Below are 60948 nucleotides of genomic sequence, written 5' to 3' on the forward strand. Positions count from 1 at the left end.
CTGAGTGACTTGCACAAGGTTAAAATGAGTGGAAGTAATTTGAATACAAAGCTTCTGGTGCTTGATGGAAAGAACTAGAATAGGTGGATGATTGAAATGCATATGTTGTTCGGTGCTCAAGACGTTCTTGAACTTGTTACCGAAAGTTATGTTCCGGTTGTAGCGGATGCGACGGAGGAACAAAGAGAAACACAGATAGAAACAAGGAAGAAAGATCAGAAGACATTGTCTTCATCCATCAATGTGTGGATGTGAACATGTTTGAGAAAATCGCTGATTCGACAACGAAAAATGAGGCACAAGGCACACTGGTCAAATGTTACGGTGGTGACGCATCAGTGAAGAAGGTGAAGCTTCAGTCCTTGAGAAAGCAGTATGAGAATCTCAACATAAAGAACAAAGAGAAGGTATTAGAGTACATCTTCAGAGTGATTCTGGTCACTAATGAGATGAAAGCTTGTGGAGAAACTCTTTTTGAACAAGTAATCATAGAGAAGATATTGAGGTCTCTTACCCCTCAATTTGATTACGTTGTTGTAGCAATTGAACATTCTAAAGATCTGGACACCGTGAGAATAGAAGAGCTGCAAAGTACTCTAGAGGCGCAAGAGTTGCGTCTGACTGAAAGAACTTCTAAGAGGGAAGTTGAGCAGGTTCTGAAAGCTTCTTTTGTCAAGAAGGACTAGAAGCATTCTTGGTCAGAAGCCAAGAATAGACGTGGTGATAGATTCCAGAAGCAAAAAAACCTCTACTTTTGATGAGAAGAAACATCAAAAGGGAAAGAAGAAGTTTGACAAAAAGAAGGTTCAATGTTACTGTTGTAAGCAGTTTGTCCATTTTGCTAAAAATTGTTGGTCAAATAAGGGAAGGAAATCAAAAGAAGAAAATATATCCAGAGGAGATTCTGATGATGAACCCGTGCTATTGATGGCTTCTGAGTCTGATAGAAAATGTTTGGCAGATTGGTGGTATATGGACACTGGCTGTTCAAATAACTTGACTAGAAACAAACAATGGCTGATAGATTTTGACTCCAGAAGGAGGACAAAGATCAGATGTGTTGATGATAAGTACCTTAATGCAGAAGATATGAGAAATGTCAAAGTTAAAGTGAAGAATGAGAAGACTGTTCTGATCAAGGATGTTTAGTATGTTCTTGGAATTAAGAGAAATCTGATGAGTGTGGGTCAGCTCATTGAGAAAGGTTTCTCAATTGTCATGAAGGAAAATATATTGAAGTTGTATGATTCCAATTAGAAGCTGATTATGTAATCTGAACAGGGAAGCAACATAACATTCAAGGTGAGTGTGGAGACAACTGAAACAGAATGTCTTAGCACAAAAGACGTTGAAGGTGATAGTAAGCTATGTCATAAGAGGTTGGGGCATCTGAATTACAGAAGCCTAGGGCATCTGATTTCTAAGAAGCTCGTGTGTGGCATTCCAAACATTATGAAGCCTGAGAAGTCATGTGAGATATGCATGAAAGGGAAGCAACCCAGATTGCCATTTGGGTCAGAAGTAGACCCAAGAGCAAAACATGCTTTAGGAGTAGTGCATTCTGACGCATGTGGACCATTTCCAGAACCTTCACTTGGAGGAAACAAGTATTTTGTGTCTTTTGTTGATGAGTTCACAAGAATGACGTGGGTAACACTCATTAAGTTTAAGCATGAGTGTTTACCGAATTCCAGAAGTTCAAGGTATTTAGAATGTTCACGCAGGTAGGTGAGGAGATCTGTATATGTGGTATCAACCTAATGAGATTTCCTCCTTCTTAACCTCTAGGCTGAGTTATTTATAAAAATGCATGTGTCTGGATCTCAGAGTCCTAAGAAATAGCATCCGCTCCCAAGAGCTTGGAAATGGGGTATTTAGTCCCTATTATTTAGGACAATATGATATATTCACCTTTGACTCCCTCTTCGAATTGTTGCCTAGGACATGTCACTTCTCTATTTCTCGTATAAGACAGCTGATACGAGAAATAAGAACTACATCCAAATAATGGGCGCTCGAACTAATAAACGGATGACCACAAAGCTGCTTGAGCAATACATCACTTATTTCCCCTCTCAGTCCTCTCTTATGGGCAAATATACAAATACAAGATTCAACTAATAAATCTCATCATTGATTCCTTTTTTCTTCAAGCAACTGCGACGGGGGAGGAATTATGTCCCTTTACCCCTTTTTTAATCTCTTTTCTTTATTTCTTACTCCTTCCATCTCTACTTATAAGATCTTATTACTCATATTTTTCAAGTTAGAGTGATGGTTGGTGGTTGTAGTCGGTGATCATGATCAGTGGTGGTCAGAGTGTTGGTTTATGGCGGTCAAAGTGACGATTAAAATTGTTGTCGGTGGTGGTGACTAATGGTCAATTGGTGATCAGATGTGGATGAAGTGGTGGTCGACGGTGATTAGAGTGGTGATTCAATATTATTATAGACGATGGTCAAAGTGTTGGTTGTTAAAGTGATGATTGGCGGTGATAATAGTGATGGTGATAAAGATAATTAGATCTGGTGTGATCATATTAAATATCATATGATGATTGATAGTGATAATAATTGTCGTTAATAATGATGAAAATGATGATGGTGATTGAGCTTGGTAGACAATGGTGAAACTAATAGTTAAAATAATGATGAAGAGTAGTGATTAACAATGATTAGTTATGCTTTCTTATTTTTAAAACAAAAAAGCGATGCACGAATTTATTTAAGCAACTATTAATAATAATAAATAAATTGCATTTAAAACAATATACTTAATATTATTCAAAATGAAATAATACTAAAACTTAATAATTCTTATAGAAAAATATACTTAACATATAAATATAAATAAATTTGTTTTCAGAATTTTATCTTAGTAAAATATTAAAATAAAAGAAAAATATTTTTATGAATTTTAATTTGTAGGTAGAATTATTTTAATAATAAAGATTTATATATATATATATATATATATATATATATATATATATATATATATATATATATATATATAGAGAGAGAGAGAGAGAGAGAGAGAGAGAGAGAGAGAGAGAGAGAGAGAGAGAGAGAGAGAGAGAGAGAGAGAGAGAGAGAGAGAGAGAGAGAGAGAGAGAGAGAGAGAGAGAGAGAGAGAGAGAGAGAGAGAGAGAGAGAGAGAGAGAGAGAGAGAGAGGGCATATCATATGAGAATGACTTTTTTATATGAGAATGTGAGAATGAATCTGAACCATTGGATTTTAAAATAAATGGTGGAGATTATGGGTGAATCTTTTTTTTTATCTCTCCTGCATCTTGACATAAATGAAGTAGGAGAGATAAAAAAAAAGATTCACCCATAATCTCCACCATTTATTTTAAAATCCAATGGTTCGGATTCATTCTCACATTCTCATATAAATATGGCATTCTCATATGATATGCCTTTTATATATATATATATATATATATATATATATATATATATATATATATATATATATATATATATATATATATATATATATATATATATATATATATATATATATATATATATATATATATATATATATAAGTTTCCAGGAATAGAAGACAAACCAGAAGGTTGAAACCTGAGTGATCTAGGATTAACAGTGGAACCAAAAATGGTACCAAAACCTCTCTTCCTCTAGTACTCCTACTATTGAGTTCGGTTTCCATGATGACGGAATCAGATCTCAAACCGCAACAACTGCTCATTACTACAATGTAATTATGATTTCACCAACACCGTCCTCTAATTCTTCGACCCCAAAAGTTGAGACTTGCAAATCTGAACACTGAACTAAAACTCCAATAATGAAGTCAAAGAAAAACTAAATTTGGGATAAATTTTTGGGATAAACATCAAAAAAAACGCAACACATCACAAAATCAGCTGTGTATTTCCTTCAACCAATTCCACAAATCTCGCTCATAACCCTAATAAACCTTCCGTATTCATCATGAAGATATTATTGATGAACATGAAGATGAAGAGAAAGAGAAGAAGGAATTAATTTTCGAATTTGGAAAAGATGAAGATGGAGGAGAAAGAGTCGGATTGAAAAAAATATGAAGAAGGAAGAGAAATAGAAAGAGAAAGAGATGATGGAGCTTGAAAACATGGAGGTATCGTGGCTGATAAGTGATGGACAGTTTGTTCAAAATAGGTGAAACTGTTTTGCTCGAATGAGAATGGGTTTTATTAAGTTTTAATTTTTTTTATAATAAATTATAATTAATGAGTTTTGAAACAATGGAAAATCAGGTTGCTTAATGCTACCACGTGGATGATTATAGGATAATAAGGGTAATTAGGGGTTTTTAAGAACACCGAATTTGGAAAAGATGAAGATGGAGGAGAAAGAGAAAGAGTCGGATTGAAAAAAATATGAAGAAGGAAGAGAAATAGAAAGAGAAAGAGATGATGTAGCTTGAAAACATGGAGGTATCGTGGCTGATAAGTGATGGACAGTTTGTTCAAAATAGGTGAAACTGTTTTGCTCTGGGTCGAATGAGAATGGGTTTTATTAAGTTTTAATTTTTTTTATAATAAATTATAATTAATGACTTTTGAAACAATGGAAAATCAGGTTGCTTAATGCTACCACGTGGATGATTATAGGATAATAAGGGTAATTAGGGGTTTTTAAGAACACCTAATTTTCTTATATGATAGATATTAAAGAATAAAAATCATTTAATTGTGACAACATATTTGAATGTAATTATCGGAATATGAGAGAGAAATTAAAATTATATAATAATAAAAAATTATAAATATATCCTCAATTTTGTATTCAAAGAAACCAAATAACTTGACAACTTTTATATATATTATTATTATTATTATTATATAGAATAAACTCAAAATCATTATCATACAATATAAAAAAGCAAGATGAGTATTTTGGCAAGTTTGCCAAGTGTCACATTTTTAGAGTCCTTACTATTTTTACATTTTTAGAGTCCTTACTATATTTAAATATTCGTTTGTTCTTAGAATTTTTGTTTAGAAAAATTCTTATTATATCCTTAATATATTAAAATACGATATTATATATTCTTTTAAGCGCCTAAATGCAATCAGATACCACTTAAATGTTTTTAATTAATATTTACAATATTTTTATTTTCTCAACCACATTTATTGAAAAGAACACGTTAGCAATATTCTTTTTTTTATCTCAAACAATTGCTCTCCATTTTCTATTTATCTCAACGTTATGTATTCCTTATGTTAGGGGAGACATCTATATATTATTATTATTAAAATTTTAATAACAAATAAATTATATAAATGAAAAGATCAATCAGTATCAAATCAATATTATTATTGTTTAAATTGGGCTTTAATTACCCCCATCACCTTTTTACTCAAATGGTTCAATGAACAAAAAAATCTCCTATTTTATCTCAACTTTCTTTTTCTTAAAGAGTCGTGTATTCCCTTTTTTTTTTTTATCTCAATCATTTATTTCATTTTCTTCCCAATAAATAAGATTTAATTTAAAGTTATTATAATAAATTGTGATTTTTTTATCTCCACGTGCAACATTCCTTTGGAATTTACAACTGAATAAGTTGTTATGTATTTCTTTTTTATCTCAACCACATTTTTTTTAATTTTTATTTGAATAATTAAAACTATAAAATTATCGATATATTTATTATTTAATTATATTTATTAAATTTTTAATTAGTTTTTAGTAGAAACATAGTATATTTTATTTTAAATTAATAGAAATTAAGAACCGCTTTGAAAATTTTAAGTTGATATTGAATATATTTTTAAATTAGTTTATTTATTTTTTATTTAAAAATAAGGAGTCAAATAATTTATATATAATAATTTACATCTAATAATTTGATTGAACATTGTATTTTTTACAAAATCATTGTCATATAATAAATCTTTAAAATAAATACGTTATTAAATAAAATCAGATTCAAATCAATGTTGTTATTATTATTATTATTATTATTATTATTATTATTATTATTATTATTATTATTATTATTATTATTATTATTATTATTATTATTATTATTATTATTTATTAATAGGGTTTAATTACACCACCATCTCCATAATTTTTTTTTCTTCAAATTTTATTATTAATGGTGCATGTTTAATAATTTAATTTTCTATCTTTTCAATGTAACATTCAAAAGTCCTAATCATTTCAATTTTTATATGTTTTCAATGCTAAAGATATATTTTTTTTTATCTTTTCAATGTAACATTCAAATGTCCTAATCATTTCAATTCATATATGTTTTCAATGCTAAAGATATATTTTTTTTAGGAAGAAATATACCACTTTAACTGCCTTTTTATTATTCTTAGTTTATTGAAAATTGGTCACTTTATTTATCTTTCTATCAACCTTATTTCTATCACCTAACCTTAAAACAATTCCCCGTCTTCTATAATTTTAATTTTGTAAAGAGATTCTATAGTAATTTTGTAAGGAGATTCTATAGTGTGTGGATCCTCTAAAATGGTATAACATTTATACTAAAAATTATTATAATATTTATTTTAACAAAAAACGTAAGATAATTATGATGTATATAAATCACAACGACCTTCTTATGTAAAAAAACAAATTTGTCATTCTTTTTATTTATTTTATTTTATTATGTATTAAATATTTATAAGATGGAAGAATGTAAATATATAATATATGAATTTTATATTCATATGATATGTTAGCTAATGTAAATTTATACTATACGATCCAAGGCCATAAGTATATCCTTAATTCTTATATAGTTATTTTAAATTTCGTTTTAGTCATTCTTATCGGAATCAATCATATTATCTCATAAATTTAAACCCGTACCTCGCGCGGGTATACAGACTAGTTAATTATAAAGACAAAACTAGTCTGAGACAAAACATGTTGAAGTAGTACATTACAATTACTTTTAAAATAAAGTTTGCATCTTTATCATCAAATCTTTGTAACTAAGTTCCTACATATTCATTCCACTTTGCGGCCATACAACACTCGACAGTGCAGTTTCTGATTCAAACCGCGAAATGGTAACCATTTCAAACCTAACTAACACTCTTCCACTCCACTTTCGAAAATTCAAATTCGCATCATCTTCTTCATCTTCATCTTATCGTTTTCCTCTCTCCACTCTCTCATGTTCCATTCCAGAACCACAACAACCCAACACCACTACTTCAATTTCCAAAACCCCTAATTCCAACTCCAATGCCACTTCCTATTTCCCTAAACGCGGCCAAACCCTCGAATTGCTCTGCGAATCCCTCGCTTACAAAGGAAAAGGTCTATGCAAAGTCGCCGATACCGGTTTTGTTGTCATGTGCGACCGTGCACTTCCCGGCGAACGCTTCATCGGACGTATCACTCGGAAAAAGGGTAATTACGCTGAAGCTACTAAGCTTGAAACTTTAACTCCTCCTTTTGATACTGTAGATGCACCTTGTGCCTATGTTCCTCATTGTGGTGGTTGCAAGACGCAGAATTTGGCTTATCAAGCTCAGGTTAAAACTAAAGAGGAACAGGTTTGTGACATAGAACAAATTTGGATTCGTTTATTAGTTTATCTAGTATCGTATTATCTAGTGTAGTAAGCACTTTTGTGAGACCATTTGGAAGAATTTGTAAAATATGCGTAAGCATGTTCATAGGCGATTTTCGGTTTATTTTCATAAATTCTGAATGATAGCTTATGCTAACAATTTATAGTTTATATAAAAACATTTATAAGATAAATACCTATGAGTAATTAATTAAGCTGCTTATACAAACAGGTTCGCGATTTAGTCATACATGTTGGAAAGTTTTCTCAGAAAGAATTGGAATTGCATGGGATTATGAAGCCTATTGTTCCTTGTGATATTCAGTTTCATTATAGAAACAAGGTTGGTTAGTTAGTCGGTTATTGCTCTGTTTGGTTTTGTCATTTGCAAAACTAAATATTCGATGCAGATGCGTTTAGTTAATACTTAAGATGTGTTGTGCTCTGTTTTCTTTCTTGTCTAGATGGAATTCTCATTTGGTCCATATAAATGGTTGCCTAAAGAGTCAGTGCACGAAAGAAATGTTGATGGTGGAAGTGAAAATTATGCACTTGGATTGCATGTTCCTGGTTTTTTTGATAAGATTATAAATGTTGACAAATGCTTACTCCAAACTGATCCTGCTAATAAGGTATGAATGTTGTTAATGTTTTTTTTTGCAATTCAACTGTTGCTTGTTTCTGTGACAATTACCTACACTTATTTGATTTCCTCACATTTTGACCTGACTTGAACATCTGAATAGGTTCTTGCAGCTATCCAAGAGTGTTGGAGGGAACCACAACTTGGTTTCTCTCCCTACAATGCTCATTCACACGAAGGATTTCTTAAGCATTTGATGCTGAGAAGTGGAAGGTATTTAAGTTATATTTTGTGTTCCCTGTGTATATTATTTTTGTTACATGTGGACACTGCAGTTCTTGCATCTATATTTTTGAACCATAGAGTTTGGGTTGAGCCTAAATCAACTATACAAAACTACCTTATAAGGTTAGAGATACCCACAATTTATAACCACAGTTAAAACTAAATAACTATCCAATGTGTGACACTCAACGCACGCCTCTGGCACCCAAGAAGGTAGGAATGGAGACATCTGGAGCGTTACTTGGGTGACTCAATAGTGAGTTAGAAATATATGATAAACTTTGATACTATCTTAAAATTTGTGTTGAGCCTAACTCTACCACACAAAACCAACTTATATGGTGAAGGATGCCCACCGCTTATAACCACTATTCAGACCACATCACTATGCAATGTGGGATTCCATACACTGGATAATGCTCGGACATTGTATTTAGATGGGCACAAAGTTGATTTTATCTTTGAAAACTAGGGCAAAGGTGCAGAAGGATATGTTATAAAGATATAAAAATTTAAACAATAATTTCATCGAATCTTAAGATAATTATAGTTTCCACAATGTTTTTCAATTCCAAAATTTCAAAAAACTTCATAAAGTATATAAAGTGAGCACTGATACCTGAAGAAGGAATCAAAATGTAAAGGAGTGAAATAACGATGTTTCATTTGAAGGGTACCTTGTTTTCTATCAATATTAACATTTAATATTTTGATCCAGGGATGTAACGACCGGTCTGCCTGAAGTAATGGTCAACTTTGTGACATCTTCCTACAAGCCTGAGCTGCTGAAGGTCCTAGTTGATAAAGTTTCTGCATTTCCTGAAGTGGTTGGTACTTAAGTTTTTCAATTTTTTTGTTACGATTATACATTCTGCTTCAGCTTCTCCGCATATATTTCTTTGTTAACTTTCAAAACCCCTAAAACCTGTTATGCTTTGAACTAAGTTCTGTTTCTGTTGAAGATATTACATATTCTAGTGCTTCTTTCCATTCATCAACTTAAGCATTTATGAGAGTTGATCTTAACGTGGAGGTAGAATTTCTTTGATCAAGTGGTATAGAGTTTTGAGTTTTGGTGCCCCATTATTCATGATAAAATTTAATTTCTTTTTATACAAGGTAAAATGGGCTTGTACATTCTCAATCTCAATGCTTCAAGCCATTAACACTAGAACCTAGAGAAATGTCTAAATGACATGAAGCTATTTGGTGCTTTCTCTGAACATCTTAAGCTTTTAGGATAGTTGATGCTTAACAATATCTGTCAATTTTATTGACCCGTAAGTTTCAAATTTCAAGCTACATCAGGGAAATTGTTCCTGTAACATCCCACACCTGTCAGTTTGATTAGCCCCTATATTTCAAAATTTAAGGTATATCAATGGGATGGATCCTGTAATATTCCACTACTAAATAGGGAGGGGGTGGAAATGAGGTGATGCTAAGCGAACTATTGTTTGGGTTGTCCAGAAGATGATTGGCACTGAACTATGCTCACTAAATCATGCTTTGAATTTTTTATGTGGGATGACAGAAGCAATAAAGAGGATATGTAAGAGATCTCATCAATGTAATTATTAACAATTTAGTTTTATGGACGGGTCTATTTCAGGAATTTTATGACAAGCGTATTTTTTTTATAAAAAAAAACTGTGATTTTAGTTTTGGGTAAAATTTTCATTTTTGCACGAGTTTCCTTCACACGTTGTCATTTTTTTCAATATTTGAACCTAACTCTATCTTGTTTTGTGTGTAGATATTTTACCTTATTAACCTGTTTCCAAACTTTATGTATATATTGTATTTAGTACCATTAAGTTCCTTCTCTGCATGAATGATAGGTAAGCATCGTGAATAATGTAAATACTTCTGTTGGCAACACATCTGTTGGGGAGGAGGAATACACTTTGCATGGGAAATCTAGCATTACAGAGACCTTAAGAGGGCTTACCTTCCAAATATCAGCAAACTCTTTCTTCCAAACAAATACTCATCAGGTTTACAATATGCTAAAAATTATCAGCAAACTCTAGCATTACAGATCCGATCTCATATTTTATATCTTAAATTGAATCACGACCATCGGCAAAGAATTATAACTTGTACGTTTCCTATTAGGCAGAAGTGTTGTATAAACTGATAGAAGAATGTGCTGGCATCAAAGGAGATGGCTCAGAAATTGTCCTTGACCTGTTTTGTGGAACAGGCACCATAGGTCTTACACTTGCCAGAAGGTAAGCTTTAATCTTCATTTGGTTTTACTAGTATTTTTAGGACAAACAGTCAAACAATTAAATTAATGTCTGCTCTTCCAATTTTGAACAGTGTAAAGCATGTTTATGGCTATGAAGTAGTTCCTCAAGCCATTGCAGATGCCCGACTTAATGCGGAGTTAAATGGCATACAAAATGCAACATTTGTTCAGGGGGATCTCAATAAAATTGATGAAAATTTTGGGAAGGATTTTCCTAAACCAGACATTGTTATTTCAGGTTTCATTGCTCTGCATTTCCATATTCCTTCATATTCTATCATTATATTTTTCTTAATTAGTTTGGGTTGTTCAAATGATTAGAATTGACTGTAGTCTATATTTTCCTCCATCCATTAATCTTATTAAATAGCCACCATAGTGGCGCTATACCGCATTAGTGTTGTGAAATTTGGACATACTGATATTGTTTTGTGATACAATATTTAGTATATAATGTTATCAAATAGTGGCACTATGCATTATTGCACAGCAAAGTTTTAACAATTTGCTATTTTCTGCGATACGCAATGACCACTGAATTGAGTGAAATTTCAATGAAACAAGCGGATAACTATTCTTCATTCGTATATATTAGAGTGGTACGTGCTTTGTTTTATGTTTCTTGTACGGAGGTAGATATGCTGGTTTATGTGGTTCTAAATGTTTGCTCCAAGTCATCAGTAGACAATTTCCATGCCAAAAAAACCAAATTAGCTCTATTTCAGTATTAACATGTTGATCTTATTTATTCTTCACATTGACTGAAGATGATAATTAAAAATTCTTATTGTCATTTGGTGTGACCAATGCAGATCCCAACCGCCCAGGGATGCACATGAAGTTGATTAAATTCCTGCTAAATCTTAGGGCACCTCGCATAGTTTATGTATCATGCAATCCTGCCACATGTGCACGGGACCTTGATTATCTCTGTCATGGTGTGGTATGTGTAAATTTTTTTTTTTTTGTATTTTAGTTCTAGTTTTTTGAGATTCAGCTATTTGAGTTGCTGAATGTTTTGTGCAGGCAGAGCTGAATATAGAAGGGTGTTACAAGCTAATAAGCCTACAGCCAGTTGACATGTTCCCACACACACCTCATATTGAGTGTGTTTGCCTTCTGGAGCTTTGTTGATCTGTGATCCTTTAAGCCTTTCCATTTCAAGGTTGGGCACCATCTGAGACTACTTTGCAATTTGGACCTTGGATGTCTGGTGAATTTTTAGTGAATTTCAATTCATTTAGATTATATTTGCCAAAAGAAAGATCAATTATTGTTAGGAACCCAAATTTTAAGAGGGAACAATTTATTGAGAAAACAGGAAGAATATGAGGGTAAAACTCTCCTCCAACAGTTTCCACTTTACAACAGAGCCGCTGCTCTATTTACCAGAAGTTCAAAATACTCAATAATCATCCTCATCCTCTTCTATCCATGTATTCTCCTATTTACACATGACACTAACTAATCAGTTAACTAACTAACTAACTTCCGAACTAACTCCTCTTTATTCTATATCCTAACTATCATCACAACAGTTCCACTTGATTTTTTTGTCTAATGTGACCACCATATTTTTTTGTTTTGAACAACAAAAGCTAGTTGTTTGTATATTTGTTAGAAAGTTAGTGGGTGAGAATCAAACTCAACACTTTATGCCTCCCAATCCCTAAGTCCCTCAACCAATACCACCAAGTCACCTTATAAGTTATACCTTCATCTGTAATACAGTTTTTAATGTTTTGATGTAAATGAATGCAAAATGCAATATTGAATAGGTAACCGCACACTTCGGATTTATGTTTTTCAGAAGGATTAACTATGACATGCATCCATGGCTATACAATATTTCAATCAAAATTGCATATCCTCTTGCCCTGGATTTCTGTTCAGCATGATTATACTATTCTCAAGACTTACTTGAAGGGCTTTGTGCAGCTAAAATATTAATATAATGATAATGGGTCACCTCTGTAAAATTACATAACGCTCAATCTATACGATGCTTTAGTGTCTTCTACTGATTGTATGAGTTGAGATTGTGAGTCATTGGTAGTTGGGTTGGGACTGAATAATCCAAATATTTCTCCATTTCTATTGTTTGTATGTTTGCTTGCTTATTGACCCCCTTTTCTTTTCCTTATTTCTCTGTTTCTGCCATGAATTCCAGGAGATAACAAGCTTGGTACTAGTTATAGGTCAAGGTTGGGTCTTCAAGGTGAAAAGTGGGAAAAACATACTTTCACGCTGCAAGGTTTGACCTAATTTCTTGCCTAACCAAAGCTATTACAGTGTACAAAATCATTTTGAATGGTAGTAGCATTGGTATGCATGCATGGATGAATGCATAGTTGCCCACTTTCTAGAATTTCTCATGTAATCTATTCATGCAGAGCCCTCAAAGGTTGGATTAGTTCTTCAAAATGTGGATTACTATCCCACTTCTTATGGCTTGCCCATCACGATTCTTGCATAAACCTACATTTGTCAGACTCTGGTATTACTGAAGAAGGTTGAGATGCAAGTGCATGAAAATCAGATGTTTGGTTATATGAGTAAACACTGTTCATTGTGAATATAACATATATATTCAGTATGAAATATCATATTCTGTTCTTTACCTCTGTCTTTGTAATGTTTTCTAGACTAATAAGTGCTGTTGTCATGCCGGGTAAGAAAATAAACAGTATGGACTGGTGTAAGCTTTCAATTAGTTTGGAACTTCATATTTATATCATTATTCAGAGCCAGCTTTCTCTGCGATGAAAGGAGTACTGGCTCAAACTTAAAACAGCCATGAATCTTAACGGATATATCCACCAACTTGTATGCTAAGCAAGACCTGTTTGATTTTCACCATTCTCAACTTATTATAGAATGTATCTTTTTGTAGAGCACTAACTAACTCTACCTTTTTGCAATTTGTTATCTTTTGATGAGTAATAAATTGTTAACCGCCTTGAAATACTTGATTCATCTGGCTGGACATGTCAAATGAGCTTTAGAATTGAACCTCCAACTGATACAGATGCATTTCAGGACCACTAAAGTAGGTCTTAGTTGATGGGCTTATTCAGTAAATAGCTGAAGCCCAAATAGATGGATCCATGGTTTGTAGAATAATTGGGCCTGGCAAGATATTGGCACCCCCACTTTTGCATCTAGTCTACCCATGATAGTTGAAGCCTGAAATTGGGAAATAAGATGGTTGTTATACATCTAACACCAACACCTACATTGAATGAAATGAGATGGTTGGTACATTGTTTAAATTCCAGATAGATATTGAAAATGTCATGTAAATGGATGTGTACATGGAATATTGTAGAAGTGTACTTGGGGTAGCAAAACTAGTGTATTGATTTTCTGTGTCAGTTTAGATCCATTGAATCTGAGTGGAAGTAAATGTAGTTAGATCTTGCATTAGATTCCATTAACTCAACAGCCGTAGTTCTGGATTAAAACTTGAAGAAAATGATGAATGAAATAATGGTAATTGAGTTATTTCTTCAACTATACAAGGAGGAGGAAACAAAAGAAAAGGACATAGATCATAATTAACATCGTAGTAGGGTCTTATACTTGATTGTTGAGCTAGAGCCAATGAATGTGACAAGCCTAGTGTACATATGCATGCATGATAGGAAGAAAAAACACAGTCACTGCCAATGACTGCGACAATTCATGTATGGTTGACATCATGCAGGAAATGGAAAGAGCTGGCAAATGGGGTTTAGTGTTCATTTGACATTACTATGTGAACTCTTTGAATGAAGGGATTGAGAATAAGTAAGGGTGTGTTTGGATTGGCGGTGGACAGAATTGATTCTAGTAGAATTGAGTCTGGTAGAATTGATTCTAGCAGAATTGATTTATGTTTGGATACATTTTTGTAAAAGTGAGTTGAATAATAAATTACAGTGTAAAAATCATCCAGAATCAATTCTGGAGGCAGAAGCTACAAATTCTAGCTTCAAGTAGAATCAATTTTGGAGACAGAATCAATTCTACTTTTGTCAAACCAAACATCTTAAAATTATCCAGAATTGATTCTTCACCTCTAGAATTGCTTTTGCCCTTTTCAAAAGCCAAACCAAACATGCACTAAGAGTGCTTCTAGCATGGGCCATGTAATGGGTTTGGATAAGTCAATCCTAACACAACAATTTTTCCAATTTCTTCTCGAGGTTATCAGCGAAGGTTATAGCAATTAATGTAACAAACCTGGTTTACTTTTGCACTTCTAGCAAAATAAAATGATCAAAGTCAATATTGTCCAATGATGATTGCCATTTGTTATGAAAAGATTGTATAATAACAATCTAAATTATTGTTAAATTTTGATGTAAAATTGTGTGTTAGATATTATTTCTGATGCTTGTAAATTATAAGTCACCAATTTAAGTAAATTTATTGTTTGAAATTTGTGAGATGAAAAAGGAAGTGGAATAAAACATCAACATCAAATTGAGAAGATTGGATAAGGAATTGGGCCCGACTCAGATAAGAAAAGACATCCAATCAAATCAATTGGTTTTACTTTTTAGATTTGCTAGTGAGCAACAAACACCTATCTCATCACTACTTCAACCAATCACAAATTGCCATGTCTGAATAACAACGTTAACTTCACGTGTGACTTGGACCATTTGTTTTAGGTTCTCAACATTTTATTTTGATGTAAATTATCTAAACTCTTTTAAAAATCAATTGTCGTCAAAGTATTTTTTATTTCTATTTTAATTTTAAATTGGAGAAAATTTATCTATTATTTTTATGTGTGGTTTATGCTATTTGCCAATAAAAAACATGACAAATATACTTTAACATCATTTAAGGAGTGAAAATAGAAAAAAATTACATACGTGTAAGAGAAAATTATACATTTGACATATTTTCATTGAAAAATAATACAAACCAGACCTAATAAATTGTATATAAATATTCTCCTTTTAATTTTTATTTACCTTTTCTCTATTAATTATTATTTTTTTAATATTTTATCTTCTATATTTTTACACTTTTTTCTATTACTACTTTTTATCAGATGGTAATTAGATTTTGTTTGAATAATTTGTCAATTAAATTATTATTATATTTTTTAAATTTTCATTTGGAATCGTTCTAGGCTTCTAGTCAGCTCAAATAGTTTTTTTTTTTTTAAAAAATAAAACGACATCCTGTTGTGATGACTTTGGTGGCCAAATTTTTTATTAAAGAAAAATAATTGTAGCTATTTTAATTGCCACAGATGTTAATGACTACATTATCGAGTACAAAGCTATAAACTTGGCATTTTTAATTGTTTTTTGATCTTTAAGGATGTTTTGTTTCAAATTATATATATATATATATATATATATATATATATATATATATATATATATATATATATAAAAGGTATTGATTTAAATATTTATTGGACTAATATTATTATTATATCTTGGTTATTATGATATATATTTAATAATATATTTTAATGCATACAATTAGTTATACTATTAATTGTATTAATTCATCTTGATTTTAATTTTTTAATAATTATTGATTTTTTTCGGATATGTATATCCGAAAAATTTCAAGAAAAAAAAATAGAATATTTCGGATATGTATCTCCGAAGACACCCCTTTTCCAAAAAAAAAAAATAGTGTTTTCGGAAATGCATTTCCGAAGTCACATTTTTTCTAAAAAAAAAGTGTCTTGGGATATGTACTTCTGAAATAACCAATTTTTTCCAAAAAAAGAAATACATTCGGAGATGCATTTCCGAAATATATGGGCACTTAAGAAATTTTGTCGCGGGTTCCTAAGAATGTAGGGGTGGATGAAGAAATTGTTTAATATTTCTATAAATGTTTTTGGCAAAAAAAATTAAATTAAAAAAATATAAAAAATAAAAAATAAAATAAATGCGAGTGTTAGTGAGAAGTTATAGTTAGTTGAAATTTCTTCTCATAAAAATGTTGGACTCCCATCCTTTAACATGAGAGTAACTAAGGAAGAAATTATATGTAAATATTCAGAAATAATTTAAAAATCAACTCTGAAATACGCGATCGATGAAGAGATTCAATAGTTAAATCAACGAAACCAAAAACTAAATAGACAAGCAATCAAAACCAAGGAAAATTCTTAGGTGGACAAATACCTAATGCTATCAACAATGGTTTCTAAATTCAACACCCTATTTTTTCACTTTTTACACTCCACATCATCATCTCTCTCTTCTACCTAATTATTCAACACCCATTCAATTTTTACTTACTACAATGATTTTGTTTAATAAAATTCAACATCCTACGCCACCACTTTTATTTTATAATATTATTTTTTCTTATGTTTTTATTTTTGTGATTATATATTAATAACAATTATGGATTAAAATTAAATTAAAATAATTAAGAGTTTAATACTTTATTTTAATTTTTTTAATTTAATAATTTATTTTTATTTTATTTTTCTAATTTTATATTCTTAATTAATTTTTTTCCTTGCAAGTAATAAATACGAAATATAGGAATAGTCATTATTAAAATAAATAAAATTACATAAAACTTAAATTACAATACAATACACTAAACATACAACACATCTAAAATGAAACACACATAACTTAATTAGTATAATAGACTCAACTCACAAACAATCTATTTAATCATGAAACATTCCGAACTTTGCCCATATGTGTTTGACTAAATCTTCTTGCAATTCGTGATGTACATGTGAATCACGCATTACAGATCTAGCACGGACATGATTCACAAATGCATGTAACACCTCGGTTGAGAATGGCTCCGGTGTACTAGACCCACTTACCTCAGATTGATCATAATCTGTCCATTGTTGAGCATATGTATCTCGTTCATCCTCAACAATCATATTATGCAATATGATACATGACCTCATGATGAGAGCCAAATCGGCTATGTCCCACAAACGGGCTGATTCACGAATAATTTTAAATCGAGCCTGCAACACCCCAAATGCACGTTCAATGTCCTTTCGACATCCCTCATGATATTTTGCAAATAACTTATCTGATTCACTTTGAGGAAGTCTAATTGATTTGACGAAAGTTGGATAAGAAGGGTAGATATCGTCAGCAAGATAGTATGCCATATTATACGGACGTTGATTCACAATGAAGTTCACTCTTGGAGTATTTCGCTATTCAACATCATCGAACACGGGGATCTAAAACGTTTATATCGAATGTGCCCGGACATCCAAAAAAGACATGACAAATCCATAGATCATAAGTTGCAACTGCTTCAAGAATAACAGTGGCGGTTCCCTTATCTCCCCGAGTAAATTGACCTTCCCATGCTCTAGGACAATTTTTACATTCCCAGTGCATGAAATCAATACTCCCAATCATCCCCAGGAACCCCGCATTTCACTAACATGCAATATTCTTTGCAGGTCATCTTGAGTTGGGGCTCTAAGATACATTGACTCATACAAATGTATGATTCCTTTACAGAATCTACGCAAGCACTCCAATGTTGTAGTACCTCATATTTTGATGTATTCATCGACCACATCGGCCGCCACACCATATGCTAATACTCGCATGGTCGTGGTACATTTTACTAATGGAGATATACCTTCTTTTTTGGCTGCGTCAAATCTTTGAGTGAAGTAGTTGTCACTGCTAGATAGGTCTCCAACGACACAGTTGAGATGAATATGACATCATTGATCCATAATATGGACGATAATTTGGATTAGATGACGACATTATGAAATTCTGAGGGAATCTATAATTTGGTATATTTTGGGGACGTTGTTGGTTGGAAGATTGATTTCGAAATATATAGTTGTTGGGATTTGGGTAGTTGAGAGGATAATTAGTGGAATTTTGAGTGTTAAAATGGCTGTTGTTGAGATCCATTTCACTAAAAATATGTTAAGAGCTACAAACAAGAAGGCTAAATAAAAAAATTAGAGAGAAGAAATTTGATTTTTTTGTGTCCAAATCTAATGAAACTAGTATCTATTTATAGAGAAAAAAATGATGAATTTTGATAAAAAAAAAAAAATTTACTATGAAATAATTGACCCCAAATAATTACGATAAAATAAAAATATAATAACTTACAACAACCAATAATATTTTGTCAAATGTTTTTTGTGGCCCCCACTCTCTCTTATTCAACATGTTGAATTTAATCCACCTCATTTTCAACACACAATTCAACACCTCATTGCACTCATTCAACTACTTAATAAATTATTCAACATGCCCATTGTAAATGGTCTAAGAAATTGTTTTACACACAACCAATCACAAAATTTTAATTAATTAAAAAATAAAAATTGATTTTTCTCTCTCTTTCATAATCTCAACCACCCCATGAATCCAATTAAAAATAAAATTAAAATTAAAATAAATTTAAAAAATACTCTTTCTTATTGGCTATTCTTAAAAATGTGGATTTAGGGTCGTATCCATGGAAGAATTGCTTTCAAAACCAATTAACACATCAAAAATAACTCACCTATCTTTCATTTACATTATAATTTCACCCTCCCTAAAATTCAGGCGTCGCATCACCCATTAATTAACTTCTCCTCTCTAGACCCTTCTTTCTCCTACGAATATAATCTCTTCACACAAATGATTTGGGTCTATCTTCAACATTTTTGTTTTCATGTAACCCCGTGATTCCATCAGTTCATTATAATGATAAATACAACAATATTTGATAAGATTAATTTTGTTAAAATTAATATAATTTATTTATTTATAGTTTCTCTTGTAAAATAATAAAATGTCATATAAATAATATTAACTACAAGATGATAAGAGAAGATAAAATTATGGTTCCCTAACGTTAATACAACTGACAAAGCATTTATAAAAAGCAGAGCAAAGATGCAGAGACACTCTTATAAAAAAACCACAAACTTGAGTCATCCATTCCACTCCATTAACCTTTAATAAATCTATAGCATTTTCTAAGCTTCAAAGTTCATATATATTTAATCACTAAATTCCTCAAAAATTTACCACCAATTCTTAAAAAATTACTTCATTAGAAAGTGAAAACATCACTATGCTATGATTAAAACTATGATTAACAAAAAAATCTTTGTAAAGAGAGTAATGATGCTGTTGATTAAAAGATGCTCTAACTTTCACTGCAGTTTTCACTGCAACTTTACAGTGCGCATGGAATATACATAACCAAAAAGAAGTCAGAACTTTCCACTTAAAAAAAAAGCAGAAAAATATATAATAAAATAATATTCTGAGAATTTTGATTCAAAATTCTTCTCTCTCAATTCTTATGCTCAATGCTTATATATATTATACTTTTTTCTCACATTGTTCAAGTACCAATATTTGTTTTATTGCAAAAGTTTGTACCTTTTGTTCCTCCCAAGTCCTATCTATATAACTTTCTCTTCATCAACAAACTCACACTACATCAGCATTCACCAGTACTTTTTCTTCTTCTATGGCCTATTAAGGTACACACTTTATTCTCTTTTCAGTTTTTCATTGTATCTAGTCAATGTTACAAATCATACAATTTTATGTAAGTCCTCACCAGACTCGAGGTTTGAACAATGCATATACTTTGCACCTAATCATAATACATAAACTTGATGTATATTATATGTAACACAGACATTTTAGACTAAAGGCGTGTCTGATGTCTAACATGTATTTGTTATAATTATAATGTATTGTGTCTGTGTAACTTATTCATATGATCTGGTACATTATTGTCTTTGGCGTGATAGGTAAACGAAGATTTCAACTTTCAATTAGAGTTATTATTGTCAAGTAGTCATTATATATGGAGAATCTTAGTTGGGATGATGACTCACAATTTGTTGCCAACATACCAATCTTGTGGAACACTCAACCTCAAGATCTTGAAAGAGAGTACTCAATATCAAATCCAAGTTCAAATTTTCTTAGTTATCAAATGCAAGAGATGCAGAAGGTTCAATCAGGAGCTGGAATCAGTTGGGAAGAAAGTTTAATATTTCAATCATACCCTTCTTCACTTTCAGTCAATGTCAACACACCTAACAATTATGTGCCAGATTGCAACATGGTCCACCAACAAATCAGCAAGAGTACTACTACCAGCTCTCTTGAATCATCACTTGAATGTTTGCTTTCAGCCACTACTAATAGTAACACCGAGACGAATTCTATTCAAGATGATGGAATTTCCATGATTTTTTCTGATTGCAAAAACCGAAACTTATGGAACTTTAGTGCAGTTTCATCTGGTGAATCTGAGAGTACTAATGCATCCATTATTAGTGCTAGAAACAAAGACATGAAGTATCCATTCAAGGAACTAGATCATGAAATAGTGTCTCAAACTTCCTCAGATCAAGGTAAAATCGCTGATAATTCCAAGGTTTATTCGACAAAAAGGACTAATATTGATCATTATGATCCTTACTTCAGTATTACTACTACTACTCAGAATTCTTCTTCTGCTTCTACTGAATTTGGTTTCAAGCTTATCTCAGAGAAACCACCGAAATCGAAGAAGCCAAGATGGGACGATGATAATAAGAAGTGTCCTGGTTCATCAAATATCAATTTCCAGCAACCGAATTCATCGCTTTCATTGTCAAATTCATCGATTCACGAAGAGCCTGATCCAGAAGCTATAGCACAAATGAAGGAAATGATATACAGAGCTGCAGCATTTAGGCCAGTGATGAATTTGGGTTTGGAAGTGATGGAAAAGCCTAAGAGAAAGAATGTTAAGATATCAAAAGATCCACAAACTGTGGCTGCTAGACAAAGAAGGGAGAGAATAAGTGAGAGGATTAGGGTTTTGCAGAAGATTGTTCCTGGTGGAACCAAGATGGACACTGCATCAATGCTTGATGAAGCTGCAAATTACCTCAAGTTTCTTAGGTCACAAGTCAAAGCTTTAGAGAATCTAGGAAACAAGATTGATACTATGAATAATTGTCCTTCTTCAAGCATAGCCTTCTCCTTCAACCCTTCAATTCCCATGCAAAACCCTAATGACCATATCCAATATTCCTAAGGTAGAAATCATTGTCATCAAAACTACTGGAAAAAGTTGAAATAGCAACGGAAATTTAGAGATAGAAAAATGCAAGACGTTAAATTCGTTACTACTCTTTATTTTCCCTGTCTCTAAATTTCGTCGTTATTTCAACTTTTATCGGTAGATATCATTGTAGGAAAGATGTAAAAAGGTCAAAAAAACTCAATAACCTCTAATTATTCCATGTAACTTTGTTCTAGTTAAAGTTTCAATTTTGTTCATTGTCTATGATCATGTAACTTTTTCTTCTTTAGTGATATTTGTTTGAAATTCTCATCAATGAGTGTGTTTTCTTGTTGCTATTAAAGTACAAATTATGCATGCATGAGATCATATATCTTAAGGTGCTTTTGGTTACACTAATGAATGCTTTTGATGCAATGAAGTATAAAGATGATGATTACAGTGAAAGTAGTCAAAGTAAAGGAAGTGAGATATACAACCTTTTAGCTTACAGAAAGGTGTAGCAATTATAACAGCCATGATTAAGATCAAGGGCTAGAAAGGGAGTGTTACTTTAAGTTTGTTTTTAAAATAGTTTAATCAAATCTATGTACTTAGGTGTGTTTATTTTAATGAATGATTTGTAACATTGGTTAGCTAAACAATGCAAGAGACATTCTCTTAAGAATGGTGTCAGTGGTCCTGTCTCCTTGATTCAACCCAAAGCGTGCTCTTGAAAATCTTTCTAAACTCATTATGCTCAGCACGTGTATATATATTCTTCTTTTTTGGCAGAACTGTTTGTCATAAACAATACCTACACATGGTTTACTTGATAAAAAAAGTACAATAAGGGTTTGAACTTTGAAGGATGTCTTTGATCTTTAGAGCTAGCTTACGCAGAATAATAAGAAGTTTTTTATACGTGATTTCTAGGTGAAAAATGATTCGAGATCTCTTTCAATTATATATAGAGTTAAGGTATTTATAGAAAACCCTTTAGATCAGGACTAAAAAGATAAGAGATGGTTTCGCTTGTTCCATGATCAGAAACATGAGAGATTCATTCTCCCTCAAATTGTGGGAGAGAAGGTTTTTCTTTCAACGATCTTACTTGGACACCTCATACATAGTCCATGTTTTATAAGTAAATTAGATCACATATATCGAATCGGGCTTTCAGACCCAACATCTGACAATCAGGACAAGTAAGCTATGAAACATGGACTCTAACATGGATACCGCGACACGATACGAACACTCCAACACCAATTATATAAAAAACATAGAACACCGACACCGTTACATATATGATAGTAGTTACGCTTCATTTCTCTATCTATTATTGAAAGGGTTAAAAACATTCCTATAAAAATTAATATCCTTAATTTTGCATTGATAATATTGTTTCAATACATGTCCAAAACATGTATAAGATATGTTAAAAACTATTTTTTTTTAGAAAAACTTATCTAAATTATTTGACACGTGTTGTATGAGTGTCATACGAGTGTCCGACATCGATTTAAAGTGTGTCAACAAAAAATAATCTATTTTTTGAGAGATATTTCTCTGACTTTTCTGACACTTGTTTGACTTTTCCGACACGTGTCGTACGAGTGTCATACAAGTGTCGGACACCGACGCGTGTCAGAAACCGACGCGTGTCAGACACCGCGACACGCCTATTCTTAAAGGTGCATGTACTTCATAGCAATTAAGTTCAATCAAACAAGCAAAATCGGGCGGCCAAGTTCAACATTGCTACACTTAGTTCGATTTTTACAATGGATTGTCTTTTATAATCCATAAAATTATTAGTGTAATGTAACTAATGATATTGTTAATGATGATGACTATGATAACTACGGCTACAACAAAACGTGATGTGATGCAATTGTGCTATGATCATGTATTATAATATAATTGAAAGAACATATATGCATTATTTTATTTGGTTAGCTCGAATATCATGACTAAGCACATGCATCTGTGCAACTGTATCTGCATGTGGCATATATTTTCAGTACAAAATGAAGGCCTTTCGGCCTTTCTTCTGTCATGCTTGGAAATTATTCTTACTTTTGTTCACCATTGATCATGAACTATATAAAATACTATATCTAATGCTACCACTAGTTATAGTTATCTCTTCTTTTTGCTCTCAAGTCCAACTCTATAAACTATGTTCTTTTTTCTCAAATAAACAACTAAATTTCATTCGAAATATCAATATAAAACTAAGTTAAACAATGTAATTATTAGAATATGTCAAATTATGGGTGGCAAAACGGATCCGACTCGTTGATCTGTCATTTTTGCCAGTACTTTTTTGTGGAATAGGTTAAGGTTTTATATAGCCTCGCAACCTCAAATACGCCTGTTCCTTTCCGAGCCATTTTTTGCGGGTTTTGTGGACACAAACATTTAGGCCCGGGTTCCTATCCCGCCCTCATTTTTTTTTTTGCGGAGAGGGTCAGGATTTTAGGCCCGCGTCTTCAATTATGTCCGTCCCGTTCTGTTTTTTCGAGTTTTTGCGAGACGGGCAAGACCCATTTATCACCCCTAGGTCAAACTAAATTAAATCTCAACTGAATTTTTTAAACAATTAGTTAGAATATCTAAGCAATTATTGAAAAATTAATATAAAAATTATAGCATTACACTATTATTAATAATATTGTAGAATCACAATTTCATTATTGTAGAATCACAATCTCATTATTAGATTTAATGAAATTTTCTTTATTTGTATCCTCTTATACATCTAAATATAAAATATGTAATAGTACATTAAATAATGTATATAAACAAAACAATAATAATAATTTCTATCCTTTCTAATATGGCATCAGAGCACAACAATTTTGACGAAGAAATTTCGAAGAAAGAAAATCATACCTCTGATAAAGCTAAAAAGAAACTTACCATCGAACCAAGGTCACTATACTACACTGGTCCTTCTGATAACTTATGAATCCCATTGGTGACATCTATTCTCAATTGAGAAAACTAAATAATGTGGCCACCTTCAATGAAAATGGATCTTCTAGCAAAAATGAAGCTTAGTTTTATTGATGAAACAATCACGAAACTAGAAAGAAAACAACATATTACACCAATTGGTAGAAATCATATTCAATGGTAATGACACAGATCATTAATGCCACTGATCCAAAAATGCGTAGCAGTATTTCTCACGCATTAACTGCGAGGGAGATCTTCCTTGATCTCGAAGAACGCTTTACTCGAACCAACACACCCACATATTAATGTGGCATATTTTCTACTTATTGCAGAAGGAAGACGATCTAAGTGTGACGTAATTTTACACTAAATTCAAAGATCTTTTTGATGAATTAAATGAACTTCAACCATTTCCAGAATGCACTTGTGGCACATCAAATGAACGTAGAGAGTAGAAGAACAAATACTTCATCTCTTTCTTGGAAGCCTCGATAGTGAACAATACAATCATATCAACACAGCCATCCTTAATTTTGATCAATTGCTTCCATTGCGAGATGCTTTCAATCATGTCTTAAGAGAGGAAACACAATTTGCTGCAAATAGGAAGAAAAGGAGGATGGATCCTCTCCTGCTGAATGCACTTCAGCCAACATCCATCCCATGATCCAATGGCTTTAAGATTTTGAAATAGTATAATAAAAATAAAAATGTTGTTTTCAAGAAAAATGAGTGGTGGAGATTGTGGCAGAACCAAAACAGGAGAGAAATGGCCGGAGAGGATCCAGGTCCGGAGAAAAGAAACACCAAATCAAAATTTGGAACTACTTTTTATTCATCATCAAGAAACAAAAGTTAAGTATGAGTAAGGTCTAGGCCCTAGTATGATTATTGTGGAAAGATCAGATACATCAAAGCAAAATTCTTTGAAATTGTTAGATATCCGTTGCAATGAGACACTAAATAAATACATTGAGGAAGTATCGCGTATGGTGAAGAACAAATTGCTACAGCTCCGCACATAAATCTTGCTGATAAAGATCTGAAGAATTACAATGTAGAAACAACAACCAAGTTGCTTGCTTTGGATGGAATACCCATTCAATCACCACACAGTAACATGGTTGGTAAGGTAGCGATCAAATGGATCTTGGATATTGGTGCATCACACAACATGACCCCTCTAATCAACATTTTAAAGGACATTAAAAGGATTGAAAATCATTTCACATCACAGTATCGAATGGGAACACGATTTTGGTCGATAAAATTGGAGATATAAGTCTTGATAAGAACATTAAATTGATCAATGTTTTTTATGTACTTTGTAACGTCCTAAGTTCCCCGACACTTTACTTGTAAAATATACGGAAAATTAATAATAAATATTACACTCAAGAGTGTCACATTACTTAGCATAAAAACATCAACTCTCATCATTTAAAATGGTAGTGGAAAATCTACTCATTAGTATTCGACAAGCTTCGAAAATTCATAAAACAACTTCAACAATTCATAATATTTTAAACTCAAATAACTCTAAGAAATAAACACCAATAACACAACCCAATTCCCAATGTTACAATATTCAAAGCGACACTTGGAATCTAAAACAACAAACGAAAAACCACATGGGCGTAGAAGGCCACTAATGCCCTCCTCCAAGACAACCACCCATTAAAGATTCTCGGTTTTTACTTGAGTATCTGCATCATAAGGATCAATACCACACAGGAATAAATAGGGGGTGATAATACATTCATATAAATAATGACACATAGACATTGAGGATAGTACAATCAAACATGAATATTCACTCATATAATCATCCACAGCATCATCATACACAATAAATTATCACTCACAAATCATATACATTCACATATGAAAGAATGAATGCAGTTGTACTGGTCACCTCTACTTTACTATGCATGTGGTACCAAAGTTTTTGGAAGTCAGAGATATGTTATTGAATTGTCCACTCGTCATTGGATCGAAGTCCTACTCGTCACTGGACCGAAGTCCTACTTGTTACTGGACTGAAGTCCTACCTATCTCCACCCTACATGATGTATGAGTTCAAGACAAAACACACAATGTACATCTCTACATGCATCATCATTACTCGCCACTTGTTCCTCTTGAACCTAAAACTTAGCATAATAGTCGATGTAAGGCCACACATATGGTTCCACCGAACCAAATCAATCTTAGTATAACTCGATACAATAATTATAATCATACAGTTTCTCAATAATACTCATCATTATAACATTCATATAACTACTCCCAATATCTCAACTCAACACATATTAACCTTCAATTCATGATTGCATAATTATTCAATAATTATCTCATAAGACTTATCATAAGTAACATATACTCTTCATATTTTCATGTACACATTCTAACCTCTAAATTATTATTATAATGTAGTATTACACGTCAGTTTCCCAATCCTGCAAACCGTGCATCTAACGGAGCCACAAAACTCAAGTTACGCACGAAACGATGCACTTGGTACAAAATGTGAAGTCAAGTCTCTCCAAATATATGTTTTGATAAAGACAACTAATATGCATTTGTATCAAGAAAGGATGAGATAAAGGAACAAATGGCTATGGATCAAGATAGCAGTTTTCATGAAGATTAAGCTTTAATTGATTGATCTTCAAACTCACAATTGGTACAAGTTAAACTTCAAGCATTGATATACTTTAGTGCTCAAAAATCAATTACATAGTTATAGAAATGCATGTCCATTCTATGTATTCATGCCACTTGATCTAAACTTCTTAAACCATGTTTTTCCACCCTTTTGTTCAATGTAACCGGTTACTTATACCATGTAACCGGTTACATCATTGGCAGTAGCAAACACCTTTTTTCGCCGAACTTTTTCTACACGATGTAACTGGTTACCTCATATCATGTAACCGGTTACATGCTCGTAATTTTGAATTTTTGAGCTGTAACGTTACCATGTAACCAGTTACACCATTTGGGTAACCAGTTACATCTGAAGTAGTGACACTTTTCATGCATTTTTTGATCCAAACGAAATTCATTTTCAAAACATTAACCATTGCACTCATTGATCATTATACACTCTTTTTAAATGGTATGATACTCTTATAAATATCATACATTTCTGAATTCAATGCTACACCTCTTTCATGGAAATTTAACATCATTTACTCATTCATTTTCAAACAAGTGTTTTGATACTTGAACTTTCGTTGAGATTTTTCTACATATTGTTTCATTTCAATTCAGAAACATTTCTCATTCATTCATAAACACTTGATCACTATTATATCATTGTAAATTGCTTGTTCGAAAGAGAAGATCTATCTTAGTGATTGATAAATATTCATCTACTTTCTTTACTTAAATAATTTTCAGAATTGGTTGTAATACCTTGTTGTCTAGGATTGTTGGAAACAAGAATGCAGAAAAGAAATGATTGTTTTCTTTTTCTACTTGATTGGTTTGTATACCTTGCTGTCCAGGATTCTTGCAAGCAAGATTGAGTTTGAGAGGATTGTTTTCATTTCAACTTGATTGATCACAAGAGGATTGGTCTTGGTGATTGTGTTGATTTTCTATAATTCCTAACAATAGTAAAATTTCTTTCGTGTTGAAAGATGATCGGAGTACTATCGGATTGTAAGGGTAACCAAGATACATCCTTGTGTTCTTTATTCTTTTTTGCACTTTATCATTTTTATAAACACCTTTAAACCAAAAAAAATAAAGTAACATACCACTAAAATCGAAAACTAACCATAACACCTATTTCATCCCTCATAGGCGCGCTCTTAAACTTACACAAAAGTCAGGGAGTTACTACGGTCGCCCGTGTTGGCTAACACGACTCGTGGCACCCCCAGGCAAAACCCCCCTTGGCATGCCTCTGGTACAAAAACCAGAGGGCTGCTACAACCACCCGTAGAAGCTGCTATGACCCGTAATAGTGCTAAAAATCCCAAATTTTATTTTGCGATTTTATGCGATTTCGATTGTTTTCCAACCTTAGAACAAACCCAAATCTTAACTTTTGACATCTAACAGCCCCAAAACATATCATACATCAAGATACATGAAACCTATGAAATCCATCCCTTTCCAACATCAAAACAACATTAACTCATCAATTGACCATCCTTTTCATCAACACATACATCAAGAATATTAACATCAACATCATCGAATCTCTTATGAAAATTTATCATGCAATTTTTCATTTTTCGTCAAAGTAACACATAGCATGTGATCGTACCTGATCAGAAGAATCGTCGTAGGCTGCTCGGACTGGATCTTCTAGGAAGGAGGAGGGGGTGTACCTGCAAGGTACTCCAATGCCAAAGTAAGTTGACGAGCAAAGGAGCGCAAGTACTAGCTAAGAGTGAGTAAGAATTGAATACCTGACCCTCTAATCAAAGAGGGTATATATAGCCCCCAGCGCTGGGCCAGGATCTCGCTATTGGGTTGGATCCCCAAGCCCAACTAGGAGACTGCCAGGTTTCCTGAGCGGAAATATCGGAGGTGCGTGTATGCCCTCTGTCCTGGTTAACCGCTCCGAAGTTCCAGGGAGACGCGGTCTTTCAGGAGCCACGTGGAATCTGAGTTGTTCGGAGGGTTGAATATGAAGGAACCCTGCGCGGAGCAGAGTCCTCGGCAACGAAGGTGTTTGCGGGGTCGTTAGTGCCGAGCATGTCAAGTGCCATATGCTCAGGGGATATAGGGCAGCCGAGCATGTCTAAGGTGGGCATCCTAGGTGCGTAGGAGGGTCGTAGAGGAACGTGGGCCTCTGAGGTTTATTGGGCCGAAAATCATATTGGGCCTAACCTTGGCCCAGTCCAGAACAGGAGCCCCCCAAGTCGGAGTTTTCTGGTCAAGAAGCTGTGACTTTACCTTATGCTCGGGCCGGGGATCCTCGGGAGATGCTCGATGAGATGGCTCCTCGTCAACCAGATGTGCTCGGAGGAACAGCCTGTGGAGGGGCGAAACGTCGCGCGTGGGCGACACGCGCTGACGTGGCATAGGTAATGATGGCCTAGGGTCTAGGAGGTGGCGCTTGTCAGGAGAGGTGACGCTTCGCCTTCCGAGCCCTTTCCCTATAAAAGGGGGCGAATTCTCTCATTTGGAAGTTTCCCTCTCTCTGTTTACCTGCTCGGCATCAGACAGGCGCTCCTCGGAAGATACTCTTCCAGATTATTCAACATACTATTCGTCTGCCGAGAAGCTCATCCGGTCATCGTCATCATGTCTTCAAGTAAGTTCGCTTCTCTCTTCGTTGCTTTATTCATTTCCTTAGGGTTTGTGCGCTTTGTCCCCGTGGTCGTCGTCGTAAACGTAGGCTGGATCCGATGAGAGGTCGTTGCTTCCTCCCTGGGTTATCCAGGCGATGCCCGGGGGTTAGCGTGGGTCGGTGGACCAGATGACGTTGGCGTTGGACCGTTGTGCCTGTTTAGATACGATTTTTCGTTGTCGTGTCACGTCATTTCGCGAGTCCCCGGCTGACGGGCGTCTTTCCTCGATGGGGGTTTAGCCGGGGGCTCCGCCGCTCCTGCTCTACCCTTTCGCTTGCATTGCGGTGGAAGGGTGGATTTGATGAACTGTCGAATTCACTTTCTCCCTTCTGCGTGCAGGTGGATCTGATTCGAGCGCTAGCTCGGAGTCCAGCTCGGGATCTAATTCGTCGTGGAGTAGCGAGTCGGACGACTCGACGGCCACAAGCTCCGATGTCGAGATCATCGAGGATCAAAATGCGCCCTCTCTGGTCGACGATGACCATGTTGATTCTCCTGGCCCGGACGCCGAGGGAGGGGTTTCCCCAATGCCCTTGTTTAGCTACGAATGCACGGTTGCGCTCGACTGGATAGCCGACGAAGCCTTAACGGTCGCTTCTCGGTACACCGAGTCTTTAGACGGGGCCTTTACAGAAGTCGAGATCTTGGGGGAAGGTGAAGCACCGAATTACCAAGTGGGTCGCCCGTCTCAAGATGAGCGTATATGCTCTCGGTTCAACGGGGATGGTTTTGCAATGTACGAGTATGTGTTCAAGGAGCTCGGCTTCCGATTACCCTTCTCCGACTTTCAGAAATCGATGATGGCGTTTCTGGGTTTGGCGCCGTCCCAACTACATCCGAATGCCTTTGCTTTTATGCGAGCATTCGAGATCGTCTGTAACTACTTGGGGATTGGCGCAACGACCGCATTATTCGGCCGGTGTTTTCGTGTCCAAAGGCAGACGGCAGACGGGCGATACAGCTGGGTCTCGTTCAGAAATGCCGAGCGGAAACTCTTCGGGATGTACACTGACTCAGTAAAAGGCTTCAAGGACCGGTACTTTGTCGTCCGTCCGCTCAGCCCGACGGCTTACTACGATGTGTCGGATTCCGTAATCCTTCGTGACGCCGACGAGGAGATAGTGAGGGGTGAGGACGGGCAGATAGCAAGGGAGTTCTGCACGAGATTCCCGTTTTTCTGGTGGAAAGGTCACTTCTCATATCCCCCGAAACATTACGTTTGGGAGGATGGGGATCTGGACGAGCAGGACACAGAGTCATATTCGGTCCTCTGCAAATACGTAGATAGCTTCACTATGTCCCAGTGGGTGACGAAGAATGGGAGTCCTGTGTTGGACGAGAATGGTGTGCCGGTTGTGGAGTGGCGGCCTATTAACACCAAGGCTTTGTTGTCTTGTCGGACCCCCGAGGAGACCCGGTCGTTGTTAGGTCGTGTCCGTTCGCCCTGCTTTTCCTCTTCTGTCCTGTGTTTTTGCTAACTCCTTTTATTTTTTCTTTGCAGATGCCATGCCGGAGAAGGAGGACACGGTCCTGAAGATGGCTCTGGATGCAAAGAGGAATCAGAAGAAGAAGAATCGGGGAACTGGTGCTGCAGAGAACTCGGCCTCAGCAGGTTCTCCTCGGATGAAGGAGGACGAGAGGGCTTCCAAGAGATCTCGTCCTACCGAGGGGGGACGCCATGAGCCGTCGAGCCTAGGTCCCGAGCGTGGCTTTGTATTACCTCCTTGCTACAGGGATGGAGGTTATTTTGAGAAGTTCCCCCTGGTTACCTCTCCGGATGAAGCTCGTCGGATCGGGGAGATGGACCCTCCGTCCCTTCAAAAACAGCTGGCGTGCGACAGTGCCGCCGTGATGAGGGTTTTGGGGATGGCCCAGATGTTAGCTAATGGTGGCTCGGGCTCGACCGAGGCCCTGAAGGAGGCAGAGGCGGCAAAGAAGACTGCCGAGGATAGGGTGAAGACCCTGGAGACTGATCGCAAGGAGTTGAAGAGAAAGATCGATGCGGTTCTCAAGCAGAAGGACGGGGAGATTGCGGCGGAGAAGAAAAAGCTTGCCGACCTTTAGCTTGAGTGGGCTCCCTTGGCTGACGAGTCGCCGGACGTGGCTGCTTTGCAGTCTAGGGCGGAGTTCGTGGAGAGGATAGATAGCCTGAAAAATAAGCCTTGCTGACATGGCCGAAGTCGGCTTCGAGCGTGCAGTTCGTCAGCTCAAACTTCTAAACCCTAGCCTGAAGGAGGATAATATTGGGCTTTCTTCGAAGATTGTGGACGGCGTGTTAGTGCCCGAGTCTCCTGGGAGTGAAGAGTAGATAGTGTGTCCTTGGGCCTGCGTGCCTGTCTTCTTCGGCCTGCGCGCCATTTTATATTTTGTTGGGTAATGCCCGGATTACTTTGGGGGCCTGCGTGCCCGGCATTTTGATTGTAACTTTTGGACATCGTCGACCAAGTTGGTCGGCAATTTTAATGTTTTATAATTTTGCTTGCTTATATCTGTTTATCTGCACCTTCAGTGTTATCGTTGTATGCTCGTGTTTTGATAACTTTCCTGTTGTGCTCGTATGACGAGGTATTTCCTCCATACTTAGAATATTTTTCGATTGTTTTAGGTAACTGATGACTTATGCTCGGATACGCCGGAGAGTTACTTATATACTTGTGATATTATCGGTTTTGTGGACTATGCTCGGCCTAGATTGATTGCCCGGGCGTGTTGAGTACGGCCCGGGTGCGCAGAGCAGGTGTGCGCTGTTAGCGAGTACGAGTCCATGATCATGGCCAAGTCCTCGCGGCGTGAACGGTCCCATCGCGAGCTGGGGTTCTGCCATGCAGGTACTTCCACGGAGGGTCTAGGTGTAGAGTCTTCCGTGTGGTCGGTTCTCCCATTTTGTGGTAGTATCCGACCGTTGCTGTCGTGGAGTTCTCGCGTTCGTACCTACGACGCAGGTCCATACCCGGTTAGCATCCGTGTTGGATAGAGCTGACGTTCGGCGGATGCTGATCTTCTTGAGGATGACTGTTTTCTACCCTCGGCTTTTTGTTTGGATCTGATGGAGGGGCGATTAGCTGCAGCCCCTTCACGGAGGCGTCAAAAATCCTTCTGGCCGCTTCGATATCGGCGTTGATGGTGACCACTCGTCCTCGCTTGGTGTAGAACTTCATCTTGAGGTGCACGGTGGAGGGGACAGCAGTGAGCTCGGCCAGAGTAGGACGTCCGATGATGCAGTTGTAGAGGGTCTTGCAATCGATTACCAAGAATCTTGTCTTGACCTGCCTGGACGCTTCCTCCTCTCCGAAAGTGACGATCAGTTCGACGTATCCCCACGGCTTGGTGGTAGCACCGTTGAAGCCTTGGAGATCGGAACCCACATAGGGAGTAAGGTGCGAGTCGTCCAGCTGGAGTGTCCGGAACAGGTGGGAGTACATGATGTCGACCGAGCTGCCTTCGTCGACCAGGACTCGTCGGACGTCGAAATTCGCCATTCTGGCTCGGACAAGTAAAGGAATTGTGGCGTTCGGAGCGCCGCCCGGCAGTTCTTCCAAGTAGAAAGTGATCGGGTCTGACTTCCCTTTAAACTTCCGGAGAGTTGGGGCGAAATCCGAGTTGGCACTGATCAGCTCGTCGAATTTTCTCTTTACCGAGCTGATAGTGAGGGAGTCGGGGTCACCGCCGTTGGAGATGACCATTGCTGTTGGGAAATGCTCCCAGGTACTGAAGGCAGTCGTCACGCCGACTGAAGGGATGAAGTCCTCCGGTCGGGTTACGGACAGCGCGACTTGAAGCGGTCTGCTGTCTGGTGAGTTCCCCTCGTCAGAGTTTCGAGGGACCTCTCTTCTGGAGGGTTCTCCCCTCTTCGTGTACTTTGATAGGTGGCCCTCTTTGATCAGGGTCTCTATGGCATCTTTGAGATTTATGCATTCGTCGGTCAGATGCCAGTGACTCTTGTGGTACTTGCAGTACTTGGACTTGTCCGTCCCCGGTCTTGTAGGATTTGACTTCGGGGGCCTGATGTTGGATTTCTTGAACTCGGTGTTCTGGCAGTCGGCCAGGATTTTCTCCCGGGAGGTGTTCAAAGGAGTGTAGTCGCTGAACCGCCCTGCCGGTCCTCGCCGTTCTTTGGCATCTCGGGACCTGTCGTCTCTCCTTTTGTCTTGTCCTCGGCGTGATCCTGGATCCTCGAGGTTTGAGCTGCGGGCAACATCACTGCCCCTCGAGGCTTTGATCGCGGCTGCCTCGCCCTCTTCAAAGTCGATGAACGCCTTTGCTTTGCGGAGGAGGGCATTCATCGAGTGCACCTTCTCAATCTTAATGGCCTTCTTGAAGTCACTACCGGGGAGTAGCCCTCGCTCCAAGAGGTATCTCTTCATGTAGTCGGCCGTCTGCACTTGGACGGCCTCCTTGTTGAACCTTTCGAGGTAATCCCGAAGAGGCTCGTTGGGTCCTTGTATCACGGCCTCAAGATTGGCTTCCGATTTTGGTTGTCGTCGGGAGGCTGTGAAGTGGCTCAAGAAGAGTTCTTTGAGCTCGGTCCAGGAATGGATGGAGTTCGGACGGAGGTTCCTGTACCAATTCATCGCCCCTTTCCTGAGAGTGGTTGGGAAGATGCGGCACTTGATGGAGCCCCTGACGACGTGATAGTCCATGACCGCCTCGATGCTCCGAATATGGTCGTCGGGGTCAGTGGTCCCGTCGTATTGGTCCAATACTGGCGGCTTTTCCATCCCCCGAGGGAGGTGGGCTCTTCGGATGCTCCCGGACAAAGGGCTGCGGAAGTCCTCTTCGTCGCTTGGTCCTGGTGAATCGTAGTGCCTGTTTCGTCGGGGATCTCCTTGGTTGTCGTCCAACACAGCTTTGGAAGGGCCCCGACGGCCCTGTTCGGGGGAGGGGCTTCTTTGTTCAGCGGTTTCCGGCTTCTGGCTCTTCCTGTTCTTTCTTGGTGGGGAACGGGAACGAGTCCTCCGACGGCGGTATCTTCTCGGTGGAGACCTTGAAGAGGATGGGGAACGCCGGCGGTATCTTCTCGGCGGTGAGCGCGAGGAGGAGTAGGAGCGTGATCTGTAGTGCTTCCTCGGAGAGGAGCGACGTCGTCGCTGTCTTTCCAGCTCGTGAATTCGGTCGTCCTGAATTCGGAGGAGGCTGTTTGTCAATTGTATTTCCTTGAGCAGGCGGACGGTGATGGGGTCAGCGTCCTCGGGGATGTTGAGCGGTGCCTCTTCTTCTCCATGACGGGCTCTTCGCCTTTCGGAGGTGTGGGTGAATGAGGAAGCAGGCTGCCCGTCTCTAGGGTCAGTCTCATTCACATTCTGGGCATGTTCTGGCCCATTGTTTGTTCGGATCTGCTCGCCGCCCCCATTCTGAACGTGTCCTTCGGGAGGAACGTGGTCAACATTCTGAACCTGTTGGAGGCCCTGCAGCTGCTGGACGCTATGGATCTGCTGCCTCCTAGGTGGTGACGTCTCATGCCTGGGCCTTCTTTGCCCGGCGGGGGTATGCCGATTTCCTCCCTGCCGGCGATGATTTTCCGCCTCGCGGGTGGACTCCTCGATCAGTTGTTGCAGGAGGAAAGGATCAGCACTTGGGATGTTGTTGTTGTTGTCAGCCATGACGATTGGAAAAGGATTAGCTTTGATCTTTGTTTTGTTAAAGACGGGGAAGCAAGGTTCCCACAGACGGCGCCACTGATCGTACCTGATCAGAAGAATCGTCGTAGGCTGCTCGGACTGGATCTTCTAGGAAGGAGGAGGGGGGGTGTACCTGCAAGGTACTCCAATGCCAAAGTAAGTTGACGAGCAAAGGAGCGCAAGTACTAGCTAAGAGTGAGTAAGAATTGAATACCTGACCCTCTAATCAAAGAGGGTATATATAGCCCCCAGCGCTGGGCCAGGATCTCGCTATTGGGTTGGATCCCCAAGCCCAACTAGGAGACTGCCAGGTTTCCTGAGCGGAAATATCGGAGGTGCGTGTATGCCCTCTGTCCTGGTTAACCGCTCCGAAGTTCCAAGGAGACGCGGTCTTTCAGGAGCCACGTGGAATCCGAGTTGTTCGGAGGGTTGAATATGAAGGAACCCTGCGCGGAGCAGAGTCCTCGGCAACGAAGGTGTTTGCGGGGTCGTTAGTGCCGAGCATGTCGGGTGCCATATACTCCGGGGATATAGGGCAGCCGAGCATGTCTAAGGTGGGCATCCTAGGTGCGTAGGAGGGTCGTAGAGGAACGTGGGCCTCTGAGGTTTATTGGGCCGAAAATCATATTGGGCCTAACCTTGGCCCAGTCCAGAACAGCATGTTTTCACACCATTAAAATTAACAACCAATCAATAATTAAATTATGGCGGTTTTGCACAAACCTCACATAATTTACAAAACCCTCATCAATGAAGGACAAGGGAGAAAAGCAAAAAGATAGGATTACACTTTCACTTTCATTTCACTTTTCTTCCACTTTCATTTCTAATTCAAAGTCCAAACAAAGCATTAGTGAAGAATGAGATTACAGAAGAAGAAGGAATAGGGTTTCTGCGCTGGAAATATCATTCAGGTATTTCTTTCAATTCCACTTTACAAGTTAGTTTGCTTAAAATTGCATTCAGTAAACAAATCATGCTTGTATCAATATTTGCTCAGTTCTGAGTTTCGTTCTTCATGTTCGCTCATTTTACATAAACGATACATACTCTTGTAACTTTATAATTTTATAATTATGAAATTCAACCTTTATGAATTATTATAGGATTAACACTATCTTGCATTATAATCACGAATTCTATTCATTCTAAGATATAGATTTTCGATATCATGGCATGTTTATTTTTCACTATTTTGCGATCATTTTGAGGATAATATGTAACTGAATTGTGAGAGACTAACTACTCACTAAAGAGATGTTCGTCATCAACTTTCAATTTCAAGTTCTTCGAATTTAATAACATACAAAAATTTCTTTAACTTGCGCAAAGCGCGTGTCTCATTCTAGTTTTAATTAAATTATTACCTCGCTAGAGAGCTCTCACCACTAATTCTATCAAAGGAAACATAATCTAAGGTGCTGCTGGGTAAGCTCTCATGAGTGTAAGTAGAGTCAGACGGAGGAGTAATCTTGTTTTCCAAACATTGTTTCAGTTCTATAACTACATGCTTCATGCTTGGCCTATTCATGGAAGTTGGAGCTACACAAGCCATTGCAGTATCCAAAGCTTTCATTGCAGAGGAAATATCAAATTCTCCTTGTAATCTCGGATCTACAATATCCTTTACCTCTCTTTCCACCAGCGTGGAACTAACCCACTGAATAATATGGATTTTTTCTTCAGTTTTGGTTATGGCAGGTTGTCCTGTTATTATCTCAAGCAAAACTACCCCGAAACTGAAAACATCACTTTTTTCTCTTAGCTTGCTTAGTCTATTGTACCTGCAAAATAAAGCTTTCAACTTAAAATGAAGCTTATATTGAAAGATAGAGATAATAAGAACTTACTCTGGATCAAGGTATCCTGGTGTGCCAGCAACAACCGTGAAGACATGAGTGTCACCTTCATTAGGAAATATCTTTGACAACCCAAAATCAGCTAATTTTCCCTGGAGTTTTTCATTTAGTAAGATGTTTTTGGATTTAACATCTCTGTGAACAATTGGTGGATTACAGCCATGATGCAAATACTCCAATCCTACAGTTGAATGTTGAAATTAAGTAAAGCTTTGTTTCAGAAGATGTAAGTCTTTATGAGCTATATTTTGATTGATGAAAATCCTGAAACTAATGACCAAAGGGAATTATATTCACCTTCTGCAGCATCTACTGCAATTTGAAGTCTCTGATTCCAACTTAATATATTTTCGTTTTTATCTGCATTCATAAAACAAGATTAACCAAGAAAGAAAATGACATCAATGCTGCATTTGGTTTAGAGTGACACAGAAATGTTGTTTTCCAATTCAAACAAGTTGTTTGAATTGGAAACAAGTAGAGAAAAATCATTGACTCAGTTTTTTGGCTGACATGATCATATAAACAATACCTGACAAGTGGTTGGTTAAATCTCCATTAGCCATATACTCATAGATTAGAGCCATGTTGGTGCCATCGTCACAATACCCTATAAGACCCGTCAAGTATTTATGATGAACTATAGCAAAAAGTTTGGCCTGTGTGTCACAAAGGATAAAACTTGTTAACTATATTTACACACACTCAGGCATGATGAAATTTTAAAGTTAGTTAATCATACTACCTCTGCTTGAAATTGCAGAGATCCTTGAGCTGATGAGGAAGATAGCATTTTGACAGCTACCTCAGTATCATCATCAATCCAGCCATGGTAGACTGTTCCAGATGCTCCTTTTCCCACAACCTTTTCAAAGTTTCTGGTAATGCTTAATACTTCTTCATAGGTGAATTCTTGTTTCTTTGATTCTAGTTCCTGCTTTATTCTTGAATAAGCACCAACCTTGCTCAGCTGATGGGAAGCTGGGACGAAGCAAACACATTCATTATCGAAATGGAAGAAAAAGTGCAGTTTTTCGTTGCAGTATTTACATTTGAGTTTAATTTTGATACACAGTGAGCATAGTCAATAGAATAAAAACATGTACCTTGGTGTCTCTTGTAGTATATGCGAAAAGAAATCATTGCTACTGCTAGTACCACGACAGCTCCTCCAAGTGAAGCTACTAATGGAACCACAACCTTATTTCGATTCCCCTTGTTGCATGAACCTGAGGAGCAAAGATTTGGATTTCCACCAAAACTTGCATTTAAAGTAAGAAATAAATCATGTTATGTATTTGATTTTTGTCTGACACCATGCACTTTTGTAATATGAAAATTATATAAATCAATAGATTCATGGCATGGAAAATGAATCATAAAAGAAAAAGAGTATTACTTAAAAGTAAAACTTGAAATGGAACATACTTGAATTTGAGCACACTATTCTTAGGATGCACAAGAAGTTCTTTTGGAATTGCTCCTGATAGCTTATTTCCTTCCAGGTTTCTTCAATAAATAAATCACTAAAATTACGATTTATACGCACATTCTTACCATGATATTTAAACAACTGAATCATTAAAGTTAATTGAAAAATCAAGTTCATTTAGTTGACCCTAGCCTCATTAAAGCTTTCACTACTCTAGAGAATTTACCGAAGTGAAGACAGTTGACTTACAAAACTTTCAAAAAGCGCAGCTGAGATAGGAAATCAGGCACTGCCCCAGTCAAGCTGTTATTTGACAAATCCCTAAAATTGGAACAAAATGTTTTTACTCAACTTTAGGAACTGACTTCATTGTTGTGATAATTTATATATCTTGCTACTTGAATATCATAGATTGAAGGACTTACAAATATTCTATTGACTTTAGATTGGATATGCTAGGAGCTATAGTTCCAAATAAACCGCTAGAAGTTAAGTTCCTAAAAACATGATTTTGAAGTTCGTTAATATCATTGAAGACTAGACTATAAAGGTGAAGTTATGTATTTCATTTCATGCCTCATAACTTACAAGTATATGATCTTTGGTGAATCAGATCCAACATAGCTGCAGTTTAGACCATCCCACAAATATGACATAGGAGTACAAGGATCTCCCTGCCAGTTTCTCTTGATCCCATAAATTGACTTCACATTTTGGATAGCATCAACTATTATATATTCATAAATTAAACCATGTCAAGAAAAAATTGAACATATTCCTATGAATAATAATAAGATTATAAAAATAACGCATGTAACTAAAGATGTGCAGGATCTTGAAAATCAGTGTATCTAACTACGTTACATACCGTCTGTTTGATATGTTTCTGATTGTAATAAGTCCTTTGTCATGTATACCTCGATCGCACTAAAGAGTGGTGGAAGAGTTGATCTACTAGTCTTATTGAACCAAAGTTCCAACTTATTTTCACTTATAACTGATACATAATACAGGCTCTGCAGGTACAAAGGGTTGACTATATTTAAAAGCTTCCCGTTTACAAAAATGTTGAACTCTCTAATTTGATTTGGCTCGAGTTTCTGGATTTCAGCAAAGTACAAATACACGTAATATCTGGAGGCATTATACTTGGGAAGGAAGTGAAACTCTATATTGTCACTGTCTTTTTCTGGAATTAATGTTGTTCGCATGACAGCGGAGGATGGTAGCGGTAAGAAATTGAAAAAAGGTGCTCCTTGGTCTATGGTGAGTGAAGTATCTATCTTTTTCCAGTCTTTTGAGTTATATGGTGTCCATATTCTGTCATAAATATCATCTGGATATCTTTGGAAAAGGAAACAGCGTTACACATAAGCGAGCATTATATTAACAATAGTAGTGTAGAAAAAATCACGCATCGTTTTGAGATGACTCACCTGATTTTTGGACCACCCTTTGAGCCTACATTAAACCTTGCCAAAAGTTCCAAAGAGTTAACAAGATAAGCATCACTGTTAAGAACTCTAACCTCTAAAACTGAAATAAAAGGTGTACCCTTTCCAATATTGAACAAACAAACATGAACATAATCTGAGGAAGCAGCATAAATTATTTCCTTAGTTATTACACTCGATGAATCCTCAAACACCACAGATTCCCACCGTTTGGCTCCAAGGTAAACATCGAATTCAGGAAGAGAGTCTTTTCCATCATAATTACCATACACAAAACTGGCTCTGACTAAGTATTTCTTGCTACTTCCTTGTGAAACAAAAAGGGTGTAGCAGTTCCTGGTTCCTTCTGGGAAGCTTCTAACATTCCAGAACTGTCTTTCAAGGGAAGCCTTGTGTTTAGACGATATGCTGCGGCTTACACCAGTATCTGTGAAATTAACATCCCTAGTGTAATAGATGGAAGTAGTTTCATCTGTGTAGCTTGGTTCATCCACTAGTCCACAGTCAATGCTAATGAATCCTACAAAAGGGTAAGACAAATTTCTAAGAACATGAAACGTGATTATCAGTATCTCACGATACATGCAAGTCATATCTCGATTTCATACTAATGTTATGAGATGAAACTGCCAAACCTGATTGGTTGTTCTGAGCATGAACGATGAAAGGAAAAATCAAAGAAGTTAGAAACGCCAAAAGTAGCAAGTGTCCTGCCATATGTGAACTTGAAAACTTGTTGCACACTCAATCTGATACAAGATGTTATTATTGGTTCAGCATAACTATTCAATGATGCTATTCATTTTAATCTTCATATGAGTTCTGTTGTTAGTCAAATTCTTCTGCATATTAAATTCTTTCACCATTTATTTATTTTTACTATCAGAAGCTTCCCTATTGAGCTATCTGTATTGTGTTTGTACTTTTCTTTGTCATATTTTATTACTGGACATGTAAACACGATTTGATATTTGTCAATGACTAATTTTTGCAGTATTTGGTAAACAAAAAAGGTTACACATATTCATATAACATGCATATCAATTCTTAATTTTTAATTTCTCACATTTTCGTTGCTATCTGTTTGTCAAAATTGATAAACCAAAGTAAAGACAGCAGGGTACTTGACGAAATTTTCTGAAAATGCTGGCATTAGGTCACTATATTTATCAAGGAAGCTTGTTGATGTTGATTAAGTCAAAAGTATTTTCAATATGTTAAATTAAAAATCAATTTTGTTTAAGACCAACTAATTCAACTTTGGACCAGCATATGACAATTGGCAACTCCAAATAAGTCGTCTATTAACTATGCATTCAATCAGATTTGTTGAAAAGAAAGTGTTCATATTAATATTTATATATATATATATATATATATATATATATATATATATATATATATATATATATATATATATATATATATATATATATATATATATATATATATATATATATATTAATTTGGAATTCAACCATCAACTATTCAAACCTTACGGCAATTAAAATAACTACAATTATCTAATTTTATATCCACTAGTCCTTAGTCTTTGCCAAACTTACATTTATTTATATATATTCATGTTCACTGCATTCATATCTGATCATTCCAATAACAAGAAGCTATCTCACATTCATATTTCTCAATACTTCTCTCTTGTATTGTTTGTAGCAATGACAACCAATTCTCTGAAGTTTACTTTGTTGACAATTTTCATCTTTGCCATGGCTCTTTCTCCAATTTTACCATGCGGTGCTGCACGCGATTTAGTAGCAGGTAAAGCACCCGGGTTCTGTTTCAAAACTTTGAATTGATCATGTCCTCATCATATGGTTTTTTCTATGATATCTCATGAATTTTATTTTGGTGTGCAGTTAATAAGGTGATATGTATTCAGTGTGTGTGTTGCACTCCACCACCACCAGGAACTTGCTGCAAAAAGTGTTGTGCTTCTTCTTCTCCACCTCAAACTGAGACCATTGGGCAATCTCCATAGTAGAGAAATCACATGCCTTACTATAATATTTGTGTAAGAATCATTCTCATAGTCATAATGTTACTATAATTATCAAGGACTGGATTTCATATAAGAAATTAGATCTTTAAAGTTATAAATTGGTTTGTGACTTACAAATTAAAAATTAAAAACCGCAGAATGTGCTGTACAAATAAAAAACCGAAAACAAAATTAAAATAAGATAATAAGAAGAATACTTAGATACAATTATTTAGGTGTGATTTGTATTATTTTTCAATGATAATATGATAAGTGTATAATTTCCTCTTACACATATGTAATTTTCTTCTATTTTCACTCCTTAAATGATGTTAAAGTACACTTGTCATATTTTCATTGGCAAATAGCATAAACCACACTTAAGAAATTGTAGGTAAGTTTTTTCAATTAATAAACACTAAAATTTTGCAACCCCTGCTAAATGGATGTAAAACGAAAATAAATAAAAAAAAGGTATAATTTTGCTCGCGTACGGTGACACTTTAGACAACGCCATACCAACTTTAGACAGCGTGATACTAATTTTTACCTAAAGTCATTCTACCTTTCACACAAAAAAGTAGAGAATCTTTACCCATGTTTCAACCATTCTCCTTATATCTTTTCTAATTGTGATTTAATAACTGCAAATTATTTCAATATTATTTCAATGTGATAAAAAAGACAAAGTCCATTTTATTTTCTAATATTAAAATAACTTAATTCGTAAAACCTTTTTCTTTTCCATATTTTTTTATCTTAATGTAAAAATGAAAACAAGATCTTTAGAATATGTTTGGATTGATGAAACAAAATGGAATGAGATGTAATAAAATAGAATTGTATAAACTTAAGTTTTATTGTTTGGATTAAATAAAAAAGGATGGAATGGAGCGGAACCGAATGAAAAGAATTTCATCGTATTCCATCACTATTCATCATTTTTGTACCCTCTGATTTGGACGGAGTGACAAAACCTATTTATTTCGTCATGAGATACTCAAATGGAATGCCATCTTTATTCTATTTTGTTCTGCTCCGCTTCATTCTGCTCCGTTCGTTTCACAACATTCAAACATAGTCTTAGTTTAAGAATATAAAGGGGGAAAGAGGAGTTGCACGGGTTCAAGATGAATAGTCGACAACAAATTCACAAAACAACTGAAAATAGGGAGAGTGAGAGTTGCAAATGATTCACTTAAAATGAAAATAGGATCTTTAATTTAAGAATATGAAGGAAAATAAAAGAGAAGTTGCAAGATGAAGAAAAGTGGAAGAATGAGAGTTGTAGGGTTTAAAGATGAATAATCAACAAAAAATTCACAAATGAAAATAGGGAGAGCGAGAGTTGCATGTGACTCACTTAAAGATCTATTGCATGAATGATGAGAGTACAACACAATAAATAAATTTGGAGATTGTTCTTTCTATCCTTAGTAGTGAAGAACCACTCGTAGGAAACTCGAAAATTCCCTTGGAGAAAAGACATAACTTAACGCTTCGTACACTCCCTACACACACCAAAACACTTCGTAAGTGAGCCACCGCCCCCATTTTGCCAAAAAATAATTCAAAAGTTAACCTCCGTATTGATTAAAGGGTGAGTCTGTAGGTTAAGTTCTAGACTAACTCTTGGACACTTTTTTAACCCATAATGTGTGTTTATTAGGTCAACTCAATGGATATTATGGAAGTTAATTTCAATATTAACCCTCAGGATAACAAATTTTCTTCTTAGGCAGTATTTTTGTTTAAAAAATTGACATATTTAACAAACCTTATATAATTCAATCAAACTATACATTGATCACCAAATACAATGAAAATACTATATATAATTCAGTCAAACCATACATTTATGTAAGTAAATCAAACTACCATATATTCAGTTAAAATGCAAACCATACATTATTCACAAAATACATATCAAAATACAAATGATCAAAATTCAAAGAAAAGTTAACTATTGTATATATCTGATCCTCTAGTTCCCCCGTTGCCTCTTGTACTATAAGACATTACATATCTCGCCTATCACGACCTCTATAATGGCCTTCCTAGGAGTGCTTTTTGAAACTCTTCTCTCTATGTCTCTCTATACGCGCTAGCTCAACAACTACAATACACCGACATGCACGTAATACATGATTTTCCCTAGCTTGCTCCTCCTCTAATATCTCTTAATGAGCTGCTTAGGTGGCTCTCCCTTTTTATTCGATGTCATATAAGGATGTAACACTCTGAAAAACCATTGGATGTAGCCCAATGCAGAACTCCATGAACATTGAGCTAGTAAACTTTGTACATCCTCTGAGACCAATGATCGAGGTACTCCGCAAATATCTCGTCAACATCTTTGCGGTAAAATGTGGGAGAAGCATCAACGTCGAGGGCTCTAGAAATTCCCTATAGAATCGAAGTGGCAAGTGACTCGCTCAGGTAGATGCATATACATCAGTTGTAATCCACAAGCCAACCATATGGAGTAGAATGATGTCTCATTGAAGGAGCGTGTCTCTTGGTGATCGTCACACGGTGTGAAGTTTATATCCTTTGTCGTAATGCAATTAAGATAAACTCTAAACAACTTGGTCACTTGATTGTCCCTGGGTGGGATGAAGGAGAAAGCGCATGGGAAAGCCTCATCGTATGCATTCATATATGCTCAGCCGGAGAGGCTTGGAAAGTGTTTGAGGATCAATGCCTAAAAATGATACATATGAAATATTAGTAACAATGAAGCACAGTCGTTATGAAATATTAGTAACAGTAAATATGCAAATATATTGCCGTAAATAAGGTGTTACTTGCTGTCATATGTCTAGTTTTCCATAAATAAGCTTCATTTAACTTGGAGTACGGGTAAACCTAACAAGAGGCCCCTCAATTGTACTCATTAATGCTCTCCAAGTCAATGAAGTATCTCAGATAGAGGACATCGACACAATATGCACTTTTGTACACAAATATGGATATGCAACCCAGATATAAAAGCTATGACCTCATTGCACATATTCTATGACGTGCTACATGTGCATCATCACCATCAACTGTCGCATCCAGGTGGTATTTGTACATCCTCTCCATAAATACAACTCTAGCATGACATCCTCTGGTGTCATCCATCTCTTGTTAAGCGTCACTAAATCCATCTTCCAAATATTGCACCATCATATCTAGTGAGTCTGAAGTAGTTTAAAAATATATCCATGATCAGAAGATGTAGAAGGGATGGCACATCATCAAGTGTGATGGACTTATCACCGATAAAAAGATGGAATGAACGAATTTCTGAGTGCCATCTCTCGATAAAAATAGATAGCAAACCATGGTTACTAAAATATATACAATCCAGGATAAATCTTGTATCCCAGATAGCTACATGACATCCATATACCATGATTCATCGGGCTGTGGCAACTTCCTAATCTTGCAACTGTGGTTGATACATTTTAACGCCTCATGGTGTTGTAAAAAACTATACCAACGTTAGAATGTTCAAATCTTATAACGCCAGAATGTTTAAAATAATAAATACAGATTTATTTTACATCTCCGTCCCATATATGTCTGACAACATGGTCTGCATATAGAGAAAGCAGTGAAGTGTTTGAGGGGTCTTCTAGATAAACATCAGGAGCGACAATAGTAGGTTGGGCTTGTGGGATATCAAGGGTAGCAGCAGGGGACTCATGTCTCCGGGAGGACGATGAAGAAGATGAATGAACTTCACAAGACGGTGCTTCAACATCAAATGAAATGGCACAAACGGCTAGACAAGAGGATCTAGCTCTTTCTATCTGAACGGAGGCATGTTGGGCCACTCTACCATGCCTCAGTATGTCTATGTTGGCAAACATTTAACCTGTAATTACTCCAGAAAAATTATACCATAATCGAAGAAGTCAAACCCAAGAAACATAACAGGCAAAATCAAAAAAGCAATGCAAAACAACAAAATTCGAAAGTTAACTTCCGCATTTGCAGAACAACAAAATGCGGAAGTTAACTTCTATATCCTCCTGAAACTAGAAAACAAAAGAAAATAGCATGCCCAAATACTTTAACTTCAAACATAAAATAATTTACATGCATGTCTTACTAAACAACCTATTATGCGTCATAATACCATAAACAACCTATAATGCGTCATAATGTACCATAAACAGCCCATAGTACGTTTAACTTCAAAATAATGCATCAAAAACTAAAGAAAGAAAGAAAATGAAAAACTTACCGAATGTAAAAAGTCTACGATTTTCAATTGACTGAAGTGGGGTGGAGGTTGATTGATATCCTAAACTTTAATGCAAAGTAATACAAATAGGGAGAAAGTTTGAAAACCATAAAAAATAAGTTTTTCACGAGCTTTGTTTTTACTAATATTCTTTATACTTGAAATGATATTCAGTGTTATCATAAACACGAATATCATGAACATTAAAAAAAAAAGGAAATATCTTAGAATATATTTATCTAGATCATTTGAATTGTATGTTATCATCCTATCATGATAATAATAAAAATAAAATAAGAGTGAGCCAAATTAGTTCCCCTTAAAAAGAGTCATATGTGTGCATCAATAATATATTCTATTATACATCGTCTCCAAAATTAAACTACTTATACCTTCTTAAATTATACCTTCTTAAATTATGTTACATCATTATAGTTATAGAATGGAGACAATGTTATCAATAAAATAAAAAGAAATCACCACAATGCTATAGTTAAGATAAAAACACAATTCACTTAAACATTAGAATATGTAATTGTAGATAATAGAACATAAAAATATCATAAAATGAAACAATAAAATATGTTCTAAAATTGGTTGTCTGTCCCTATTAAATCGTAAAATTACAAAATCATTAAAAAAATACATAAAATTAAACAAATTAACATATCTTTCAAATTACTTTCATATTCCATAATTTAATTGTATCAAAACTAAGATTTTGGAATTGGATAGTAATTTTAAAGATGTGTTTGTTTGTTAATAATATGTGATTTTTATATGGCATTGTGATTTTTTGATTATGTAATAGTAGTCAATCAATTTTATATTGTGTTTCATTTTTTATGGTATTTTTTCCCTCTATTTTTTGAACTAGTATCATCATCAACAATGGTATATTTTAATATTTAATTGCATTGTGAATTTTCCTCAACCGTAACACTTTGATGATTTCTTTTTATTTTATTGAAACATCATCTCTATTATATGATTATAATGATGAAACAAAACTTAATGTATAAATATGGCTTAAGATTCTTTAGAAGACATATATATATATATATATATATATATATATATATATATATATATATATATATATATATATATATATATATATATATATATATATATATATATATATATATATATATATATATATATATATATATATATATATATATATATATATATATATATATATATATATATATATATATATATATAATTCATTAGTGCATATCATAACACTCTTTCACATGGAGAATTAATTTGGATCAGTCATATTTTATATTTATTTTACAAATATTTTTTTTATCATAATGTTAAAAGTCATTTCAAATACATATATTCATATGAATATAATAAAGAATTAGATAGAGACTAAATAAAATGATTGAAAAGATCATGCAAACAATTAACTAATGAGTCATCCTTATATATACATGATATTTTTCATGGAATAAAAAACACATTAAAATAACAATTCACATTTTTCTCAATTCAATATTTCGTAAGAGGTAAATCTTACTTATCAAAATCTAGCATTTTTGAAGGTTTTGAAGTTGACATTTCTTCATCAATATCACTTCAAAACACCATCTCATTCTAAATTGTAAGATCGTGATCTAAATCATAAGATCTCGTAATCTTAGGCTATTACCATGCTTAAACGAGTTGAACATACCTAGAATCGTGCGATCACTTGAGATTCCAAAAATAATTGATTTCCAGGCCAGATTTTGTGATATCGATCTCGTAAAACCTTGAAGAAGAATTCTTCAATCCTTATACTCGCATTTAACCTACAAAATCCACTATTTGTCACTCCGTTTTAATAGATCACATTTTCAAGAAAAAAGAATGATATATACGACATCGGTTTTCCCGAGTAAGACGCCGCGACAAGAAACTATGATTTATTTTTATACCTATATATATGGTAAATTAGGGTAGACATGGGTTATTTGGGCCAACATTTTGTTTTGGCCCATGTGTTCAATCATTAAAGCAATATCTTTTATTTGAAAATGAATTAACATGTTGGAAAAGTATTGAAATGTATTCATCACCTATTTAATAAGGATAACATAATGTGTAATTAAAAATAAAATTATTTGAGAGATATGAAAATAAAAAAGTAATAAGTGAAAAAATCCTTAATAAGAATAATTAATTAAATATCACAAATCATATATTAAAACATTAGAATATAACCAAAACATAAAAATCACAAAGTCCAAATTTTACATGCATGACTATATTTACCGGCTTATAGTGAAATATAAAAATTAGCCTTCATCATAATAAGATACAAAACGATCCATTGTTAAAAAAAATAATGAGATTGTACTTGTTAAAAAGTATAGGAGTGTGTGGTATCTCTACGCGGGTAGAGAATACTTAGAGGCCTTTGTAGTTAAAAAAGGTTAGGGCTTGACTCATGATGGTGATGGCCCTATTTGGTGATGTTTACGATGGTAAGAGAGACATCTCATGTGAGGTAAGAGGCTCTGTGCTTCATGCGTTATGATAAGGGTACAATGATCTATCTTCCCAACCCCTATAGGGTTGAGGTACTTATATAGGCCCTTAGGCCTAAAGCTTTCTAGAAACTGATAGCCACCCACTCAGTCAATAATGGATTGTTGAATCCCTATTTTCTAGGGAGACGTGGATCAGTGTGTTGACCCTGACTTTCCTATAGCTGAGGAATGTCGTTTCCCATCACTAGGTGATTAGGGGGTACATATAGCGAGACGAATCCTAAAGGCATGCGACGTATATGTGTCGTTTCTTCCGAGGATTACGACTCTCCCATCCTTACTAGGCCCTTTAGAAATATATCACAACACAATCTCTCAAGCAAAAGGACTTTGACAAAAGGTGAAGTGATTTTAACTACAAAGCATTTGGTATTATGCGTCCCTAAGTAAGAGTATATGATGATCCTAATCGATGAGACTTCAAGTCCCTCAAGTAAGGCATTGGCTCTCTCAAACGGGACTTCTATCAGACCCTCAGAAAAGACTTTGGTATCTTAGGATAAACTTCGGGTCCCGCCCGAGGAAACTCCAATTTCCTCAGGCGAGACATTGGACCTTTCAGGCATGACTTCTATTAAGCCCTCAGAGAAGACTTTATGTCTCTCGAGTTAGACTTCAGTCGTGCCTCTTTGGCAAGACTTATATGTTGGATCACGCCCGAGGAAACTCCAAGTCCCTCAGGTGGGGAGTTTAGATAAGTCTTTTTATGTGAACTTTTAGTCCCTTAGCCGAGGTTATATTGATCCATGATGATGAGACTTCAAATCCATAGGTGATGTGTTAGACATCTCAGGAGAGACTTCTATCGAGCACTCAGATAAGACTTTAAGTTAAGTCTTTTGGGCTAGACTTCAATTGCGCCTCTTGGGTGGTTATTTAGAGCATATTGCCCAGAGGGGTGGCAAGGATATTCTTGTCGAAGTCCAACGTGTTCGTATTTCCCTAAGAGGCGGCAAAGAACTATGCAAGAAAGTCCATCATGTTTAAATAGCCTTTTAAGGCGGCAATGATCTTTGCATGGAAGTGTAACATGTTCAAATACCCTTTTAATGCGGAAAAGATATTCGTATAGAAGTACAACATGTTCATATAGCCTTTTAAAGTGACAAAGATCTTCATATGGAAGTCCAGCGTGTTCAAATAGCTTTTAAGGTGGCAAGGATCTTTGCATGGAAGTCCAACATGTTCAAATAGCCTCTTAAAGTGACAAAGATCTTCATATGAAAGTCCAACATGTTCAAATAGCATTTAAGGTGGCAAGGATCTTTGCATGGAAGTCCAACATGTTCAAATAGCCTTTTAAGGCATATAGGATCTTTACATGGAAGTCTAACATATTTAAATAGCCTTTTAAGACATAAATTATCATTGTATGGAAGTTCAACATATTCAAATATATTTTTAAGGAGGAAAGGATATTAACATGGAAGTCCAGCATGTTCAAATAGCCTTTTAAGGCGGCAACGATCATTGTATGGAAGTCCAACATATTTAAATAGTCTTTTAAGGCAGTAAGAATCTTCGTATGGAAGTCCAACATACATAATATCATGACAAATATCTTCCTTATTCATAAACATTCCAAGCTTTATACATAGGAGGGTAACCTACCCCCTAAAAATTATAAATAATCTTACTATAATAACATTTAAGACATATAGATTTCCAAATACTGGGGCATAAGTCTTCCATCCAATTATTGTATCTTATAGGCCCCATGAAGGAGCTTCTGAAATATGTGATATGACCCCTCCCACTTGGGTTGCAGTTTTCCCTGTTGAACGGGCAAAACCATTTACCTTAAGACCAGGTTTCCTTCTTTCATCTCCTTGGTATGACTTTGGAGTTTTACCTTTTAGCGAATCTATGCTTGATGAAAATTCTTGGATGCGGGTGACTTCTCTTAACTCATCGACCAGATCCGTAACACATTCCAGCCATGCCTTGTTTATCTCCTGGTTGTATTGGAAGTGTCGCCATAATGGTGTGTCAATTTCCTCAGGTAGCATAACATCTTCCCCGTATACCATAGTGAATGGAGTTTACTTGGTAGTAAAATGAAGAATGGTATTGATATGAACATAATATTTCATGGAGAAGTTATGCCTATAAGCCTTTGGTGTCATTGAGTTTTTTCTTGTATCCCTTCAGAATCACCTTGTTCACCGACTCAGTTTGCCCATTGGCTTGCGGGTGGATAATAAATACGAATTTGGAGTTGCACCTCCACTCACTTCAATGTTGGGGGCAAAGAGAGTCTCCTGAATTACTGTCCAGTTAAACCCCATTGTTTTTAGCCGGCGAGCTCAGACAAGAGGCCTTCTCTAAAGTTCTGCTCTCGAGGAATATGTTATACTTCAAAATACGTAAAAAGTCTCGATAGACTTTTTGTCTTAGATAGATATTTCATCAACTCAGTTTCTATCGCCTGGTTTGTCCAATAACTTGGTTGGAAACTAATTAGGAGTCGATATTGGCTTTCAATCTAAAGGCTCCCATTTCTAGGGCAAGAGCCATGCCGACAATGAGAGAATCATACTTTTCCTTATTGTTATAGGCTTTAAAGTCACACTTTAGTGCTTGCTCGATTAGTATGTCGTCATGTCCTTTTAAGACTATCCCTACACCTCTTCCCTTCACCTTCAAGGAACCATCGACCGATAATGTCCACTATGGGGACGTCTCCTTTTCAACTAGTGAGCTCATTAAGGAAGATTATAGGATAAAACTTGAGATGAAAATACCAAATTTGATAAGGGTATGTATCAGAGATTAGTGAGAAATTTGATTTACTTGATACATACTAGGGTTTGAGATGAAAACCTTGGGCAACTCAAGTATTTCTTTGGAATTGAGGTAACCAACTCAAAACAAGACATCTTTATCTCTTAGAGGAAATATGTGATTGATCTCTTACAAGAAACAAAAAAAATTCTATGCAATCCAATAAGTGTTCCCTTTGAGAAAAATTATAGGATAAACCTTGAGATGAAAATACCAAAGTTGATAAGGGTAAGTATCACAAAATAGTGAGAAAGTTGATTTACTTGACACATACTAGGCCAATTATGGCATGTCCAGTTAATGGGATCATCCAATTTATGCATGATTTAAAGGAGATACACTTCCAAGTTATATAAAATGCTCTACAATACATCAAAAGCCTCACGAGAGAGGGGTCTTGTTTAAAAAAAAGGTAGAAGTCTAATTACGGAATATTACACTAATGATGATTATGAAGGTTCACTAAGTGATAGAAGATCTACTTCATGCTATCGTACATTATTATTTGGGAACCTTGTGTCAGGTCATCACGAGGAGCATCCACATTGGGTCAAGCGCAATACACAAGGGAGAGAGATACCACATATTCAACAAAACCTTAAGGTGATAGGTGCACGGGTCCTCTCATTTATAAAGTGTTCAACCTCCACTTTTCCAAGCAATGTGGGACTAATAACACACACTTGTGCACAAAAATCTTTCCCTCAAGTTTGAGTTCATCATCTAAGCCCCCCTCAGGTAGAAGCTCTTTCATCCACATATTTGTATTGTCGTTGCATGCACTTCAATGAGACATGCAGCCTGACTAATACCATGTCAGAAAGACTTTCGATACAAGGAGTTGATTTCTTAATTGAACAATTAGCTCTTATACCACTATCGGATCATCATGAGGAGCATCCACATTGAGTCAATAGCAACACACAAGAGGGAGAGACACCACATATTCACCAAAAATCATAAGGTGATAAGTGTATGGGTCCTCCCACTTATAAAATGAACAACCTCCACTTTTCCAAGCAATGTAGGATTAACAATTCACAATTGTGCAGAATAATCTCCCCCTCAACTGTGAGTCCATCCACTAAGCTCGATAGGTGTATGAGTCCTCTCACTTATAAAGTGTCCAACCTCCATTTTTTCAAGTAATGTGGGACTAACAACTCGCACTTATGCACAACAATCTCTCTCTCAAGTGTGAGTCCATCCACTAAGCTCCCCCTCAAGCGAAAAATCTTTCATCCATATACTTGTACGTTGAAGGCACTTCAACGTAACACACCACCTTACTACTACCGACTTTCAATACAAGGAGTCGGTCTCTTAATTGAACAATTAGCTCTGATACCATTGTCAGGTCATTAAGAGAAGTATCCACATTGGGTCAAGACCAACATACGAGGGAGAGAGACACCACATATCCACCCAAAATCTTAAGGTGATAGGTGTATTAGCTCTCTCACTTATAAAGTTCTCAACCTCCACTTTTCTAAGCAATGTGGGACTAACAACTCATACTTGTACACGAAATCTTGTTGCTTTGAAGAGTAAGAAACAAAGTGCAATTGCTCGAGCTAGCAATGAAGAAGAATTTAGATCTATCGCACAAGAAATTTGTGAAATATTGTGAATGAAACAAGTGTTAGAAGATTTGAAGATACAATGTGAAAGCTTTATGAAATTATTTGTGATAATAAATTGGCTTTTGCATAGTCTTGTTTAGTATAACAAGACTAAACACATTGAAATTGACCGATATTTCATCAAAAGAAAAATTAAATAATGAATTGATAATTACAACCTACATTAATTCTTGCTATCAGCTACCAAATATATATGTTAACGGAGGATTTTCCAACATAATAATTCAACCAACTTCCTTGCAAACTTAAAATGAATGATTAATACCCATTTATCAAATAAATAGCAATTTATAATATTAATTTATTTATTTTTTGGTAAAAGGGAGGGCCGAAGCTCAAAACAACAAAACTACAAAACAACCCTTCGAGAGGAAACAATATCAACCCTATCTTTTTCAAGATACTTTCCCAACCATCCAGGAGGATCCTGATAAATATTAATTTAAAAAAATTACTTTTAACATTGTAATTACAACTTTCATTATATCCAAATATCTATTTACCACGATAAATATTTATAAAAAAACAAGACAAATTTTATCATTGAAGGACATTAATTAACTTGGTTGAAATATATCATTTCAGCTATACTTTTAAATGTTATTTAATCATTTAACTTGACACCAATATTTCATATGTTCAATATAGATGACAAAAACAATTCATTTCTGCTGATATGTCTCATAAAATCCATAAAAGAGGTGGCAAACAATATTTCATTTTCAACAATTGAGTGAAATTATTGTGGAAATTCAAAACATCTGAGTGGCTTATAGCTAAAGATTTGCCACACAAGATCACTGCAGTTAAAGATTTAAATGGAAAATTCATCTACAAATGTGTCCAACCAATGTTATGACATTTTTTAATAATCTTTTCTATAATTCATCATGATATTTTACCTCTACTACAGGTAACTCCTGATGTAGTTTGGCAAGATACTTCACAGCTAATGAGGCGTGAAGCGCAGCACCATAAGGAAGCACGTCTTCATTGACTTTGAAATAGGGCGAGTGTCCCGACGGAAGATGTTCAATTGAGACATCCTCCATTCCGAGGAGGAAGATGTAACCCGGCACAGCCTCTTGATAGAAGGCAAAGTCTTCAGATCCCATCATTGGTTCCATGCCTTTAACTTTATCAGCGCCGAGTAAACTCTTGGCGACACTTTGAAAATAGTCATGCAGGTCACCATTGTTTACTGTTGGAGGGACGAGAGGCTTCTCTTCTTCCAAGAAGCTGACTGTTGCATTGCATCTCTGCACAGCAGCTTGTCCAGTAATAACCTACATCAATGAAACGGTCTTAGCGCCTAAACAGGATAGCAGTCATAACTATAAGAAAATGTACATTTTAGTTGGATAAGCAACTTAATAAATTGCGTAGAGTGTAAATGTTTATCATATAAATGCTTATGCATAGACTATTTATCAACAAGAGAAAAGATGTCTCATAGAATTTGACCCCATTTTCCCGGCCGAAGTTTATGCGTCTGTTTGCGCCACTCAAGAATTTAGTTCTACATATTTATGCAAGCCATGGATTTGAACTCTCCCATGCAAGTTTTTAAGTCACGTGAAAAGAGATGCATAAAATAAACCTATCTTATTCATAACAGACCTGTTCAATGCGGTGTCTCATTTGTGCGAAGCTTTCCCTCGAAAAAGATCGAAAGGTGCCACCAATTGTGACAGAGTCTGGAATAACATTGAATGCACCACCTCCTTGAAATTTTGCTACAGTCAAAACCTGTGAGGATGTTATTCATGTTAGGAAGATATAAGGGACACGCGTTTTCATCATATTAAAAAATCTTTGTAAACATATAATGCTGTCATATGGTTCTCAACACTTTTCCCTTCAAACAGCTACAATATTTCACAAGACTGTGTGCCTCCAAGTAGAAGTCCCAGAAGAATACAAAGCTTTTAATACTTCAAACAATGATGAGTTGGTAACAAACACACAGTCGCAAGTTAAGTAAAGTACCAAATTCAGAAAGCAGCTTTTATTTATAGACATGAGAAGCTCTAAGCAGAAAAAAAAAAAGAGTCTTTCGTTTTTCGCAGGTATCACCATGTGGCTTAATCCAAAAGAAATTGTTTTGGCAGGTTGGTTGTATTGGCAATAAATGACTCAAAGGACGATGCAAACTAAGTACAAATGGGCGGTTGGAAGCGAAAACAATAAATGAAATAAGAAGTTAACCTGAGAGTCGAGGGGATCAGCTTCGCGAGAAATGATATGTTGTAAGCTAACAATGACATTGGAAGCTGCCAATATGGGATCTATAGAAAGTTGAGGAATGGCTGCATGTCCACCCCTGCCACTTATTATTGCTTCAAAGAAGCCACTTCCTGCAAACTGAGGACCAGACCTAGACGCCACTTCGCCTAGAGGCAAGTTATTTAGGACATGCAATCCAAATATGGCAGAGACATTTTCCAAGACCCCAGCATCCACAATTTTCTTAGCCCCGCCACATCCTTCCTCTGCAGGTTGAAAAACAAGAACAACAGTTCCCTATACCCAAAAAAAAAAAAACAAGAATCATATCACAGACCCACAATAGGATGAAATCTGAAGAACAAGATAATTCAAAAAAATCAAGAAGCATACTTGTAAATATTTTTCATGGTCCTTGAGAATCTTTGCAGCACCGAGAAGCATAGCAACATGAGCATCATGACCACATGCATGCATCTTTCCACCTACTTTACTCTTGTGCTCCCATTCCACCAATTCCTAATGTTAACAAAAATCATCAATAAAATATATTTGCAAAAAATAGGATTGGATTTGAAAGGATAAAATTTTCATTTTTCATCAAACCCAGATAAAATCCATGATAAAAATTGAAAAGCAAAACATTGAGAACATAATAAAAATTATAGACCTGCATAGGAAGAGCATCCATGTCAGCTCTGAGAGCAACAAAAGGAGGAAGACCAGTTCCTATGTAACCAACAACACCTGTTACTGCAACTGGATGTTTATATGGAATACCCAATTCATCCAATTTTGCTCTAATAAGCTTGCTGGTTTCAAATTCCTCATAACACAGTTCTGGATTCTGGTGAATTTTCCTCCTAATATCCACAATCCAATCAAAGACTTGAGGGTCCTTGGCTAAATCTAGAAAGTTTGGGACTGTATTTGACTTTGAGAAGACGGGTGTTGTAGTAAAAAAGCAATTGAAAATGATGATGAACAAGTTTACCCATATGAAGAAAGCCATGAGTGGATTCAAATTCTTGAGTTGAGAAATGGAAAAGCTATATAACTGAAGTAAAATTGATTTGAAATTGTTGGAAATTAAATAAGAAACTTTATGTATATGGAAAGGGATTAGTATCTCATTGTACAGTTATGAGAATCTTTAGAAAATAATGCAGATATTAAGAAACTTATGGATACCAAAAATTTATCTAGATTAAATTAAGTGTATAACAAGTAGTAACTATTTAACTGGGTTAGTGTAGTTTTTATAATAAGGTGATAAAATAAAGGTGGTGAATATGTCGCTTGTCTTCTAAATATCTCAAACTTTAATTTTAATCTTTATAAAAAAAATTATAATAGTTCTTCTAAAAATTTTTGACCAAATTTTTAGTTTATGCTGTCTACTTCTTTTAATGAAAATTGATGTGACACGTCACATCATTTAGAGTTTGTTTAGATTGATGAAAAGGGATACTAATTAGACTTTCAATTATAGAAGTCGAATTGGAAGCCTCCTATATTTGAGAATTATACAGCCAGACATAATGTATGCTACAAGTATTTTATCAAGATTCATGTAAAGTCCAAGTCAAATACACTTTGGAGCAGGAAAAAGAATATTGAGATATCTACAAGGAACAAAAGAGCTCAGTATATGGTACACTGTCGAAACCAACTCAGGATTACTTGGCTACACCGATCGTGATTGGGCAGGTTCGGTAGATGACATAAAGAGCACCTCTGACTTTGCTTTATAGGAATTTTCTCTTGGGCTTCGAAGAAGCAAGCTACAGTTGCACAATCCACAGCAGAAGCTGGGTACGTCGCAACTGATAAAGCATCGAGTCAAGCTATATGACTTAGTAGGATACTTGAAGACATGGGAGAAAAACAAGATAAGCCTACTAAAATCAACTGCAACAACAAATCAGCAATTGCAATGGCAAGGAATCCAGTGCATCACAGCCGAACAAAACACATAGCAATCAAGTATCACTTTATCAGAGAAGTTGAAGCAACTAAAGAAATCAAACTCGACTCCTGCAGGACAGAAGATCAAATTGTGTAGACATTTTCACGAAGGCGTTGCCGAGACCAAGATTTGAAGAGCTACGACTACGAGCAATGTTTATGTTTGGAGTCACAGAAATTTGCATTAAGGAGGGGTGTTGAAATTGTTATAAATTTCTAAAATATTGTTAAATATAATATGTATGAAAATGTTAGAAGATCCAAAAACTATGATGTACATTAAAGATGACGATGCCCATAATATTCCACAACAGAATCCCTTTATGATGAGAATCCTTGGATATTGAAAAATAGTTGGTCTAACTGTTTAATTCTCATTAGAGATATGAATTTCATTATTTCTCATATTGCTAGAGAAAGAAATCATTGTGTCAATAAGTTAGTTCACCTAGACATTTCTATTTTGGATAATGTTCGGTTTGAGTCTTGTGCTATTTCCATTAGAAGTGAGTACATATTTTGTTAAAAAAATGGACCCGTACTAGTTACTTTCAAAATCACAGCATATAAATTATTGTGGTTTAGTCACTTTTAAAATTGAATAACCATGAAATTCAAAAATAAATTAAAACTCATATATTTTACTTATAATTTTTATCAAGTTCTACCTTTTCTAGATCACTGCAGTTAAAGATTCTAACACCAAGAGCTATGATTTATTTTAATAATCTTTTCTATAATTCATCATGATATTTCTCCTCTACTGCAGCTACCTCTTGATGAAGTTTAGCAAGATAATTCACAGCTAATGAGGCGTGAAGCGCAGCGCCATAAGGAAGTGAATCTTCGTTAACTTTGTAATAGGGTGAGTGTGCCATTGCAAGATGTTCAACTGAGACATCCTCCATTCCAAGTAAGAAGAAGTATCCAGGCAGAACCTCTTGATAGAGTGCAAAGTCTTCTGATCCCATTATTAGTTCTATGCCTTTAACTTTATCGGCGCCGAGTAAACTCTTGGCGACACTTTGAAAATAGTCATGCAGGTCACTATTGTTAACAGTTGGAGGGATGAGAGGCTTCTCTTCTTCCAAGAAGCTGACTGTTGCATTGCATCTATACACAGCAGCTTGTGCAATGATAACCTGCTCAATGCGGTGTCTCATTTGCATGAAGCTTTTCTTTGAAAAAACTCGAAAGGTGCCACCAATTGTGACAGAATCTGGAATAACATTCAATGCAGCACCTCCTTGAAACTTTGCTACAGACAAAACCTGTGAAGAAAGTATTCATGTTAGGAAGATATAATATAAGTCCTAATGCGCGGTTGGAATCAATCGAAAACAATAAATGAAATAATAAATTTACCTGAGGATCGAGGGGATCAGACTCCCGAGAAACAATATGTTGTAAGCTAAGAATCACATTGGAAGCTGCCAATGTGGGATCTATAGAATGCTGAGGAAGAGCTGCATGGCCTCCTTTGCCGGTTATTATTGCTTCAAAATTGCCACTTCCTGCAAACAAAGGACCAGACCTAGATGCCACTTCTCCTAAAGGTAGGTTTGGATGCATATGCAATCCAAATATGGCAGACACATTTTCTAACACTCCAGAATCTAAAACTTTCTTAGCCCCAGCAGATCCTTCTTCTGCCGGTTGAAAAACAAGAACAAAAGTACCCTATACCAAAAACAAAGAGAAACCCTATCACAGATCCACAAACTGATGAAAACAGAAGACGCGATAATTCAAAAAAATCAAGAAGCATACATTAAAATCTTTTTCATGGTCCTTAAGAATCTTTGCAGCACCAAGAAGCATGGCAACATGAGCATCATGACCACATGCATGCATTTTTCCAGCTACTTTACTCTTATGCTCCCATTCAACCAATTCCTACAACAACAATGATAACAAAAATCATCAGTATAATATATATGATAAAAACAAAAAACCAAAACAATGACAAAACAATAATAATGTAGACCTGCATGAGAAGAGCATCCATGTCAGCTCTGAGTGCAACAAAAGGAGGAAGACCAGTTCCTATGTAACCAACAACACCTGTTACTGCAACTGGATGTTTATATGGAATACCCAATTCATCCAACTTTTCTCTTATAAGCTTACTGGTTTCAAATTCTTCATAAGCCACTTCTGGATTCTCATGAATCTTCCTCCTGATATCCACCATCCATTCAAAAACTTGAGGTTCTTTGGCTAAATCCAAAAAGTTTGGGATTGCATTTGAATTTGAGAAGACAGGTATTATAGTTAAAAAGCAGTTGAAAATGATGATGAACAAGTTCACCCATCTGAAGAAATCCATGAATGGATGGTTTCAAATTCTTGAGTTGAGAAATAGAAAGGCGGTACAATGGAAGTGAAAAATATTGTCACAGAATTGATTTAAATAAACTTATTTTTAAAAAATATTCTCTTCGAGTATTAAATATATTTGACTTAAATTTAAACCAAATACATTTTACTGTTGAGTATACATTTCTACTATATTTTATTTTACGACAGTATACATTGAATAGTTACAAAATACCATTTCTTGGAAATCTATTTCACTCCTATTTAAGTTTTGGTCAAAAATTAAAATTTTCTAGAATGTTTATGATATATATTAAATTTAAATAATTAACTTTTTTTCCACTAACTATCTAAAAAATGCTTACTTCTTTCTTATTAATTATTTAAACCCACATGTTTTATAAAAAAAAAATTATGTAAATATTTTTAATAATAGCTTTTTACTTATTTCTTAATTATAACTTTTTATTAAGAAAAAAAATTATATAATTTTTTAAAAAAATGTACCCACATTTATTTTCTTTGTTATTTATTTGCCTAACAAAATGAAACTCTTAGTTTTTTCTATTTTTAAGCAACAACTCCAAAACGAAAAAAAATAAAATAATAAATTTCAGTCAAAAATAAATAAATATATAATCTAAAACCATAAATAATTCTGTAAAAAAGAAAAAAACAAATCCCATTTTTTCTCCATTTTATGGATTTATTTTACTTTTTTCTTAATAATGGATTTTTATCATATATTTTTATTAGTACAAAATTGTATTAAAGTTTTTAACAAAATGAAATTCACGTTTTTTTTCTTATATTTTATTTGTCGTCTTAACAAAATGAAACTTCTACTTTTTATTGGTCTTTTTTAATTTTGCTTAAAAATATATTTTATTTAT

The 60948-nt window shown here is 35.4% G+C and overlaps 6 protein-coding genes and 1 long non-coding RNA gene across 11 annotated transcripts; 3 read left to right on the plus strand and 4 right to left on the minus strand.

Annotated features, from left to right (window-relative positions):
- The first annotated feature begins 6943 nt into the window (after positions 1 to 6943).
- On the plus strand, positions 6944 to 14964 carry LOC131632439 (uncharacterized). Of its 2 annotated transcripts, XR_009293018.1 has the most exons (12): positions 6944 to 7545; positions 7795 to 7905; positions 8027 to 8194; positions 8309 to 8418; positions 9149 to 9257; positions 10272 to 10427; positions 10549 to 10664; positions 10756 to 10922; positions 11497 to 11627; positions 11711 to 11849; positions 12855 to 12938; positions 13078 to 14964. XR_009293018.1 is itself a non-coding variant. In XM_058903185.1 (11 exons), exons 1-10 carry the CDS (start codon positions 7051 to 7053, stop codon positions 11816 to 11818), a joined length of 1671 nt encoding a protein of 556 aa, XP_058759168.1. In that variant the 5' UTR covers positions 6944 to 7050; the 3' UTR covers positions 11819 to 11849; positions 12855 to 14964. The 2 variants fall into 2 exon arrangements, 1 of the variants encoding a protein (XP_058759168.1); XM_058903185.1 differs by having other exon boundaries at positions 12855 to 14964.
- Positions 14965 to 17336: 2372 nt separating this feature from the next.
- Positions 17337 to 18368, minus strand: LOC131632448 (uncharacterized; the record flags this gene model as incomplete). The annotated part of the gene is given in 4 exon segments (XM_058903193.1): positions 17337 to 17879; positions 17953 to 18077; positions 18080 to 18182; positions 18228 to 18368. Coding segments are annotated over 4 exon segments (912 nt in total), but the record flags the coding sequence as incomplete, so codon positions are not given.
- Positions 18369 to 19597: 1229 nt separating this feature from the next.
- LOC131632437 (transcription factor bHLH87-like) lies at positions 19598 to 22014 on the plus strand. Its single transcript, XM_058903178.1, has 2 exons — positions 19598 to 20162; positions 20439 to 22014. The coding sequence occupies exon 2, from the start codon at positions 20495 to 20497 to the stop codon at positions 21719 to 21721; it is 1227 nt and encodes a 408-aa protein (XP_058759161.1). The 5' UTR covers positions 19598 to 20162; positions 20439 to 20494; the 3' UTR covers positions 21722 to 22014.
- A 14296-nt stretch (positions 22015 to 36310) lies between these two features.
- LOC131632468 (uncharacterized) lies at positions 36311 to 46995 on the plus strand. 3 transcript variants are annotated; one of them, XR_009293025.1, is made up of 6 exons: positions 36311 to 36502; positions 37084 to 37673; positions 38211 to 38720; positions 39893 to 40145; positions 42008 to 42112; positions 42211 to 46995. It is a non-coding gene; the product is annotated as an uncharacterized LOC131632468 (long non-coding RNA). The 3 variants fall into 3 exon arrangements; XR_009293024.1 differs by lacking the exon at positions 37084 to 37673 and having other exon boundaries at positions 38211 to 38328; positions 38571 to 38720; XR_009293023.1 differs by lacking the exon at positions 37084 to 37673 and having other exon boundaries at positions 42211 to 46994.
- Positions 36562 to 41434, minus strand: LOC131632465 (putative leucine-rich repeat receptor-like protein kinase At2g19210). Of its 2 annotated transcripts, none has more exons than XM_058903207.1 (13): positions 40969 to 41434; positions 40316 to 40853; positions 39748 to 40223; positions 39468 to 39606; positions 39305 to 39376; positions 39129 to 39200; positions 38876 to 38956; positions 38554 to 38708; positions 38193 to 38428; positions 37980 to 38106; positions 37745 to 37807; positions 37439 to 37628; positions 36562 to 37372 (listed from the first exon to the last, which is right to left on the minus strand). In XM_058903207.1, the coding sequence occupies exons 1-13, from the start codon at positions 41048 to 41050 to the stop codon at positions 36952 to 36954; spliced, it is 2652 nt and encodes an 883-aa protein (XP_058759190.1). In that variant the 5' UTR covers positions 41051 to 41434; the 3' UTR covers positions 36562 to 36951. The 2 variants fall into 2 exon arrangements, with proteins under 2 accessions (XP_058759190.1, XP_058759191.1); XM_058903208.1 differs by having other exon boundaries at positions 37242 to 37392.
- A 7249-nt stretch (positions 46996 to 54244) lies between the features above and the next one.
- On the minus strand, positions 54245 to 56930 carry LOC131632466 (IAA-amino acid hydrolase ILR1-like 4). Its single transcript, XM_058903209.1, has 5 exons — positions 56439 to 56930; positions 56162 to 56287; positions 55751 to 56065; positions 55163 to 55291; positions 54245 to 54828 (listed from the first exon to the last, which is right to left on the minus strand). The coding sequence occupies exons 1-5, from the start codon at positions 56778 to 56780 to the stop codon at positions 54421 to 54423; spliced, it is 1320 nt and encodes a 439-aa protein (XP_058759192.1). The 5' UTR covers positions 56781 to 56930; the 3' UTR covers positions 54245 to 54420.
- A 1540-nt stretch (positions 56931 to 58470) lies between these two features.
- LOC131632467 (IAA-amino acid hydrolase ILR1-like 4) lies at positions 58471 to 60065 on the minus strand. The gene is made up of 4 exons (XM_058903210.1): positions 59724 to 60065; positions 59507 to 59632; positions 59102 to 59416; positions 58471 to 59007 (listed from the first exon to the last, which is right to left on the minus strand). Exons 1-4 carry the CDS (start codon positions 60063 to 60065, stop codon positions 58471 to 58473), a joined length of 1320 nt encoding a protein of 439 aa, XP_058759193.1.
- Between the last annotated feature and the right edge of the window lie 883 nt (positions 60066 to 60948).

The sequence above is a fragment of the Vicia villosa genome, unplaced genomic scaffold (assembly GCF_029867415.1).
Source record: "Vicia villosa cultivar HV-30 ecotype Madison, WI unplaced genomic scaffold, Vvil1.0 ctg.000941F_1_1, whole genome shotgun sequence".
NCBI classification, from domain to species: domain Eukaryota; kingdom Viridiplantae; phylum Streptophyta; class Magnoliopsida; order Fabales; family Fabaceae; genus Vicia; species Vicia villosa.

What these genes read in the sequence shown, in the direction of transcription:
- LOC131632467 (XM_058903210.1), bottom strand. Translation starts at nt 60,065, where the DNA reads ATGGATTTCTTCAGATGGGTGAACTTGTTCATCATCATTTTCAACTGC. An exon ending in TGGATGCTCTTCTCATGCAG is followed by an intron (nt 59,633 to 59,723) that starts GTCTACATTATT and finishes TTGTTGTTGTAG; the next exon opens with GAATTGGTTGAATGGGAGCA. An exon ending in ACCATGAAAAAGATTTTAAT is followed by an intron (nt 59,417 to 59,506) that starts GTATGCTTCTTG and finishes TTTTTGGTATAG; the next exon opens with GGTACTTTTGTTCTTGTTTT.
- LOC131632465 (XM_058903207.1), bottom strand. Translation starts at nt 41,050, where the DNA reads ATGGCAGGACACTTGCTACTTTTGGCGTTTCTAACTTCTTTGATTTTT. An exon ending in CTAAAGTCAATAGAATATTT is followed by an intron (nt 39,201 to 39,304) that starts GTAAGTCCTTCA and finishes TTCCAATTTTAG; the next exon opens with GGATTTGTCAAATAACAGCT. An exon ending in ATACTACAAGAGACACCAAG is followed by an intron (nt 38,429 to 38,553) that starts GTACATGTTTTT and finishes GCTTCGTCCCAG; the next exon opens with CTTCCCATCAGCTGAGCAAG.
- LOC131632466 (XM_058903209.1), bottom strand. Translation starts at nt 56,780, where the DNA reads ATGGCTTTCTTCATATGGGTAAACTTGTTCATCATCATTTTCAATTGC. An exon ending in ACCATGAAAAATATTTACAA is followed by an intron (nt 56,066 to 56,161) that starts GTATGCTTCTTG and finishes TTTTGGGTATAG; the next exon opens with GGAACTGTTGTTCTTGTTTT. An exon ending in TGAGACACCGCATTGAACAG is followed by an intron (nt 54,829 to 55,162) that starts GTCTGTTATGAA and finishes TCATTGATGTAG; the next exon opens with GTTATTACTGGACAAGCTGC.
- LOC131632439 (XM_058903185.1), top strand. Translation starts at nt 7,051, where the DNA reads ATGGTAACCATTTCAAACCTAACTAACACTCTTCCACTCCACTTTCGA. An exon ending in AGTTTCATTATAGAAACAAG is followed by an intron (nt 7,906 to 8,026) that starts GTTGGTTAGTTA and finishes TTTCTTGTCTAG; the next exon opens with ATGGAATTCTCATTTGGTCC. An exon ending in TTTCTGCATTTCCTGAAGTG is followed by an intron (nt 9,258 to 10,271) that starts GTTGGTACTTAA and finishes CATGAATGATAG; the next exon opens with GTAAGCATCGTGAATAATGT.
- LOC131632437 (XM_058903178.1), top strand. Translation starts at nt 20,495, where the DNA reads ATGGAGAATCTTAGTTGGGATGATGACTCACAATTTGTTGCCAACATA.